General features: G+C 46.7%; 3 protein-coding genes across 5 annotated transcripts in view; 2 read left to right on the top strand and 1 right to left on the bottom strand.

Annotated features, from left to right (window-relative positions):
* The window catches only part of LOC115527396 (cytochrome P450 2E1), a 14,780-nt gene extending 8,510 nt beyond the window's left edge, over window positions 1-6,270 (top strand). Inside the window, exons 6-10 of one of the 2 annotated variants that reach the window (XM_030334992.1) lie at window positions 1-153; window positions 1,169-1,310; window positions 3,441-3,628; window positions 4,062-4,203; window positions 5,148-6,270. The exon at window positions 1-153 is cut by the window's left edge and continues 24 nt beyond it. In XM_030334992.1, coding sequence (XP_030190852.1) covers window positions 1-153; window positions 1,169-1,310; window positions 3,441-3,628; window positions 4,062-4,203; window positions 5,148-5,338 — 816 coding nt within the window. In that variant the 3' untranslated portion in view covers window positions 5,339-6,270. Of the gene's footprint in view, window positions 154-1,168; window positions 1,311-3,440; window positions 3,629-4,061; window positions 4,204-4,849; window positions 5,107-5,147 lie in introns of those variants that run through there. The other variant, XM_030334993.1, reaches the window with a different exon arrangement.
* A 20,136-nt stretch (window positions 6,271-26,406) lies between these two features.
* LOC115527271 (zinc finger protein 883-like) lies at window positions 26,407-53,929 on the top strand. Of its 2 annotated transcripts, XM_032595186.1 has the most exons (6): window positions 26,407-30,045; window positions 32,804-32,978; window positions 42,604-42,760; window positions 49,279-49,405; window positions 49,640-49,732; window positions 51,600-53,929. In XM_032595186.1, exons 3-6 carry the CDS (start codon window positions 42,668-42,670, stop codon window positions 53,396-53,398), a joined length of 2,112 nt encoding a protein of 703 aa, XP_032451077.1. In that variant the 5' UTR covers window positions 26,407-30,045; window positions 32,804-32,978; window positions 42,604-42,667; the 3' UTR covers window positions 53,399-53,929. The 2 variants fall into 2 exon arrangements, with proteins under 2 accessions (XP_032451077.1, XP_030190643.1); XM_030334783.1 differs by lacking the exons at window positions 26,407-30,045; window positions 32,804-32,978 and adding an exon at window positions 40,851-40,922.
* A 3,180-nt stretch (window positions 53,930-57,109) lies between these two features.
* SYCE1 (synaptonemal complex central element protein 1) lies at window positions 57,110-66,026 on the bottom strand. Its single transcript, XM_030334784.1, has 13 exons — window positions 65,920-66,026; window positions 62,352-62,414; window positions 61,689-61,748; window positions 61,262-61,336; window positions 60,583-60,630; window positions 60,271-60,325; window positions 59,253-59,342; window positions 58,934-58,997; window positions 58,059-58,125; window positions 57,863-57,986; window positions 57,677-57,787; window positions 57,434-57,521; window positions 57,110-57,190 (listed from the first exon to the last, which is right to left on the bottom strand). The coding sequence occupies exons 1-13, from the start codon at window positions 65,987-65,989 to the stop codon at window positions 57,110-57,112; spliced, it is 996 nt and encodes a 331-aa protein (XP_030190644.1). The 5' UTR covers window positions 65,990-66,026.
* Between the last annotated feature and the right edge of the window lie 3,974 nt (window positions 66,027-70,000).

The following is a 70,000-nucleotide window of genomic DNA, read 5'->3' as shown; positions in this document are numbered from 1 at the left end:
ATGCGCTACCTGCCTGGAAACCATAGAAAAGTAATAAAAAATGTGTATGAAATAAAAAGTTATACTGCAGCAAGGGTGAAGGAGCACGAGGAGTCGCTGGACCCCAACTGCCCCCGGGACTTCACCGACAGCCTGCTCCTGGAGATGCGGAAGGTACCGCAGACACCGCGAGTAGGGAAGCTCTTCTGCTCTCTGCTAGGGGCTGAGACTCTGGGGGCGGGGCGACGCGGCTGCAACCCACACTGCCCCCGCTGGGCATGGGTGCTCCTGGCTCTATACCACTCTGGCTTCATATGACCACCACACCTGCTCCCATGGGTGTGGAGATAGGGCCAGCCTGCCTGGCTGGCCTCAAACACCATAGGAGGTCTGCAGTGCTGGCCAGCAAGAGGGGTTTCTTGGGAGAGCCATAGTGGCTGTGAGGCTGGTGCGTGGGCCCTTCCTGTGGCCCCCTCCAGGCTGTACTTCATAACCATTTCTGACTTTGATGACTGTGTCTCATTTGGTGTGAAGACCTCCACACTCCTCCTTAGCACATAACGCCCAAATTGTACATGAGTTCAAGGGTTTCCAGGCCCCGCCAGCATTACCTACCTGACTGCCCTCCAGGCCCCCCACTGAGATGGTGACGCTTCTCCTCCCTCCTTTGACGTCTCTTGGGGCTCTAGAACAGCATGTGAATTCTGGAACTGATTTCCCTGGAAGCTGATCTATCACTGGGGTCCTCACTGCCCCACCCTGGTGTCTGGCTTCTTGGTGACTTCCTGCCTCCTGGGAATCAGTGGTGCTGACTGTGGGCTTGGAGAAGGCCAAGAGCAACCCCTGCGACTCTTGGGTTGTTAGCAGAGGCCCCACAGTTCAGCTCTGGGCTGCTGGAGGTCACGGCTGCGCACAGGGGAGAGCCTTACTCCCCAGGACAGCCCTCAGCTCTGTAGAAGGAGCACAAGACTCAGCACCCTGGGCGAGGGGCACAATCCTGCCAATGGCCAGTTTTGTGGGAGCCTTGGTGCTGCTAACTGTGCGGTGGAGACGATCACGTTTCCACGGGATAGCCTCACGCACACCTGCCCCCTTCCCTGTGGAGCTGGCAGGCTTGTTGGGCTCTTTTCAGATGATCCACCTGAAGACACCTTCTTATGTAGTCCCCGGGTGTCTCTAATATCTGCAGGAAAGATACACCAAAGAGCCTTGGTTCACCTTTGACAACATTGCTGCCACCGTAGCTGACCTGTTTTTTGCGGGTACAGAGACCACCAGCACCACTCTGAGATATGGGCTCCTGATTCTCATGAAATACCCAGAGATCGAAGGTATGCCAAGTAGTGGGCAAAGATTTTGGGGCCATGCAGCCATCCCACCTGGACCGGTCAGGCTGGAGCACTTGGGCTTTCGCTTTCTGCCTGCAAATGGAAACTGGCATTGCTTGTTAACCCTCAGGGGAGTGAGACTGGAATCGCCGGCATGAATTCAATGGAAGTGTTCTTGTATATGACAGGGACATGCCACTCTTGAACACCAGTCCCACCACATGCCATTGACACACACCTGATTTCAGAAACAAAGAGCCAACACCGGCATGGAAAAATGCAATGCCACCTGCATTCCAGCCCATAATATAACCTATCTATGACAGTGAAAATAATGTCTACCTTGTCCGTGAGCCAGACCTGGCTCCTGGGCAGAGCAGAGAGAGAGAGTGCGGGATGGGGCCATGGCCTCCATGGCATAGTAGACCCAACTGGAAGAATGGGGACCAGAAGACGGGATCCCCAGGGAGAAGTGTCCCAAGGCTGCCTGCTCTCCTTGAACCGCGTTGTTCTTCCCCAGGGGCTTCTCCTGCACCAGGGCCAGGTGGGGCTCTGAGTGCCTCAGAGGGGCAGGAGGCTTCTGGTGCCGCACATGCATAGAGCCATGCCCCAGAGGTGCCCGCCCTGGGCATGGGCCAAATAGAGGCACTGAGAGGGCATCGATGTGTTAGTAGGGTGCTGACCTCCCAGGAAAGAGGAAGGAAAGGGAGCCACTGCCTGGGGTGAGGGCGCCTTCATGGCTAGTGGCCAGGCCTAGTGTCCCCCCTTCCCCTGGGCTCCGCTCCAGGGGACCCCTCACCATCCTGAGGCTTGCTTGCTGCCGCTTCTAATAATATGGCTTCTGCTGTGTGCCAGGCATGGGTCTAAGCACTCCAGGACACTGCATACTTACCAGTAGGTATTATAGGGCTTGAAGTAATTTCCCACAGTGATGTGGAATGTGACCTGTCCAGGATCAGATCTGGTCCATCTGACTCCAAGGCCATTGACTTTTCTGTTTCACAGAAGGCTGAGGGGTGAAGGAGCCAGAAGTCCCTGGAGGAAAGTCTTTCACAAATCTGAGAGAACTTCTGACCAGTCTGTACCAGGGGACTGTAGACTGAAAAAGTGTTTTACATGATTAATTATGAGTAACTTACGATATAGAGAAAAGGAAAATAAATATGACTGAGAGCCATACGCTACTACAAAATGTAACATGTGTTAATGTTTCGCAGTATCTGCTTCAGAGCTCTTGGAATGAACAGGTTGCAGAGCCAGCCAAAGCCCCTCCTTAGGCCGCCCTGCTGCCCACCCCCAGACTTGGCAGTGTCCCAGGACTGCTGTGTCATCTCTGTGCTCGACTTCATACACTCAATTCTTGTTAAATGTTGGCATACGATCCACATTGTGTGTTTTACATCTTTACCTGGGAACCACATGGCACACAGTTTTGTGATTCACTCAACATGTTGTGAAGGCCCACAGGGAATCTCAAGCTCAGAGAGGCCCAGCCCAACTCAAAGGTTGCTGTTACCTCTGCCAGGAAGAGAGGGACACCCAGACCCTGCTTCCTAGTTCTTCATGCAGAAGGCCATGCACATCTGTTTCCAATCTGCCTTCCACATCCACACTTCCTGAAACATGCAATGAACCAGCCTGGGGTAATTAATAACTAATGACGAGAGTTTGCTCCAACTAGAATTTGTATTTTTCTTTTTAGAGAGCACAAGTGGGGGAGATGGACAAAGGGAGAGAGAGAGAGAATCTTAAGCAGGCTTCACGCTCAGTGTGGAGCACGGCTTGGGGCTCAATCTCTTGACCCTGGGATTGTGACATGAGCTGAAATTGAGTGTCAGATGCTTAACTGACTGAGCCATTCAGGCTCTCCATCCTCCAACTAGAAGGTCTTAAGACCCTCCTGTTCTCTACTCCTGGTGTAATGACAAGAACTGGATTAGCTATGATCATCTAGAGGCTAACATGCGAGAAGCTTAAACAGACTCACAGAGCTTGGCCGTCTTGGCACTTGTGGTGCCCAGGATGCCCTGGAGCACTGCTGACAGTGCTCCATAAGCATCTGCCAGATGGGTGGGGGCATGGGTGCTGAGCCAGCCTGGAGTCGATCCTTTACCTCTGTTCATGTTGTGGCAGAGAAACTGCATGAAGAAATCGACAGGGTGATTGGGCCAAGCCGAATCCCTGCCATCAAGGACCGGTTAGAGATGCCTTATATGGATGCCGTGGTGCATGAGATTCAGCGATTCATCGACCTCTTGCCCTCCAACCTGCCCCATGAAGCAATCCAGGACACAATGTTCAGAGGATACGTCATCCCCAAGGTCAGATGTGAGCCTGGCGTGCACACACTGAGCACCACCCTGCCAGCACATCAGCCAGCCTCCAAAGGGCGGGATCCTTCGGGCGGACGTGGCTGAATGGTGGGGGCCGGGCCAGCATTCCCACCTGCAGAGTGCTGCTTCCCAGCAGTCCTCTCATGGGCCTAGTGATGAAGAAATGGAGAAAATCTGGAAAGGGGACCCTGGGACAGTGCCTCGGGTTTGTGGTATTTCCTAACCCCAGAAACCAACAATGGTACAATCTTGCCCAGGGCTCCTCCTCTGATGAGATTACAGCTCTTGTCACCATTTAGACTTGACCCCTGACTACCTTCCATCTAGTCCTTAAGCAAATGACTTCCCCAACTGGAGGTCCCGGTGGAAAGCTCATGTTCTGTTAACTTGATGGACTGACATAGGCCTTTGCTACTTCTAGGGTACGGTCGTGGTCCCAACACTGGACTCCCTCTTGTTTGACAACCAAGAGTTCCCTGATCCAGAGAAGTTTAAGCCAGAGCACTTTCTGAATGAAAGTGGAAAGTTCAAGTATAGTGACTACTTCAAGGCATTTTCTGCAGGTAAGAAGAGAGCAGACATAGCCCCTTTCCCGGGGAGCTGCCCTGGGTTTTGCTCTCTGCCGAGGCCATGCACCTGCACCAGGCCTGGCTTCTGGCCACATGTCGCAGATGTGTCTGTCCCTGGTTTGTGCTCTTTGCCATGGCCGTGAACCTGCACTGGGCCTGGCTTCTGGCCACATGTCCCAGATGTGTCTGTCCCTGGTTTGTGCTCTTTGCTGTGGCCATGCACTTGCACCAGGGCCTGGCTTCTGGTCACAACATGTCCCAGAGGTGTCTGTCCCTGTTCACAGAGCCCAAATGACATTCTCTTACTGGAGGTCCTGGGAATGAGATGATTTATTATTTCTGCAAAGCAGATACTTCATTCAGTGCTGAAACCCTTATGTATTTAATAGGACTTAGTGAATGTCTTTCAAAACTCTAGTACCTAATTCTCCATAATTTTAAACAAGGGTTAATAAGCAAAATCTAATGTTTGATTACCTGGACTCATCATGGGACCATCTGGCCCTCTCTTGGGCCCTTGGCCTCATTCTCCAGGGCCTTTCCCTAGGGGTTGGTGGGAGGGAAGATCATATAACCAGCTCAGTAACACCCAGCGTTAGAGTGTTTGGCTTCCAGCTGTGGCCCCGGTTCTTTCCTGTAGGATGTCAGGGTGAGCACTGGACAGAGATCACTCTCCCAACCTAACGTATGCTTATGCTGCTGAGTCCTGGTGACGGAAGCTGTATGAAGGCTGGTCCCGGAATATGTCTATCACAGATATTCTTATACTGAAATGTGTTGTGTGCTTCCTTTCAACAGGCAGAGAGGGGTCAGTTTTGCTTTAGGGTGGCAGTTTAGCCACAACCTCCTCCCCCCGACCCTCTCTGCTGCCTCGCCTGTAGCAGTGCTGCTGTGTCTTGAGGCTGCCTCGGAGTCTCAGCAGCTGTTGTCACTTGCAGGAAAGCGGGTGTGTGTTGGAGAAGGCCTGGCTCGCATGGAGTTGTTCCTGTTCTTGTCCGCCATTTTGCAGCACTTTAACCTGAAGCCTCTCGTTGACCCCAAGGATATCGATCTCAGTCCCATTACAATTGGGTTTGCCAAAATCCCACCCCGTTACAAGCTCTGTGTCATTCCCCGTTCGGGTGTGTGAGGCACACATGCCCTGAAGACCCCTGTCCTAGGCTCTTTGATGCAAGCCTGGAGTCTTCCTGCTCTCCCAAATCCCCTTGGATGCCTCCAGAAGGACTCTCCCCACACGGTCTCATCAAGGGCAGTCAGGGCTTCACAGGGAATAAATTGGCTCAGAGATGCCGCTTTCCAGAGTCACATTCATCAGACAGAATTTGACAGCCAAGTCCAAAACAGATTGTGTAAGACTAATTAAACAAATTGAAACAATTGATGACCTAGTTGAATCTGTATTCGAGTCCCTGGAAACAAGGGTGAGTGAGACCATTGTAGTGTAAACACCTCTTCTGGGAAAGCAGAGCTACCCAGTCACCAGGGTTCACACAAAGCAATACAAATGCTATTGTGTACTTTGAAAAGGGGGAAGTAATATACCTTTGAAGGCCTGTTAGCCACGTCTAAAATATATCCCCTACTGTCTGTCCCTAGGAAATGAAGGTATCCCTTTGGACTCACTTGTCAGCATTCTTCTGGGCTATATTTTATGATTAAAATATGACTGAAAAGTCAACATAGACATCTGTTATCATCTCTTAATGTTAAAATGTGACTTTGTACCTGGAAGAAAAAACTCTAGGCACATGGGGACCTTACATGAAATGAGGCAGAAATGAGGAAATCATTAATCAGCTCAGTGCATTAAACAATGTTGTGAAACAGAAGAGGAATTTGGAACAAGAGCTTTTTGCCCCCACCCCACTGACACACACCAAAGGTCCCTTTGTGCTTAACCTTCAGGCCCTGACTGACTGTCTGTGGGTGTGCCAGAAGCCCCTCCATGAAATAGAGGATGAGGGCTGCACAGGGTGGTGTGCCGAGCCTTTGGAACACCGTGTGGCACACAGAAATCCTGCCTAAGTGTTCCTGAATAAAACGAGTAATGTTTCAAAGCCAGCACTGTAGCATCCTTCAATCTCTCTCTGGCTAAACCTCCTGCCTGCCTCTTGTAAGGGTCCTGTGACTGTGGGGAATACGTTTAAGAATTCTCTGAGCTTGCACCAATGGGCTAACAAGGCTTAGGGTGGAAAGCCACCACAGGGCAAAAGTGCCCAGCTTAGAACGAAGCATAGAGTGGAAAGCCACCTCCACAGGACAAAAGCGTCCAAGAACAGGTAGGGGCAGAAAGCCTCTGCAGCAGGATGAAAGCACGCAGAGGTCTTCATTAGGTAAAACAAAGCATAGGGCAGAAAGCCACTATGGGGTGAAAGCGCCCAGAGCTAATTAGCAAGAAAAACACCTTGTGGACTCTGAGGTAGCATGCTCTATCTGCCTTAGCCCCTAGAAAAGTTAAGATAAACAGACACAGTGCCTGGTGCCTGCAGTAAACGGCTGTCTGCTCAGAGCGGGGGTTTTGATTTGTCTTGACCCAAACCCCTAGAACTGCATACTTTTGAAGCCCCTTTTCTCACACACACACACACACACGAGTTAATGATCACTGTTTTATTGTCTCTTTCTGCATGTCCATCACATATGTGAGCCTTCTGATCCTAATAAATATGGAGAAAGGACTCTTTCTCAGGGCTCTTGTCCCCTCCCAGACATTAGCCTCTCTTGTATTCAATTCTGCACCTGCTCTCTTGATGGACAAGAGAGCAGTCTAGACTCAAAATCTGTGACATGTGACAATACTGGGCCCACGCAGATAACCCAAGCTAATCTCCCTGTTTCAGGGTTCTTAACTTAATCACACAACCAAAGTACCTTCACCACATAAGGTAGCATAACCACTGATTCTGGGATTAGAATGGGCATGCCATCTTATCCCCCATGAGGCGCTAACAAATCCCAACACTGACAGATTGGCAAATCATAATCCGAGGAGGACCAGCTGCCCCATTCTGAAAGGTGCCTGTCATTTTCATTACAACACCTACCTGTTGAGTGACACTGCTTCCAGCAGAAAAATAAAAGAAAATGTCTTTTAATTTGCTTAGGGGATTTAAATTTTAGAAAATGCCCTAGGAAAATTCTAAAGTACTCAAAACTGATGAAAAAGCATTGGAATGGAGAGTGGGAGCCTTTTTAGTGTAAATGTTTAACTGATCCAGACAGTGGCGTTAGGTTATTAGCTTGGTTATAAACAGGAGGTAATCCCACCTTGATAATTAGTCTGAGCTTGAGAAACTCTCCAGTGATCTGAACCACATTTGGCAAAAATGGAAAGAGTGAGGGTGGAGTGCATGAGGGAGGGGAGGAATGTCTTGGTCTGTCCTGTGTGCTGTAACAAAGTACCATAGACTGGGGTCTATTCCATATCCTTTTTAAAAAAAAGTTTATTTATGTATTTGTTTATTTATTTATTTATTTATTTATTTTCAGAGAGACAGAGACAGTGTGAGCAGGGGAGGGGCAGAGAGAGGGGGAGAAAAAGAGAGAATCCCAAGCAGGCTCTGTGCTGCCAGCACAGAGCCCGATGTGGGGCCTGAACCCACAAACTGTGAGATCATGACGTGAGCTCAAATCAAACGTTGGACGCTTAACTGACTGAACCACCTAGGTGCTCCAAGTATTCTATGTCATTTATTTCTGCTCTCATCTTTATTTTTTCCCTTCCTCTGTTGGCTTTGGGCTTTATTTGCAACTCCTTTTCTAACCCCTTTAGGTGTAAGGTTAGACTGTGTATTTGGGACCTTTCTTGCTTCTTGAGATAGGCTTGAATGGCAATGTATTTTCCTGCTAGGACTGCCTTTGCTGCACCCCAACGGGTTTGGACTGTCGTGTTTCCATTTTCATTTGCTCCATGTACTTTTCAAACCTCTTCTTTAATTTCCTGATTAACCCATTCATTCTTTACTAGGATGTTCTTTAACCTCCATGTATGTGAGGGCTTTGCAAAGTTTTTCTTGCGGTTGATTTCAAGTTTCATTGTGTTGTGATCTGAAAATATGCATGGCACGATCTCAGTCCTTTTGTACCTGTTGAAGGCTGATTTGTGCCCCAATGTGTGATCTGCTCTGGAGAATGTTCCATTTGCACCCGAGAGGAATGTGTATTCTGCTGCTTTGGGATGAAATGTTCCGAATTTATCTGTTAAGTCCATCTGGTCCAGTGCATCATTCAGAGTCTTTGTTTCCATGTTGATTTTCTACCTAGTTGATGTATCTATTTCTGTAAGTGGAGTAGTAAAGTCTCCTACAACTATGGTATTGTCATCAGCGAGTTTGCTTATGTTTGTGATTAATTGATGTATATATTTGGGTGCCCCAATTTGGAGGCATAGATATTTACATTGTTAGCTCTTCTTGATGGATAGACCCCTTGATTATGATATAATGCCTTCTTCATCTCTTGTTACAGTCTTTGGTTTACAATCTAGTTTGCGTGATATAAGTATGGCTACTCCAGCTTTGTTTTGATGTGCATTAGCATGATAGATGGTTCTCCATCCCCTCACTTTCAATCTGCAGGTGTCTTCAGGTCAAAAACGAGTCTCTCATAGGAGTATATAGATAGATCTTGGGTTTTTAAAATCCATTCTGATGCTCTATGCCTTTGATTGGACATTTCGTCTGCTTACATTCCGTGATTATTGAAAGATATGAATTTAGTGTCATTGTGTTATCTGTAGATTTTGTGTTCTGGTGATGTTCTCTGGTCCTTTGGCCTTTGCTCCTTTCTGCTCACAGGGGACCCTTAGAATCACTTGCGGGGCTGGTTTAGTGCTCTTGAACTTCTTTAGTTTTTGTTTGTCTGGGAAAGTCTGTATCTCTCCTTATTTTCCACGTGACAGCCTTGCTGGATGAAGGATTCTTGGCTGCATATTTTTTAAATCCAGAACATTGAATATTTCCTGCCACTCCCTTCCGGTCTGCCAAGTTTCAGTGGACAGGTCTGCTAAACTTATGTGTTTCCCCTTGTAGGATGAAGACCTTTTGTCCCTAGCTGCTTTCAAAATTCTCTATCTTTGTATTTTGCAAGTGTCACTATGATATGTCATGGTGTTGACTTTGAAGGGAGTTCTCTGTGCCTCTTGGATTTGCATGCCTGTTTCCTTCCCTGAATTAGGGCAGTTCTCAACTATAATTTGCTCAAATAAACCCTCTGCCTCTTTTTCTTGCTCTTCTTGTCCTGAGACTCCTATGATATGGATGTTGTTTTGTTTCATGGAATCACCTAGTTCTCTAATTCTCCCCTCTTGATCTAGTAATTTCCTTTTCCCCTTCTCTCAGCTTCACTCTTTTCCATAATTTTATCTTCTGTGTCACCTATTCTCTCCTCTGCTTCTTCAATCCTCACTGTCACTGCATCTGGCTTATTTTTGCACCTCAGATATAGCATTTTAAAATTAATCTCTACTGGTTTGTAGGTCGTTGATCTCTGCAGCAAGGGTTTCTCTGGTGTTTCGATGCTTTTCCCAAGCCCAGCTATTAGTCTTATAACTGTTGTTCCAAATTCGTGTTCAGATATATTGCTTATATCTGTTTTGGGCAAGTCTCTGGCTGTTATTTCTCCTTGACCTTTCTCTGCCTTGTCATTTTTGGCTAAATTTCTGTCTTTTGCATGTTTTAAAAGCTTGTTATGTGTCCTGCACCTGAGAGTACTACTCTATTAAAAAGGGGTCATACACTGTCCAGGACCTGGCCCTCCAGGAAGTGTTTTTTTTTTGTGTATTCTTCATGCACTCTGTGGTTGTATTTTGGCTGCTCCTTCCCACTGGTCATTCTTCTGCAGAGCTCCTCCTTGCTTGCTGTGGTGGAGTTTTTGGACCTTTAAGTGGTGTACTTTGATACGTTTGTTGAAGTAACCCTGAACAAAAGGGAGGAGAAGCTTGATCTCATAAAAAGAGAAAAAGGGAAGGGAAGAAAAGAAAAGAAAACCAAACTGAGACTCAAGATACTAGAAGGCTAATTCCAGGGAAAGAGAAAGGAAAATAAAGAAGAAGAAAGAGAAAAGATGGAAAAAGCATAGAATAAAGAGCATACACACACACACACACACACACACACATACATACATATAGAGAGAGAGAGAGGAAGAGAGAGAGAGAGACCAAAAAGGAATGAGAAACTATGATCCTGATTTCAAAAAAGAAAAAGAGCGTGGAAGAAAAGAAAAAAAAGAAACAGTTGTCGTCTGTGGCTGCCTGGGACCGGTGGCTGTGCTGGTCTGGAGCAGAGGCTGGCTACATTGGGTAAGTCAGTCTTGCTCCAGTAAATAAGCAGTTGCCAGGCACGGAGGGGTGGGGTTTGGTATAAGCATGTCCTGATTCCCCTGGGGGCCACTGTCAATCTCTCCTTCCTGGACTGGGGCTCTCAACCCACGCTATTCAGCAGCTCTTCACAGAGTTGTGAGGATGGTCAGCTTGCCCTGTGCTCCAATTTTCCTGCATCTTCGACTTGTCTCTTGGCTAGGATTCAAAACCTAATGTCTTCAAGGATTGGTACCATCTGGATCCAAGAGTAGAGCCTCTCCACCTTGCTGATGAAAGTCCTTTGGCTGGCATCTGCAGGGTCTTTTGTCCTTGGGAAGCAATAACCCCTCTTCCCAAAGCACTCTAGGAAGTTCTCTCCCAGTGCGCTCCAGAGATCACTACCCCTTGCTATGCACTCTGGGGCCGGCTCCCTCCTTCCCAGAAGCAAGGGCCATGGCTCTGCTCTGGAGAAAGTTAAGCACTTTCAAAGCCTCTGAGTTTCAGCTCCAAAGGCTGATTACAAAAAGAACCCGCATTCTCTGTATTTCTTGCTCCCCATTCCGTAGTCCAGAGAGGTTTTCCTCTTGTGCTAACTGGAAGCTGCCCTTTCACAGCCCCTCTCTCTGCTGGTTCCTCCACTCCGTGGCTGTGCCAGCTTATCTCCCCAAATCACATACACGTGCCTCAATCCTGCCAGGCTGTCTCCTTCCAACTGTGGAGATCATTCTGCCGATCCACCGATCGATTTCCTGGGTGTTGTAAGTAATCTGACCTCAATACAGCTGTGTTTGAGAGAAGGAACATCCCAGTCCCCCTACTTCTCCACTATCTTAACTCCTCCTGGATGTAGTTCTTAGCTGTGTTCTGCTGTAAGTAGGATGGTTTTTGCCCCTGACCTTCTTTCAGGATTTTATTTTATTTTTTGATTGTCTGCAGTTTGAATATGATATGCCTAGGTGTAGTGTTTTGGGCATTTATTGAATGCTTGGTGTTTTCTGAGATACCTGTTTGGTGTCTGACATTAATTTGGGGAGATCCTCAGTTATTGTTCCCATGTTTCTTCTGGTCCCCTCTCCTTCTGGTCTTCCCATTACATGTATGTTACATGTTTTGTAGTCATCCTGCAGAATTGGGTATTCTGATACTTTTTTTTCAGCCTTTGTTCTCTTTGCTTTTTGTTTTTGATGATTCTGTTGATATATTTTCTAGCTCATAGATTCTTTCTTCAGCTGTGTCCAGTCTACCAATGAGTCCATCAAAGACATTTTTCATTTCTGTTATAGTGATGTGTGTATATAGCATTTCTTTTCTGGTTCTTTCTTAGGATTTCTACCCCTTTGCTTACATTGCCCGCCTACCCCTGCATGCTTTCTACTTCATCCCTTAGGACCCTTAGCATATTAATTATAGTTGTTGTAAATTCCTGGTCTGACAATTCCAATATTCTTCCCTGTCTGGTTCTGATGCTGCTCTGCATCTTTAGATTGTGTTTTTTACCTTTTGGTATGCCTTGTAACTTTTCTTTATTGCTGAAAATGATGCATCGGGTAAAGGAACTGCAGTGAATAGGCCTTTGGAGATGTGGCAGTGAGGTGAGGGGGAGGGGACATATTCCACAGCCTACTGTCAGGTCTTAGTCATCAGTGGGCCTGTACCTCAGGACTGTGACTGTCACAAGGTTTTCTAGGCTCTACCCCTTCCCCCAGTTGGGACGGGGTGTCTAAAGGGGACTGGAGTTGGTTATTTCTCTTCCTGGGTCAGTGAAACTCTGGGTAACGAGGTATCGCTTAGGGCAGGTCCTTTTAAGAAAACAGTGCTCTGGTGTGTTTCACACGATTTCTCCCCCTCCCCTTTTTCCTTTTTTTCTCTGATATTTGCTGTGGGAATCTGGGCAAGGCCCTGGAGTCTGACCTCACGACACTTCAGGGACACACCTGTGAGTAGGTGTGTTGCCTGTACTGCCCAGTCCAGGTTTCCTGCCCCTTCAGCTCATGGGTCTGCTCCTGCAAGCCGGGCTCTGTGTCCGCCTGTCTGCCTCTCGGCCTTGGGGGCACAACTTTCCCTCTGCCCTTCGCTCTCTCAAGGATCAAGAACGGTGCAGAGGCCTTCTGGTTTGAGTTCTGCACGTAAGGGCCTAGGAGGTAACCACTTCCACCCAAAAGCAAGACAAAGCTGAACAGAGTGAAAAAGCAAACGGTTTGTCAATTGTGTTGATCTTTCCAAGACCCAACTTGGTTTTATGGATTTTCCCTATTGTTTTTCTATTCTTTATGCAGTTTATCTTTAATCCATATTATTTCTGTCTTTCTGCTAGCATTGATTTTAGTGTGTTCTTGTTTGTCTAGGTCCTTAAGGTTTAAATATAGGTTGCTGATTTGAAGTCTTTTTTTTTTTATTTTTTTTTTCAACGTTTATTTATTTTTGGGACAGAGAGAGACAGAGCATGAATGGGGGAGGGGCAGAGAGAGAGGGAGACACAGAATCGGAAACAGGCTCCAGGCTCTGAGCCATCAGCCCAGAGCCTGACGCGGGGCTCGAACACACGGACCGCGAGATCGTGACCTGGCTGAAGTCGGACGCTTAACCGACTGCGCCACCCAGGCGCCCCTGAAGTCCTTTTTTTATGGAAGTGTTTACAGTTATATATTTCCCTCTGTAAGTAGTGTCCCATAAGTTATGGTATGTAGTTTACTTTATCTATCTATCATCTATCTATCTATTTAATTATTTACTTACTTATTTTGGTGTCAAGATATTTTCTAATCTCTCAGTGGTTTCTTTGACCCATTGATGGTTTAATTTCCACATACTTATGGATTTTCTGATTTTCCTTCTGGTATTGATTTCTAGTTTCATCACACATAATCAGAAAAGACACCCTGTATGGTTTCAAACTACTTAAGTTGTATGATTTCACTATTTTAAAAATTATTCAGACTTATTTTGTGATGTAACATGCAGTCTCTCTTCTTGAGAAAAATGGGTATTCTGCTATTGTTGGGCATGCTCATGTGTCTGTTCTATCCAACTGGCCCACAGTGTTGTTGAAGGTCCTCTGCTTCCTTATTGATGGACTGTCTGGTTGTTCTTCCCTTTACTGAAAGTGAGGTGTTGGCGATGACTATGACTATTGCTAGATCGATGCGTTTCTCCCTTGAACTCTGCCAGTTTTTGCTTCATATGTGTAGGAACTCTGATGATAGTGCATATGGCTATGTATAATGTTATATCTTCTTGGCCAGTTGACCCTTGTATCATTCTAGAATGTTCTTCTCTGTCTCTTATAACAATATTTGACATAGTGCCTATGTTGTCACTTATTAGTATAGCCGCACTTGCTCTCCCTGGGGCACTATTTGCCCCAGGTGTCTTTTCACCATGCTTTCACTGTCAGTCTGTATGTCTTTAGATCTGATGTGAGTTTCTTGCGGACAACATGGAGGTGGATCCTTTAGATTGTGAAGTTTCACCCATTTACACTGAAGTGATCCCTGATAGGGAGGACTTACCACAGCTGCTTTGTTCATTGTGTTTCTGTATGTCTTCTCGCTTTTCTGGCCTTCCCTTCCTGTCTTACTGCCCTCCTTTGTATTTACTTGACATTTTTTTGTAGTGACATGCTTTGATGCCCTGTTGTTTCCTTTTGTGTTGATCTTACACACAATTATTGTGTGTGTGCTTACCACGGGCATTACATAAAATATCTTAAAGTTACAACAACCAAAACAATATCAGCTCCAGTTGGCCGTCCATGGGGAAAAATGCTCTGGCATCTGCTTTAATTCTCAGACCTGCAGTTTCCTCAACATTTGTGGGTAACTCCCATGCCTTGGGTTATGGACGGTCAAGGAAGTATACATGTATACATCAGTCAATGGTATTATCCTCCTGCATATCAAAAGGTTTTGAAAGTGGTATCCTCGAGACATGGAAGGAAAACGAGCTCCTGGAGTGTAGTGAGGAAAAGTGAATGCCTGAGGGTGGTACTGAGGAAGGACTATTTCATGGAGAAGAGCACCACCCACGGGGAGCACTGTCCCTGGGGCATGGTCTGCTCAGGCAGCTAGAATTAGACAAGGCATGCATGGGGCAGGGCATCAACATGGCTTGGGAGCTGCTGCAAATTAGCACAGGTACTAGAGAGTTACTTTATAAGAAGCATACAACTTGCTCTCAGGACAGATTTAGTAACAACTAAAATATATCGTTAATTGGAGAGGAGGGCTGTGAGGTTGTGCAAGGGTGAACTAAGAGGAAGCAGACGATCTGTGTCCTCACTGGCCCAGAGCAGAGCCGGCCCACTTCAAGGTGCTGCAGCCCCACTGGGGAAGGAGTCCCGTTATCCCCAAGAAACTGGGGGAAAATGACTGGACAGGCCCGATTCAGAAATCACAAGTGTTCCCACTGGGAGTGAGGCCATCCGCTGGGGGGATTTCCTGCCTCACAGATGATCATGTACGAAAACGAAGGGTTTTGATTAGATGTAGCATGCTCCATCAAAGGACCAGGGAGGAGTGAGAGTGAGAAAGACTCTGTGTGTGTTGTAAGTGCACAAGCATTTGCATGTGTGTGTGTGTGTGTGTGTGAGAGAGAGAGAGAGAGAGAGATGAACCAGGCATGTACGTGTGTAGGACATGAAGCACATACTGTGTGGCATGCAGGCGTCTGTACAGATGTTGTGATGGGAAGCAGGGGTGTGTGCAGGTGGGAGTGTGGGGCCAGGCTGATGGGCCAGGTGCTGTCTAAAGCCTCCTGATAATTGGACCCAGGTGGAGTCTTGAGCCTTTGGCTCTTACCTGCACGGCCTTGGAGACCCGAGCTGCAGTGTGGTAGAAGTCGATTGGTGACCCCGGAGAGCCCGGATGGGAGTGGGTCACAGAAGACCACCACATGGGAGGTGGACCCACCAGGCCATTGTGGCCTGAGGACCCATTGGGGCCAGCTGACCCTGGGCCCTCATGCAATCCCCGGCTTACCTGCCAACCTATGCATGTGAATTTTCTGCTGACACTTTCCCAAGGGAAGGGCCTATGGACTTTCCATACCTACTAGTGATTTCTCTTAGGGACTGTGGTCTGAAGTGAGGCTAACTGGCTGGCATTGTGCTGTCCACGCTGGGCACACCAGGCATTCCTGGCACACATGCTTCGCTTTGACTGGGGTCAGTTATGACCTGATGTGATTTCTCAGGAGTCCAGACATCCTGGCTCAGGACTCCCATCTGAAGGAAGCTTTCCGCAGCTGAAGCAGAACCACCGGGTGCTCAAGCCGCTGGGTGAGCCAAGACAAGAATCCTGCTACTTAGGTGGTGGGGACCTGAGTGTTTGGGGCTGGAGCAGTGGGAGAGCCTGGTTTGGGAGGGAACTCCCTCCGGGTTTTGGGACAGAGAAACAGACTCCCTCCATAGCTCCTTGGGCGCTGGAAGATAAAGGCCAGGACTGGGCTGGGTGAGGACGTTTCCTGTGGCCCGAGCCTGGGGGCAAGAGGGCCTGAGCCCGGGGCGGGGGGGGGGGGGCAAGGCAGAGCGCCTGGGGCTTTAGGTCGGTGCCTGGCCCTTCGACGCCAAGGAACTGGGGATTGCCGCTGGGGCAGCGGCCTGGGGTTGTGACAGTTCCCTGCTTGAGCAGCGGAAGGTCTGGAACGGAGCTCCGGGGACCGGGACCGCGCAGACGGAGCGGGCTTCATCTCCTCCTCCGACCCAGGGACGTGCCCACGACGGAGCGCTCTCAGCCAGCTTGCCAGGTCCTCCAACCCTGTCGTCGTGCAGAGCGGGGCGGGGCGCTCGGGCTCGGCCTGCCGCCTCCTGCGGGCGGTCCCCCGGCGCCCTCCCGGTCCGGGCGGGGCCTCCTGCGCCCCCGTGGAGAGTCGCGGTTCATCCATGTCGTGTGGGAGACAAAAGGAGACGCGCTCAAAGTCGTCCGCAGCAGGCTGTGGAGACAGATGCTAAGTGTCCCGCCGCTTAAATTCCCGGGCTCGGACCACTTCCTAGCACAGCAACGTGTTGGTGCAAGTGAGAGCGGGTTAGGAAACCAGCACCGACCGCGCCGCTTTAGTCAACAGAGGTACACGCACCCCTCCGAATTCCCTCGCACCCTCGACACTGGACGCCGAGCACCCCGGGCCCCCGTGGACCCCTGTCCCATTCTGCCGTGGGCACCTCCCGCGGCAGGAGCCGCGCGGCGCACCTGCACCTGCCAGGCTCGCCTCAGCTTCCAGCACACGCCAGCGGATGGTGCCCTCAGCCGCGGTTTTGCAAACCCTCTCAGAGTCCTTGACGGTTCTTTCTGCCAAGCGCAAATATTGATCTATAGTCCACTTGTATTTGCAGAGTGCGCACGGGTCAGGGCAGAGGACGCCCCCACCGCGGCCTTGAGAGAGCAGCCCTGTCCACGTGCCCAGGTTCCAGGCGCAGAAACATGGAACTGTGTCAGTTTCCGTGTGAGGTCCCTAAATCATGCCAACGCTTTTTTTTTTTTATTATTTTTTATTTTTTTATTTTTTTTGAAGCGGGGCAGAAGATGAAAAGCAGCGAATTTCTGTTGTGGAAAGAAAAGTAAACTTGTTCCAAAACAGATGTACTGGAGTTATTTTACAGGGCAATGGATATGGCGACATCACCCAAAGTCAAGTGGGGGAAAAGAGGAACCGAGGGCGGAGGCTGGATCACACTGTGACCTCCACACAGCACCGAGGCCCCGCTGGGCGGGACACTGCTCTGGTGACCGGAATCGCCAACAAGTCCCACCTGAGGGCAGCAGGGGAGGTCCCTACACAGTTTCCTCTGTGGGATCCCAGTGCGGTTCACCTGCCTGGGGAGGGAAGGAGGGAAGTAACACCACTCCCTCCTCTCCCTGAACTTCTGACCAGTGTCCACATAAGCGGTGGTCAAGGGGCCTCAAAGTCTGTCCCTGGCAGGCACCTGAGGACAGTGATGCCCCCCTTCCCCACCCCCTGCTGCTGCCAAGTGCCTTTGGGGAGAAGTTTGCCATCAAGGGCGGCCTCCTGCATCTGCACTGACCCAGGAAAGAGAGCAGGGCCCAGGTTTCCTGGAAAACATACTTAGTTCTGCTTCTTGGGATGAAGGGATAGGCCTGAGGCCAATGGTCCAGTCTACCTAGTGCAGGGGCAGCCTTCCAGAGGAGCACTTCCATTAGCTGTGCAGCTGCCTCGCTTCAAATCCATGCTTCCAAATTCACTAATGGTGTAGCCCGGAGCAAGCTACTGGATCACTCTCTGCCTCTGTTGGACATCTGTGAAAGGACAATAGCAGCTGCCTGCCAGAATTATTGTGTGATCAATGAGAGGATTGAGAAAAACTCTGAACACGGTCCACGAAGACAACATGGAGGCTCCCGGGAGCCACACTCTGTTTTGTGCCCTGAAGATTTCCCTTTTGGTTAGAATGGTATTTGGCACAGAGTAGGGACCTGATACATACCTGTTGAATAAATGACCAGTATTCCCCTCTTCCTCTGGTTTAAGCAGGCACCTGCTTCAGCTGGAGTCAGAGCACCTACAGAAAGCCCAACTTGGAGAAACTCTAATTGCTGGTGCCACACGGCAAGGAACTGCCCTAAGATTTCCCATCATACAGAGTGGCTTTTGATGAACCAGTACAAGGTTGGAGAGCACCTTTCAAGGACAGAGCCTTGGAGTCTTACTCTGTACCAGGGCCCCATGAGTGTGTTCTCACACCGTGGGCTCCAAGGTTCCATGTGCACAAGTACCGTTCACATAGAGACACTCTATTATTTTGAAAGCATTTCAGATGCCATCCTCACTTGGACTCCAGAGGTGGACAACACTTCAGTAAAAAGAGGGGGGCTTCAGGACAACCCCTGATATTATCCCATAATGCATGCTGTCTGACGGGAGCCAGTTCCTGCCAACCCAGACTCAGCATCATTCGTTGTCTGTGTGTGTCGGTGGTCAACAGCGGGGGCTGGGCTGCTGCAGGAGACTGGAGCCAGCCCCTGATGCACAGCCAAAGGGCAGGCAGGAGCTGAGTCCTGAGGTTTCTTCACAAGATGCTGGAGCTGCTCTGTTGAAAGCATCTTTTCAAGGAATATCTATCTATTAATCATCTAGCTATGAAGAAAATCCAGAAAGGGGCACCTGGGTGGCTCAGTGGGTTAAGCGTTCAAGTCTTGATTTTGGCTCAGGTCATGATCTCAAGGTTCATGAGTTCCAGCCCCATGTCAGGCTATGTGCTGACAGCCCAGAGCCCGCTAGGGATTCTCTGTTTCCCTCTAGTTGTGGTCTTCCCATGCTCTCTGTCTCAAAATAAATACACATAAAAAAAAACAACAAAGAAAATCCAGAAAGCTATTCCAACAAATCTGTGCTAAGCAATACAGCAAAAACAGAAGCTATTAAAAAAAAAAGATAGACATATCTGATTGTATTAAAGTTTCACATTTTTGTAGCGCAAATTTCACTACAAGCATAAAGCAACAACACCGGGAAGTTTGCACATATACACTCATGTGATAGGCAAATACTTAATGCCTTTACATGCGGAGAACACATACAATCTGTAGAAAAAAGACTAGAGAAAGGTGGACAAAGAAAATGAACAGGTAGTCAATAAATAAGAAAATTCAAATTATTATATTTTAAAGATAGTAAACCGGCAGAACCAACAATCTCACTTTGGGAGCGTGTCCTGTGGAAATAAAAATAACGCTCACCTACTCTAGCGGGCACATGGGACGTGCCAACAAGAGTGTGCAGATGGAGACACTGCAGTGACTGAAGACCCACCGAAGCAGGGATGTGGGGAAGCAGGGAGCACATGCAGGGCCGGGAGAAAGGGGGTGCTCTAGCCTTCTAGAAAGTAATCTGGCAGAACCTTCTCCAGGGAAAATGATACACACCCTTTGATCCAATTATTCCTGTTTTGGGAACCACAGGAATAGAAACAACAGAATATTAAAATATATGTGAAATAACCCTCAAGGCAGCATCCTTTACTGTGGGTAAAAAGCAAACAAAAACACCTGGAATCTACACAAAGGCACCTTCTGGGGAATGACTTAGCAAGTGTGGTGTAAGTTGATGCGTGATGCAAAAATGAGCAAACCTTTTGGAATCTCTAAAAAGAAGAAAGAGCTTTATTCCTTGAGCCCAAGTGAGGATGGCTGCCTGGGAACGTGCTCTTCACAGAGAGGAGGAGGTTGCGGGGGAAGGACATCCGGTCCAGGGTTGTCGAGGGTTGGATGCATTGTTTACAGAAAAGGTCACAAGCCATCAGACAAAGGACATTTCAGAAAGCTGCAGACCTCATCTTCAGCCTCTAATGTGTGCTGGGCTGTAGGGCTTTAATTTTGTGGCAACAAGGGAGGTTTCTTCCTTTTGCTTATCTTTGTGTGTGGGATGTTCCTTCTTGGTTATATTTTATTTATTTATTTTTTTAATTTTTTTTTCAACGTTTATTTATTTTTGGGACAGAGGGAGACAGAGCATGAATGGGGGAGGGGCAGAGAGAGAGGGAGACACAGAACCGGAAACAGGCTCCAGGCTCTGAGCCATCAGCCCAGAGCCCGACGCGGGGCTCGAACTCACGGACCGCGAGATCGTGACCTGGCTGAAGTCGGACGCTTAACCGACTGCGCCACCCAGGCGCCCCCTTGGTTATATTTTAAACAAAGCAGATATACAAAGCGTGCTGGGGCAGAAATAGACCCACGCGTGGAGTTTTTGCAGAGTCATTTTGACCCTGGTCAATGTTCAAGTATAGCTCTCCTGGGAGCCCAGGAGCAGGGCCCACAAACATTAAAGTTGAGAATTTCTTTATATTATCATGTATCACATCTTGGAATATTATGCAGCATTTAAAAGGTATGACCAGAATTGGGGTGCCTAGATGGCTCAGTTGGTTCAGCGTCTGACTCTTGATTTGGGCTCAGGTCATGCTCCCAGAGTCATGGGATCAAGCCCCACGTCTGGCCCCACACTGAGCACGGAGCCTGCTTAGGATTCTTTCTCTCTCTCCCTCTGCCCCTTTCCCCCGCTCATGCATTCTCTCTCTCTCTGTCTCTCTCTCTTTCTCTCTCTCTTAAAAAGAAAGGGATGGGGCGCCTGGGTGGCTCAGTCGGTTAAGCATCCGACTTCGGCTCAGGTCATGATCTCATGGTCCGTGAGTTCGAGCCCTGCGTCGGGCTCTGTGCTGACAGCTCAGAGCCTGGAGCCTGCTTCAGATTCTGTGTTTCCCTCTCTCTCTGACCCTCCCGCATTCATGCTCTGTCTCTCTCTGTCTCAAAAATAAATAAAACATTAAGAAAAAAAAAGAAAGGAATGACCAGAATCTACGTCTACTGATTTCTAGGAGGATGCCCAAGAAATATTGGTGAGGGAATAAAAATCAAGTAGGCTAGTGGTATAGCAGGGCCCTGTTTTGTATATTCCAGTGGCACTGGATCCCCCCCACCCCCCGCCCACTTCTGTGTTTCTGTATGTGCAGCCAACAGGCGCAATGTGTGTCTGGCTGCTGACCCCGGGGAGTTTGCAAGGGTGAGTTCGGAGGAGAGGTAGTAACTTTCCTCACATACCTTTGCATCGTTCCCACACTTAAAATGAGGATTTAGCTTAAAAAAACAAACTTTAATTTATAATGCCATAAGTGAGTAAATGGCAATCATTTTTCATGTAAAACGTTGTCTTAACTATCCTGACATCAAATCTGACAAACTGATATATGCTTGGGGGATATGCCCAGTAAGTAAACGTTTTTATTGTTTGGGTAGATGAAGATGTTGTTACCTTTTTTGAAAACTGACTACATCATGAAGATCTTGAAAAGTCAATAAGGTAAATACCCCATTAGCAAAATGGGCAAATGACAGTTCAAACATTACAAATGGACCATTAACCTAAAAATACTAATCTCATGCAATCTTGTTGATAACCAAATAGATGCCAATTAAAATGAGGAAGCAGCCTGCCATGGGATGGAAGCAGGAAGAGGTTAGGGAAGGGTGAGAGGTCCTGAGACAGAGGATGCAGGGGGTTGTAAAGTGCTCTGCATTTGCGCAATGGGAGGCACGAAGAAGCTGGACCCCATCCTGGGGGCCAAAGTGAAGTGAACACCAGCCCATTGTCCTGAACTCCACGGTCTCTGTCCAAACACAGTGACCCGTCAAAGTTAATGTACAATCTCTACTTGCGACATGACAGAAGGAAAGGTCGGTGTGGTGAGAGTGCAGGAGAGGCTGGGAGCTGATGGTGCAGGTGAGTGTACAGAAGAGGTGGGAAGGGCATTGCAAGCAGGGGGAAGGGCAGGGGGAGATGCCCTTGAGGCTACATCACGCGTGCTGTCCTTGTAGCTGAGCGCTGGGAGGCCCCGTAGGGCAGGCTAAGAGGGTCTTGGAAGTCTTTCTAAGGGTTTTGGATTTTACCCTCTGCCCTCTTCCCATCTCCGAGGGGGCCCTTTCCTGCCTGCTCCTGTGTCTTCAGATCTCCAGCAGGGTTTTTCAGCAGGGGAATGACCTGGCCTGATCTGTGCCTTTAAAAGAGATTCTGACTGCTGTGTCTTAAATGGATTGAACAGGCTGGTGCAGGGGCCCAGTGGGAAGGGAGAAGAAGGTGCTGCAGGTGGAGGAACCACCAATGCCCAAGATGGAGGAGATAGAGTGGGATGTGGTTGGGAAGAAGAGGGAGTCAGGGGATCCCGTTAAAGACCCTCTTCCACCCGCCAGCGCTGTGTGAGCTAGAGCAGGACTCAGTCTGTGGCCACCAAGAGACACCCAGATTTTCCCTTGTGGATTAGGTGTGTGTGGGGGGGGGGACAAAAAAGGGACAAAGATGAACCCTGTTGGGGACAGTGTAGAGTCTGAGTAAAGTGGCTTTAAGGATGCCAAACCCATTACGTTTCTAAACGTGGTGCGGGAGCATGTGGGTCTCCTGTACACTTGATCTGCAATCACAACCAACCGTCTTCAACAGCAGATGCCAACAGTGGCTGGTGTTCTGAGCGCCAGCTCCACAGCCCACACAGGGGAGTGACATGGCTCTGTTGGGTCTGCCCACCCTCCTGGTGGCTTGTGTGGCTTTCCTGATGTTCGACTCTGTGTGGAGAAGACGAGGCACTCACAGGCTTTTGCTTCCACCTGGCCCTCGTTCCCTTCCCATCATTGGGAATATGCTGCAGGTGAAACTGTGGGACATGCTACCTCTCTATCCAGGGTAAGACCCCCTGAGGTATGGCCAGCTGTACTCTGGGTTGCTACAGATACTGGGCTGAGATTTCTCAGCTAGTGTTGGGGACGTTTTTGTCTCTTTCAGTTGTGCTAGAATATCCTACTTTTTGTTTATTTGATCTTCTTGAAAAGACCACGAGGGGTGACCCCTCCAAACTGGCTCTACTCTTAACTAGTGGTGGTGTCTTAAGTCATTCACCTGGCTCTCTAAGCCCTCTTTAATGGTCTCTCACATGAGAGGGCCCTGCCAGCTTTGATTCTGACTGACATGTGACCTTAAAATATGGGGCATCTGTGGAGTGAGGAGTATGTCCATGGCACGGTGTGGTCATTGCCAAAAGTGCACCACATTGTCATGACTCAAAGTGCCCACCACCTATCCAGCTTTCTGGCTGCACCTGTGAGATCTCAAGGTCAGCTCCGCTGAGACCTGCTATATCCCTGTCTTTTGTCAGTCCAGTGCCTGTAGACTCAGACACGAAGATCAAGGGCATCTACTCGGGAAGGGTGATCAGGGTCCTCAGACAGGGGTGGATTTTGACCTGAGTGAGGGAGGGGGAGGTGGGTGGATGTGGACTGCCTTGTGGTCTAGAAGCTTATGCAGGGCCCTCGTGGAGTCCCCGGCTCTGGTCATGAAGAGACTGACTGTGGGCATTCAGTGGTGCCCAGCGGAGTGTCTCCACTCTCTGCCACCCACCTGGGCACCTTCTTGTCCCAGCGTGGCCGGGATTCCAGTCATGTGCTTCTTTCCCTGGCATCAGGTCTGCTCCCCTCGCTCCCTGTCCAGAGTCTGTGCCTCTGCAGGGCCATGCTTTGAGGACACAGGTGGCCCTACTCCCTGGTCCCTGACCTCTTGGGCCCCTTCGTGCCATCTGCAGCCCCAGGATGTCCCCTCCTGCCCTTCTCCCACTCTCCTAGAGGACTCTTTCCTGCCTGCTCCTATTTTTTAAATCTCCAACACTATCCCCTCTGACTCCCATGATGTGCTCACTCCTATTTCTCTGAGAAACACGGCCATCAGAGAGAATGTTCTGCAGCTCCCAGGCCAGCAGCCCAGGACTCCACAGCACTTGCAAGCTCATGGGCACTTTGCACTGATGGGCTCAAAGCTGTGCCTCTGCTCCCACCACCTCTCCCAGCTTCCCTGTGTCAAGAAGGGCTAGATGTGTTCCCATAGCTGCTCCAACCAGAGGCCAAGAATCATCCCAACCACCCTCTCCCACCATGTCCCAGCAAACCCCTCACTCTACCTTGAGAAGACACTGGGAATCCAGCCTTCTCTCGGTATCTTAATGAATCCACCAGCTTCCTGCCCACAGATGCCCCTCCTTCCACTCTGTCCATGCTCCACACAGGGAGACCCTGGGGGGCCCACTCCCTCAGCAGCCAGCGCCCCTGTCTGACATACAGAGGAGACCTCACGGGACCTGCCCTCTCACCCTCCACCCTGCTTCTCATGCCCTCCTGCCCTTCGTTGCCCATTGTGGCCACTGGCCTCCTCACCCCTTCCCAACCTGGGCACTCTCAGTTCTCAGGGCTTTGAGGGTCCCTCTGCAGGGACTGCTCCCACAGATATCCCCCTTGCCTGCATCCCCTCCTTTCTTGGTGTTCAAATGCTGCCTTCCCAAGGAGACCCTCCCCAGCGACCTTCTCTCAAGGACCAGATCACCTCCCAGCTTGCTGCCCCTCCTCACTGGTGTGTCCTGTCCCCCACCCCAGGCGGGTATGGCCCCCAATCTGTAGCCCCGAGTCTTGGCTGGGACACATTGAAGGGGAGGGAGCTGGCCAGGCGTTGGGGCTGCTGAGAGGGACTGTCTTCACCTCTACTGTTCCTGTGCCTCTGGGACCCAGGACAGGGGCTCAGGTGCCCTGTGCCACTCTCCCCACCTGGTTGAGCAATATGGCCCCATGTACTCGCTGCATCCCATTTTTGTGCTACATGGACACCAGGCCCTGAAGGATGCCCTGTACAGTCAGACGGTCAGCTTCGGAGGCAGAGGGAGGTTCCCCATCCTGGATGCTGCCCTCAGAGGCTGTGGTATGTCTCCCTCCAGAGCACTGGACAGCCTGCTTCCCTTCAGGCCTCACATGTGCCCATTTCTGTGGTTCACAGGCCTTCCTGGGGCTGGAGAGCTGGGGGTGTGGCAGGCACCTCACTTACTCCATCAAGGCCTTGCCCCCACCCCCCCCCCACGGCACCCAAACCTGCCTGCTTTTTCTCTCCCTCTGTTCTCCTCCATGTCGTGTTCCAGAATAGGTGGCTTTTTGAGGAGAAGGGGGTTGTATGGTGGAAGAGTGTCACATGGGTGATTTGTGCAAGTTACTCAGACTTTCCGAGCGACAGGTCTTCATTTTTAGAAGGGCTAAAACGTCTACTTTCTTGCAGAGTTGCTGTGCTGATGGACGGTAGGTACTGCTGGGTTTTCTTGGGCCAAAGTGTTCATTTCTCGAGAAGCCCTGCAGTGCACAAGAGGAGGGGGGAGCGCACTCCTTTTGTGTTTCATGGGAGCACCACCTTGGAGTGAGCTAGGGGGAGTGTGGGTATTTTCTGAGTCCCCATACCCCGAGGAGTGTCCTCCCTTTGCCCTCATGGCCATCTGGTGGCTTGTGAGTAGAAGACTTGAACTGGACATCCAGCTGCTGCATTTTGTGTCCTAGGTCGGGGGCCTTGGTGTCCATTCTGTCCCACTGCTGTCTCTTTGTTTCTATAATAGGAGAGATTTCCTTGACCTCTCTCAGGTCACCGGCTCAGTCTTAAGCCCCGTCTCGATTGCTCAGGGAACCCTTGAACCACTTTGCACAACAGTTGATATGACCTTTTGTGGTGTTAGTTTGAAGTCACAAATGTACAGTTCAGGGGGGGCCACACAGCAAACGCACATGAGCAACCACCACTCTGATCAAGAACCTCAGCACCGCGTAAGCCCTCTCTTGCCCTCTCCGCGATCATTTCTCTCTGCCTTTCCCCAGAGGTACCACATGTTCTGATATCTAATGGCAGTGTGTTATTTTCCTGGTTTTGAACTATGGAGACGTGGCATCATACAGCAGGTTCTCTGTAGGACATGGTCTGTGCCCTTCAAAAGTGTGCCTCTGGCTGCATCCACGTTGTGCTTGATGCACTCGTCCATTTCTGTTCCTGTGTAGCACTCCACTGTTTGGGTATCATTTACCTTTTCTGCTGATGGCGGACATCTGGGCTGTTTTCAGTTTGGGGTCATGACGGATGATGCTACCAGGGACACACCTGAGCGCATCTCCTGTGTTGATTAAGCACTATCTACTAAGGCAGAAACTACACAAGCTGTGATAGGTCATATTATCCCTATGTCTGTATCCAAACAATGAAGATTAGGGGCCCTGTGACTATTGGAATCATATTACTTCTGCCCAAAATACGTCCTTTAATATTTATTTAATGCAGTCTTCTCTTGACAAATTCTTTCAGATTACAGTGGCCTCAACATGCCTTAAATTCTTCTTCATTTTTTAAAAATGGTTATTTATTTTTTTGACAGAGAGAGAGAGAGAGACAGAACAAGAGCGGGGGAGGGACAGAGAGAGAGGGAGACACAGAATCCAAAGCAGGCTCCAGGCTCTGAGCTGTCAGCACAGAGCCCGACGCGGGGCTCGAACCCACCAACTGTGAGATCATGACCTGAACTGAAGTCAGACACCTAACCGACTGCACCCTCCAGGCACCCCACATTCTTCTTCATTTTTGAAAATTGTTTCAAATGGTACAGAAATCTCGGTCAGTGGTGATTGTCCTTTAAAGATGTCATTCTTCGTGTCTGACGTGCATTCTATCTGTTGCGAAATTACAGTTCATAGTGTCATCCTTTTGAGGGTGATGTGTATTTCGCCCCCACCCTCACCCCTGGCTGCTTGTAGGGTTATTTCTTTTTATCATCATCAATTTTATTCAGAGGCGACTAAATTTGGTTTTGTGTGTATTGATCCTATTTCTGCATTTTAAAGAGTAAGTGTTGGTTTGAGAAAGTTGGGCCATCATTCAGCCAAGCATTTCCTCCATGATATTCTTTCCCTGCTACCCTCAGATCATACATGTTATCCGAATACTTCCTTAAATTCTTTCGGGATTTCGAATCCCTCAACTTCTGCTGTTCGGCCTAGACTTCTTCTAGGCTGTCAGCTCACAAGTCCTGTCTTTGGTTGTGTGTAAACACTGAGTGTTTCATTTCAGTTATTCTGTTTTTCAATTTGAAAAGCTTGATGTGGTTCTTTGATTAGTTTTCAGATCTCTGACAAACTCTTAATGTTTTTAAGTCTGACCTGTTCAGCAGTTGTAATGTCCCTGATGTTGCCACTGGATGGAGCCCCAGGCAGCTGATTTCCGTGACCTGAGCTCTCTAGGTTGTTACTAATTTTGTATTAGGTTCCAGACACTTTATGCAAAAACTTGTGGCGGTAGTTTCAGGTTTTAACAACAGCACCTTCCCACCGAGAGGATTTCCTGCTTCCTCGGGGCAGGTGAGGAAGAGCACCACCAGTGTTCTAGGGCCTCACTGGCAGCTGGTCAGAAGCTGGGCTGCCGACCCCACTGGGCTGGTCCGTCTCCAGCAGACCCTCAGTGCCGGCTGCAACCCCAGTCCTTTACTGCAGATGCCCTCCTTGGCAGGCTTGACTCTTGCTTCTGGGACCTTCCCAGTGTTTAGTAGCTCTACTGGGGTTTTGTGTGTCACCTGTGCTTCTGTGGGAAAGCAAGCCCAAGTTCCTTGTTCCCTTCTTGGCTCTGGTTCTCATGAACCATATGTACATTTATGCAGCATCTCAGCAGAACAGATTGATCAGAATCACCTAGCCCGTCACTGTGAGAAGACGCGACATCAATTTTTAACTCTTACCAACTCTTCTGTCCCGATTGCTTCTTTTATCTCTGCTTATTATTTTGCTTGAGGTGCCAAGATCCTGTCGAATCAGTCTGGAGACATTAATCTGAACACTTTAAGTTATTGGAAATATCTTTGTTTCCCATTAATGGATATGCGTAGCTGGCGTGAGCTCACCTGCTCTTATGCAGGTGTTTTTTGGCAAGCCTGTGGTGAAGTTGGTGGGACTGACGTCTGATCTGTGCGGCCGGAGGTGAGATGTCTCCTGATGGAGCTTTTGTGTAGGACACAGGGAGAGAAGCAGCCCGTCAGGTTGGGGCAGGAGCCAAACTGGGATGTGTCTGAAGGTGAAGTCCTTCAGATGAGCTCCCTCCAGGGAAGAACTGATAGTCAATGGACTTTTGAAAATCGACTTTCTAACATTAGCCCCAGGTAGATGCTGCTGCTTGTCTGTAGAAGGGGAAAAGTTCCTGACGTTCTGATCCTCTGAAAGCAGTTCTCAAGGAAGTCCCCGTACTATCAAGTGCCCATCACGTGCCAGGGCCCCTCTGCCTGCCCTCTGGTGACCAGACTCCTGTCCTTGGCTTCTCCCTCAGGACTTGCGTCCAGCCATAGCAAAGCGGTGGAAGCAAATGTGTCGTTTTCCTCTCATGACCCTGTGGAACTTTGGGACGGGGAGGAGGAGCATCGAGGGCAGTGTCCGGGAGGAAGCCCAGCACCTGGTGCGGGTCCTCACACAGACAGAGGGTGGGTTTGCATCTGGTGGGAAGTTAGGGTTACCTCCCTATGCTTCCCTGAGCCCCGGCACCACCCTGCTGGAACCGTCTTCCCTCATTTTTATTTGGAAAGTGTAGACCACTCATGAAAGTTTTCCTTGAGTTTGGTAATCGTCCCTCCTACCAGCTGAACCAATGGACCCTGCCTGCATCCTGGCTGGCTCTCCCTGCAACACAATCTGCTTCATCCTCTTTAAGGAGCACGTCAACTATCAAGACGAGGAGTTCCTGAATCGGACTGGGTTGTTGAATGAAAACGTTTCCGTATTAAGCTCTTTCTGGGCCCAGGTAAAGCCAATTGTCTCTGCCTGTTGGATTACCTGCCACTGGTGCCAGGGGTGAGCCCGCGTGCAGAGTCCCACCGTGGGCAACAAGGAAGCAGCGGCCCAGGGTGCACCTGAGATGATGGAGGGCAGCTGTGGAAAAGTGATAGGGCCACTTACGTAACACAGCTGAAAGCCCGTTGGAGAGGCAGTCAGGCTGCCCTCTGCCAACACGTCTCTTCTGACGTGCCAACAGAGGCTGCAGCCCGCCCGGGGTCCTGCAGCCAGAAATGGGAAGGGGCTGCAGAGGGTAGGGTCCCCCTTAACAGAGATGCTTCAACGCCTCACAACCTGTCTTCGCTTTTAAGTCCTGGAGGTGGAAGGAAGGGTGTGGCTTTTCCCTACAATTTGTGGCCATTGCTCAGTCACTATCTTCCTGGGCGACACCAGAATATTTTTTAAAACACTCAGCATATAAGAAATTTCATTTAGGAGAGAGTAGTACAGCATCAAGGGACTCTGGAGTCTGAGCGGCCCTGGGACTACGTCGACCGCTTCCTCAACATTTTGGAGGAGGTGCGTGTGGCAGACCCCCCGTGCTGCATGGGTGGCTGCGTGGCCCTCAGAGCATAGATGTTGCCTGGGCTGCATGCACGCAGGTCCAGGCCTGACGCCCCCTGTCTGGAAGACCCCAGGCCTCCATCGTGTGTTTCCCCACCACTGGGCTGACATGTGGAGCGCGTACCTTTCCCTCATTAACTGCCTGATGGTTCAGTGTTTACTCAGCACTTGCTAGGCAAAGTGGCCTGACTGAGACCATCCCTCCTGCCCCCCAGGAGCCCATGGACCATCACAGAACTGCAGGTAAAGTGGCTGGTATTCAGGGTGACGGTTGGAACCATTGCTACTTTGGGAGCACAGGTCACCTGTCTCTAATCCCTGGACAGAGCCCACCATGGGACAATGAATAAGGGCCTGGTGGCTAACGTGTGTGTGTGTGTGCGTGTGTTTATGCACAAGTGGGCCCTGTTTTTACCTTTTCTTCAAGACTACGTCCAAAGCACAACATCTTAAAGTATATTTTCCACTATGCAAGATGTTACAACTATTAACCTCTTTGCCGATTACAAATTAGGCATCAAGTGAAAATCACTTAGGAAAAAAAAAAGGGCATAAAATAACCATTCATATACGCCATAAACATTCCACCTCGTAAGGACTTGTTATCCTTTCTAACCCACATCTGTGTGTGTCTAATAGAGGACTTATGATGAAATCATGTAACTGATTACTCCACTATCTACAGGGAAACCGACCCATATTCTGAATTTAATGTTGAGAACCTAGCAGCTGTTGGCTCTAACCTGTTCAGCGCTGGCCCGGAGACGGTCAGCAGCACACTGTGGCTGGCCCTGCCAATCCGGCTGAAGCACCCAGAGGTGGAAGGTGAGTGAGGCACTCCTGGGTGGGGGCGGACACGGGGGAAGAAGACAGCCCTCCTGGTGCTTCAGCACAGCTAGTTCTTTTCATGTTCTGGCTTTCCCTGATTTCCAAGTTAACTAACACAGGCCTATCCTATGAAAATTGGAAAGTATAGAAAATGACGAAGACAAATGTTAAAAATTCACTAGTAGTCCTATCATTCAGATAAAAGTTTATACTTCCATTTGCATGGTCTCCAGCCTCCCCTCTTTCTGTGTGTGTATGCACATGTTGCACACAATTGGAATTTCACAGCATTGAACTTTATTTTTCCACCTAGTAGTAAATTATGGACTCATTTACACATTATTAGGTGTTCCTACAAAATATTATTTCAAATTAGCATGCAATTTTTTATACTGAGGGATACCATAATTTAGTCCTATCCACTTGATTGTGGATTTAGGTTAAATTTTTAGAAACTGACTTGCTATGTTAACAGCAAAGAACAACTTAAATAAGTTTGGATCATTGTTCCCAATCTTTGACGTGTCTTTGGAGACCCCTGCACATACTGTCCTACACAAGCAGGCAACAAATAAACTGGGATGTTTCATGACAGTGGAGATGAAATATCACAAGTAAGTTTTTGAACAGTGAAAGAGGAAGGGATTGGTTTCTGAATCTCACACACGAGGGAGGCTTGTGACAGAGCCGGCATACATGTGTTGCACACTGGCTGTGTGGCTCAGGACAAGCAGGTGTGCTCTCAGTTCAGTTCCCTTCCCCCTTGGTACAAAGCAACACCAAGCAAAAGCTGAGGGCCTATCTGTAGCACTTCTGTGGTTCTGTGGAGCTAGTTCATGAAATTGACATAGTTATCACTTGAAAGACTGAGGGAATCAACACTTTATTGACTTAGGAAGTTTTGTTCCAAAAAGCGGTGTGTGGTTGTAGTAAAACAGTCTTGGTTGCAATCCTGGCTCCACAATCAGATAGCTTCCATCCGGATACTCGAGGTCTCTGAATTGTAGTTGTTTCCTCTTAAAAACAGGAACATTACAACCAACAAAACTAAAAGGCAACCAACGGAATGGGAAAAGATATTTGCAAATGACATATCGGACAAAGGGCTAGTATCTAAAATCTATAAAGAGCTCACCAAACTCCACACCCGAAAAACAAATAACCCAGTGAAGAAATGGGCAGAAAACATGAATAGACACTTCTCTAAAGAAGACATCCAGATGGCCAACAGGCACATGAAAAGATGTCCAGCGTCGCTCCTTATCAGGGAAATACAAATCAAAACCACACTCAGGTATCACCTCACGCCAGTCAGAGTGGCCAAAATGAACAAATCAGGAGACTATAGATGCTGGAGAGGATGTGGAGAAACGGGAACCCTCTTGCACTGTTGGTGGGAATGCAAAGTGGTGCAGCCGCTCTGGAAAGCAGTGTGGAGGTTCCTCAGAAAATTAAAAATAGACCTACCCTATGACCCAGCAATAGCACTGCTGGGAATTTATCCAAGGGATACAGGAGTACTGATGCATAGGGGCACTTGTACCCCAATGTTTATAGCAGCACTCTCAACAATAGCCAAATTATGGAAAGAGCCTAAATGTCCATCAACTGATGAATGGATAAAGAAATTGTGGTATATATACACAATGGAGTACTATGTGGCAATGAGAAAAAATGAAATATGGCCTTTTGTAGCAACGTGGATGGAACTGGAGAGTGTAATGCTAAGTGAAATAAGCCATACAGAGAAAGACAGATACCACATGGTTTCACTCTTATGTGGATCCTGAGAAACTAAACAGGAACCCATGGGGGAGGGGAAGGAAAAAAAAAAAAAAAGAGGTTAGAGTGGGAGAGAGCCAAAGCATAAGAGACTCTTAAAAACTGAGAACAAACTGAGGGTTGATGGGGGGTGGGAGGGAGGGGAGGGTGGGTGATGGGTACTGAGGAGGGCACCTTTTGGGATGAGCACTGGGTGTTGTATGGAAACCAATTTGTCAATAAATTTCATATATATAAAAAATAAATAAATAAAATAAAATAAAATAAAATAAAATAAAATAAAACAAAAAAAAAAAAAACAGGAACATTAAGCCCTGCCTTAGACACCTGCATGGCTCAGTCGGCTGGGCCTCCGACTTTGGCTCAGGTCATGATCTTGTGGTTTGTGGATGTGAGCCCCCCATTGGACCCTGTGCTGACAGCTCAGAGCCTGGAGCCTGCTTCGGATTCTGTGTCTCCCTCTCTCTTTGCCTCTCTCTCAAAAACAAATGAACCTTTAAAAAATTAACAACAACAACAACAACAACAACAACAAAACCTGCCCTAGATATGGGTAAGGAAGGTTTCTAGCTGGCTGTCTGGTACCAAGAGGCACTTTGCAAGCATTTCCCTCCATTTCTTGTAAGTGTTCAGAAAAATGGTTGCTGGAGACATCTTAGATGGTCTCTGGAGTCAGACTTCTCTGCATTATCATCGTGCAAATATCTGTGTGGGACTGAAGGGTTGTAACTTTGCCCTCTTAGTTCTTGTGAACAACACGGGAAAGATCCAGACACTAACGGAACCGCTGTGTGGAGAACTTACAGCACACTTGCACTACAGGCCATTTCAGTCAAACCACAGCTGCAGACACAGCAAAACACTGAAGGGATGCTTTCCTTTGCGAGTTTGTAGGATCCAGTTTCTGTCCCCAACAGCCCAGTTTGGGTTGACATTTCTGGATGGCTCACAAGTGACATTGTTTCTCATGCAGGTAGAGTCCACAAGGAAATCGACAGACTGGTTTCCCCTGCATGAGCGACAGTGCCCGGATGCTCTACACAGACGCCGTGGTGCGTGAGGTCCAGAGATACATTAATCTCATCCCATCCAATCTTCCTCATGCCGTGACTCAGGACATCGAGTTCAGACAGTGTTTCACTCGTAAGGTCAGTCATCTTCTTCCTTTAAAAACTTTATTATTTTTTTTCAATATATGAAATTTATTGTCAAATTGGTTTCCATACAACACCCAGTGCTCATCCCAACAGGTGCCCTCCTCAGTACCCATCACCCACCCTCCCCTCCCTCCCACCCCCCATCAACCCTCAGTTTGTTCTCTTTAAGAGTCTCTCATGCTTTGGCTCTCTCCCACTCTAACCTCTTTTTTTTTTTCCCCCTTCCGCTCCCCCATGGGTTCCTGTTAAGTTTCTCAGGATCCACATAAGAGTGAAAATATATGGTATCTGTCTTTCTCTGTATGGCTTATTTCACTTAGCATCACACTCTCCAGTTCCATCCACGTTGCTACAAAGGGCCATATTTCGTTCTTTCTCATTGCCATGTAATACTCCATTGTGTATATAAACCACAATTTCTTTATCCATTCATCAGTTGATGGACATTTAGGCTCTTTCCACAATTTGGCTATTGTTGAGAGTGCTGCTATAAACATTGGGGTACAAGTGCCCCTATGCATCAGTACTCCTGTATCCCTTGGATAAATTCCCAGCAGTGCTATTGCTGGGTCATAGGGTAGGTCTATTTTTAATTTTCTGAGGAACCTCCACACTGCTTTCCAGAGCGGCTGCACCACTTTGCATTCCCACCAACAGTGCAAGAGGGTTCCCGTTTCTCCACATCCTCTCCAGCATCTATAGTCTCCTGATTTGTTCATTTTGGCCACTCTGACTGGCGTGAGGTGATACCTGAGTGTGGTTTTGATTTGTATTTCCCTGATAAGGAGTGATGCTGAACATCTTTTCATGTGTCTGTTGGCCATCTGGATGTCTTCTTTAGAGAAGTGTCTATTCATGTTTTCTGCCCATTTCTTCACTGGGTTATTTGTGGAAACACAAAATATTTATACGTTTTCTTCTGTAAGTCTTCCTTTGCCACCTGTGTTAGAGGATGGAAAAGGGACCCCTTTGCTTGCTTTGGGAAGACGTCTCTTTCTCCGGGCTGAGTCCATGCTAAGTGTGCTGAAACAGAGCTGCTAAACATCCCGTGCCCACACATCCTACCCAGAGCACTACTTTAGGTCAATGCATTCCTTCCACGTCCTGCGTGGGAGAGCCGGTGCCCACCTGGAGCGGGCTCCAGGTGGGATGCGGTGGCGGCACCACCCCCGCCTGTCTGAGTCACCTGCAGCATCTCACATGCCACACTGCATCGATCAGCACAGGAAGGACAGTGAGCGAGAAATAAGTTCTGTTCCATCCAGTCACGGAGATAAATGAGACACAACACCATCAGACCAGGTGGGCCTAATGACTGCCTTAGCTTTCCAGACCACAGTGAGGGCACATGGAGACCCGTGGTGGTGAAATGGCAGAAGCGTGATCCAAGAGAGGCGGCTTCGGACCTGTGGGGCAGAGTCCTGCAGAGGATGGGGGCAGGTGGGGGACTCCGATGGCCTGCAGGTGTCACAGGAGAAACCAGACTTCCTTGCAGTTTATATCCCATATGTGACTCAGGCTCTATCAAGCAGAGATGTACTCAAACATAAGTGGTAGTTTTCAGTGGGGCAATTGGGTCTTCTGAGAAACACACGGGAAGTGCTACCCTCCTGGTGATGTTATTGATTCTGGTGGGTGATTGTGTTAGGATTGTTGGCTTGGGGACCACTCTTTGCTGAGAAGAGGTCAGTGTTATGGCTAGGGTTCCCGTATTTGTTTTGACTTGACTTGAGTAGGAGTTGTTGTCTTGCTTGGGTTTCTTGCTGTCTTTGTTTTGTATTCCCCTCTATCCCCAGAAGAGCTGAGATACTAGCTTGTGTACACCGTTGATTTGGGAAATGATTGCAAAAAGCAACAATGAGGAAGTGCAGAAAATAAGAGAGGAGTGGAGGGAAAGACAGTTAAGGGTGTCCTGCTGAGCTGCTGACCGCTGTGCACAAGCTGACATTCATCCTGTTGGGTACTCTGTAAAAAGCTAGGTCATATGTATCTCAGCTGACCCACTGAGTCATGAGAAGCTATGGCTTGAAAGTTGGCCATGAACTCCTTGAACTCCCCACGAATGGAGTGACTGATCTCCCTTAGCTTTGGGAAAATTCCCAAGGCTGAATCATGGAGAGACAAGGTGGAGACGGGCTAGGGCTCTATCTGTGTGAGAGGGACTATCCTCCACCTCCATAGCTGGGCTGAAGGATGTAGCCCAGGACACCAATGGATCTCCTGTACTTCATTCTTGACAGTGTTCAGAGAGTTCCAAACCCCACATGGAGTCCCCTCTTGCTTGAATTTTCAAGGCAGTGGCTGGCAGCAAAATCTAAAATACAACATCATAGTGTAAAAAGCCACAGTTCCTTCTGGTTCAAGTAGCCTCCAGGCTCTAACTGACTTTTATTATGTCCTCTACAGACCTTGAAATTTTAAATTAATGTCTCTAAAAGCTCACATTTGGGACTATATGACAATCCAGGGAAATATAGTCCCAGAAGGCATGTATTTACCAATACTGTAGCAAAAAGTTTATGTAATATTTCTTTTTATTTTCTCTGTATTATCTACTAAATTGTGTAGTGTGTCATAGTGGGTTTTTTTCAATTGCTTGATGAATTCTGTAATATAAACAGACCTTCTAAGTTATTGTCAGGTGTATGTTTCAGCATTTGCTATAATTTTACCCACTTCGTGAACATGTGTATTGCTATTATAGAATTAAAAAAATTTTTTTAAGTATAATACCCCGGTCATGATAGTATCTGCAAAACTTCCAAAGCACATAAATAATAATGACTCATTCACATAATGCTGACAATTGTTTGAGCTTAGTTTTGTTTGTTAAACTATGTGTCATTACTCTGTGACAACTGCAAAGTTCACAAGTGACTGAGCATCCAGGTTTGAAAATTATGTGATTCTTAGAGGGACTTCCAGCACTATAGGGGGACCATTGATCTGCTCCCCAGCCAAACTGAAAATTATAAAACAAAACAAAACAAAAGAAAACAATAACCATTTGAAATCTGAGGAATCAGTTCCAAGGATATATGGCAAATGAAGAAATGTTAACTGGCTGGGAACTCAGTCAACTACAATTAGGATAAACACAAAGAAATCCAGTAAAAGTGCTGAACGTGAATGGCAGGGAAGAAATCTTAAGAGGAGGAGGATAGACAAATGAAGACCTTTTTACTTAAAAAGGAAACTTTTTTATCACGTGAAGAAAACCCAGTAAGATTAACAATGTACTTCTCAGCAGAAACAAGAGAAGTCAGAAGGAATGGAAATAACGTATTCAAATTGCCCAAAGGAAAACACTGTCAACCAAAAAGCCTATATCCATCAAAACTGTTTTTCAAAAATGAAGATGAAAAAAAGACATGCCTAGATAAACAAAACTGAGGAAATTTGTTGCTATCCGACTTGCCTGACAAGAAATATTAAGAGAAGCTGTTCAAGATGAAAGTAAATGACCCCAGAGAGTAATTTGAATATATGCCCTCCAAAAGTAGGGGGAGGTACCAAGAAAGGTAATTAGATAACTATAAAAGAGAGTATAAGTGAAAATTTTTTTACTTTCTTCTTTTATCTGATTTGAAAGAACTGTATAGAAAAGTAGATATATAAGGTCTTATTGGGCCTGTAATATATGAAAATATCTTTGCTTATAATAGTACAATGGAGGTGAGTGGGAGAGAATATGTATTGTGATAAGAAATAACTCCAGATGGTAACTTGAGACTATAAGAATAAATGAAGAGAACCATGAGTGATAAATAAGTTTAATACCTAAAAGTGTATTAAGTGTATCCTTGCTCTTCTTTTCTCAACTTCTTTAAAAAAACATAAAATTATGTAATAGAAGACTTATAATACATTTTGTTTAGTTTGTAGAATTTTTAGATGTAACATGTATTAAATAATACTTTAAGAAAGGATGAGGTGCATAGAGAGATTTATAGAAATCATGCTTTTATATGTAACTACAACTAAGTTAGTATGAATCTAGATCTGATCCTGATAATTTGAGATGCATATGGTAAGCCAAAGAGCAATCACTGAGGAAATAACAAATATATAAGGAAAAAAATCATAAATGAAACTTAAATGTTACATAGAAAATATTAACTTTTGCAAAAGAAATCAGTAAGGAGGGATAGAGAAATGAAAAGATGTGAAACATAGAAAAAAACTAAAATTGCAAAAAAAAGTCCAAGTATATCAATAATACATTAAATGTGAATGGATTAAATGATCCAATCATAAAATAGAGCTTATCAGACTGGATAAAGAACAAAATCTCATATCTGTGTTGTATACAAGAGCCAGACTTGAGATTCAAAGATAAAAATGGATTAAAAATAGAAGGATGGGAAAATAAATGAAATTCAAACAAAAATCTACAAGAATGCTATACTAAAGTGGTTATGCCGCTGCTAGACAAAATTGACTTTAAAACAAAAACTAGTTATTAGAGCTAAAGAGGGACATTTTTTAATGGAAAACTGTCAATTCATCAAGAAGATATAGCAGTTATAAACATATATGCACCTAATGACAGAATACCAAAATACATGTAAGAAAACCTGACAGTAATAAAGGGAGAAATAGACAACAAAATGACAATAGTTAAAGACTTCAATACCTCATGTTAATAATGGATAGAACAACTAAGCAAAAGAATAACTAAAAACTAGAAGATTCAAATAACAGTAGAAACCAATTAGACTTAACCAACATATCTGGAACAATCCAATCAACAGCGGCCGAATATGCATGCTTCTCAACTGCCCATAAACATTCTTCAAGAAAACCCATATACTAATCCATAAAACAAACTAGAATACACGTAAAATGATGGAAATAATACAAAACATAATCACAAATACAGTCACAATCACAAATAATACAAAACAAAATCACAATCGAGTGTTTTTCATAATTAAAAACAGAACGTAGTTAGGGAAACTCACAAATATGTTGAAAATTAACAACCCCCAAAATTACATTTGTCAAAGAAGAAATCAAAAGGGAAATTAGAAAGTACACTGAAATAATTGACAATTAACACACAACTTACCAAAACTCTTGGGAGGCAAGTAAAGCAGTGCTTGGGGGTCAATTTATTCCACAAATGTCTATATGACAAAAGAAAAGAGATTTTGAATCAATAATGGAAACTTCCACCTTAAGACTCTTGAAAAAGAAGAAAAAACAGGGGTAGGAGAGGGGAAAAAAAAAGAGAGAGAGAGAAACTGACCTAAAGCAAGTAAGGGAAGGAAATAAAGATTAGAACAGAAAGAAATGAAACAGAGAATAGAAAAACAAAAGAGAAAAATCAATGAAATCAAAATCAGGTTCTTTGAAAAGGTCAACAAAACTTATGAACATTAAGTAAATTGACCAAGAAATAGATAAGAGTCAAATTGCTAAAATCTGAAATGAAAGATTGGACATTACTACAGACTTACAGAAATCAAACAGTTTTAAAAGGAATTATATGAACGACTGTACATACATTAGATAATTTAGATGACATGGATGAATTCCTAAAATACCAAAACTGACTCAAGAAAAAAATGTGAATGAGTGAAGAGATTGAATTAGTAACTTAAAAGTTCCCATCAAGAAAAGCCCAGGTCCAGAACTTCACTGATGAAGGAACAAACCTTTGAATGTTTGGCAGGGATTTAAAGGATCTCCAACTATCACACGCATAGGTGTTAAATAGAGGAATATGGGATCCAGGGGACTGAGGAAGGGAGGTGAGGGATCCCAGAATCTGAGAAAAGAAGAGAATAGGAAATAAAGACTGAGGTTCCTGGGTCTACACAGTACAGCCGATGAGGGGCAATTGCAGGATGAGAAAAAGATACATAAACTTGAAAAGATGAGGTCATATTTTAGGAAAAGGGAAAACCACAGATAGGTCAGATAGGTCATGGGCCAGACAGTCAACCCCCACCCCTACCTCTAAAGTACACATCAACCCAATTACAAAAGCCAGTTTTATCCCTGTTCCTACAGATGCTGCATCGACAGCAGAAAGCCGAGTGTTGAATTTGTTTATAGCGTGACAGAAACCAGGGAAGGGAAGCCCATGTTGAAGCCCAACCCTCAGGAAAATAAATAAGATTTTGATGAGTAGATTCATGAATGGAAAAATCGTTGGAGTCTCTGAGCAAGTAATTACCAGACACTGGAAGTGTAAATTTGCACTGCTTTGGAGGGCATCCACTCTATGACCCAATGATTTCATTCCTGCATATACACTAGAGCAGGTTTCCCAATAGTGCAATATCATCCTTTGATGGCTTAGAAGTTATTTTAATGGGTGAGAATAGCATCTATTTATGAAACTGGTACATGCCTTCTGCGCTAAGAGGGCATTTGAACTAGGGGCGCCTGGGTGGCTCAGTCGGTTGAATGTCTGACTCTTGATTTCGGCTCAGGTCATGATCTTACAGTTTCATGAGTTTGAGCCCCATGTTGGTCTCCGTGCTGACAGTGTGGAGCCTGCTTGGGATTCTCTGTCTCCCCCTCTCTCTGTCTATCCCCCACTTGTGCTGACTTTGTCTCTCTCAAAATAAATAAACACACTGAAAATTTAAAAAGAAGGCATTTGAACTAGCATCTATTTAATACGTTCATTGTGAGTTGCAGGTACATGTTCACATAACTACCCCGTGATATTTCTGCCTCTGCATCCATTTTGTGTGCCTAAGGGGCATGCTGGAACCTCAGACTGACAATAGCCCTTCCCTAGATAACAGTCTGCAGAGTCAGGAACAAATGCAAATTCCTCATATAATCTTCCCCAGTATCCCTTGTGAGGAACAGTTCCCCTCCCTCCCATGACCTTCGCCTTGTACATCCCTTAGATAAGACCCCCATGGACCATAGCAAAACTGTACTCTTTCTGGTTTGAATTGACCCATTTGGCCTTATCCTTGGAACCCCAAAGCACATCAAAGGGGGACCATAATGAAGATGCGGTCCAGGTTCTGCTGCACTCACTCTGCCTGCACCCTGTCTTGACCTCTCGCCTTGTGGCCCCTTGAAGCATAAGGTATAGTTCCTCCTGAACCTGTGCGCAATAAACTTCTCCATTTCCCTTTCCCCCGTGGTCTTTCGTTGAAGATTGACTCAATCCCAAACTCCAGGATCTACTTTACAAGTATTAATTTAACAGTTGCCATATCTGTTTGTTAAGTACTTCAATAAAATGCAGATATTGTGGTAGTTCACTATTCACGCTTTAGTATGCTTGTGGGAAAAAAAAAAAAAAACAAACCCAGTGCGTTCTATAACCATTACCATAACATAGGTAGCAATTAAAGCTAACATTTCATGTGATGTAATGTTTCCTCCACATTAGACTTTTCCTATTTAGAGACGACATCTCTATCATTTGGTAAAATCAGGATCTGGGGCACCTGGGTGGCTCAGTTGGTTAAGAGTCTGACTTCAGCTCAGGTCAAGATCTCATGGTGTGTCTGTGTGCTGACAGCTTGCAGCCTGGAACCTGTTTCGAATTTGTGTCTCTTCTCTCTCTGCTCCTCTCCCGCTCACACACTCTCTCTCTCTCTCTCTCAAAAACAAGTAAACATTAAAAAAATCTTTTTTTAAATGTCTTTCAAAGGAGTTAAAAAAAAGTCAGGAATTAATAAGGGACGAGAATCCCACGTTTGGCCACGTGGGTAGACCCCGACTCTCATCCATCACCTCACCTCCCAAAGCTCCTAATGGACAGAGCGCAGAGGTTTGTGGGAAATGTAGTCTCTCCGTTGCACAGACGTCTTCCCGCAGGGGACTCTGGGAGTCTTCCGGGCTCCCTCTGCGCACGTGCGGCCCCGCCCCCTTCCGCCAGGAACTTCCGCTCCTGGCTCCTCTTTCGCCGCTACCCCGAGGGCCCTAGGCTGGGGTCTGTGTCGGTCCCTGAAGGTTGGTGCCAGGGTGAAAGGGGAGCCCTGCGCCACTCGGGGACTGGGCGGGCGAGGGGGAGGGGTCGTCCCCTTGGTGGGAGCGGGAAGGTGGGTTGGTGACCGACGGCGAGACGGGATCCGGCTCGGGCTGTGCTTTCAGTGGTTGCTTGGTCAGGAGAAGGCGCGCTGTAGAAGGCGCGGCGTTTGCCTCCGGGAGCTTGGCGAACTGGGTGGTCGAGTCCAAGAGGCAGCGAGGGCGGGGGTGGGTCTGCAGACGGTCAGCGAGTGTCAGGGGCTGCTGTCGGCGTCCTCGTTCCAGCGGTGTCCCCAACCGTGGTAGCGTTCGGTTTGCTCACCTGTAACATGAGCGTATTGATGAGCAGTGAGATGTCCGCGATTTCCAGAGAGATCATGAAAGGTGTGCGCACCCGGGTCTAAGGGTGAGGCAGTTGTTGTATTTGCGGGGTTTCTTGGCGTCTCCACAGCAGGTGGTGGCAGGGGTCAGGTCCCCCCTCCCCCGCCCTGCACCGTGTAGCGTTGTTGCATCCACACGACTCCTGAAACAGAATGCTACGGGTACCAGTGACAGTTGCAACAAAGTTTATTACAATGAGAGGCAAGGCCGACCGATCGGGACCAACACTGTTGATAAGAGTGTGGCCCCGAACAGCCGGGGTACAGAGTTTTTAAAGCCGATCACATCGTTTTATCATTATCTGGGAACAGAACAGATAAACATTTCCCAGATGAGTTAGAAACAGTTGCCAGATGAGTCAGAAACAGTTATCGAATGAGGTGATTATTTTAGACTTTCTGCCGCTAAGTTGCAACCAGTGGATCTCCTTGACCTTGTCTCTGATGCTCTTTTTTGAGCTTTTGTTTCCTTCATTGGTAAAGCCTAATTCACAAGAGTATGAAGTATGATTTACAAGAGTAAAAGCAAGGCTGTTATCTTTTGACTTTTAGTGTCAGAACAAAGTTGTTATCTTTCAAGCTAAGCGTTAGCTCTATAGTACAATTTAACCCTTACAGCGGGACCTTTTTGGTGATTTGTGTTGGCTGCTGGCTAAGCCGTGCGTCCCTAGCAGGCTAGCCCCAGGTGTCTTCACAAGATGATAGTGTTCCCGGAAGGTAACCGCTAGTGGAAAAGTCCTCTTCATCCTGTGTCTGGGTCACATGTGCTGAACTGAGCTCCCTTTGACCAAAGCAAGTCGAATGGCAAAGCTCACGCCGGTGTTGAGGAAATGGTTACAGGGAAGCAGGTCATTGAGAACCATTACGGGAACAGTGTGCCACACAAGAAATGTACCTTAGGTTCTTTGCCTATAAAATCACAGGCCAAAAATGTTGAGTTGCAAGATGTATACTTTCCGTGAAGATAAGGTGTTTAAGCTACAGGTGTCCTCGTGGAAACGCAAATATGAAGCCCTGTGCGTATGTCTCTATTAATAGCGTAGTTAAACCACCGTGGTTTAAATAAGCATCTTCAGAATTTTAAGTTAATTCTTACTAGTAACTGTTGATAAAATCAGTAGGACATGGGTGTTTTCAGTAACCAAGGATAAACTGCATGTGCAGTTAATGGGCTTGGGGGTTCCCCTGCAATAGGGTGTTTCCTGCTGTTTCTCAAGGTGTGAGGTTCTGTTGTCTCACAGCAGGCGAACCCCCCCCCCCCGCCCCTTTTTAATTGTCTTTTCTAGCTGTGTGTAGAGAGCCTCACACAAGAGAATCCAGGACCTAGGAGCAAGTCACCGCAGTCCTGTCATGACTCTGGTCCATTGGCCCTCTCTCCCAGCTGTCCTCCCACAGTCCTCGGTGCGTTTCCAAGAGCAGCAGAACATGCAGAATTCATCTCTGGTGAGTGGTTTGTTTGCTTGCTCCTCAGCTTGTTTTACATCGTGCTTCGTGAGCTTTACGCAGGGCAGTTCATAAATTAAAATAGAAAAGTAGAAATAAGTGAAACTCAGCTTCTGGGAAAAATACCTAAACGTGGAAATGGTGGCATGTAGGTATGGACGGGTTCTATGACCTGAGAGTCCTCCAAGGTGAGTGCAGATTCGTCCCTGATTTCTCTTTCTGATGTCGTGGAGAAAAGATAGGCACATTTGTTATCTTTTCAGAATGGCCCCTTAGAGGAAAGTGTGCCACATTCTCATGGGACACGAAAGCTTGCAGGCACAGAAGTCCGAAACGGTGCCTTTGTCGGTCACAGAGATGGTGTCGTGGACAGTGTTTCACTGCCAACCTGGAAATCAACACGTCCAGCATTCTGCAGCAGTGTCAGTCACCTGGGGCTGGAACACGGCTTGCTCACTAAGGGTTTTCTGGAGTTGCGAAAGTAGCGTCCCAGACAGCTTTTGGAAGGCCCTACTTGATCCTCGGCTAAAACTTGGGATGTCTGGGGGACTGAATTGACTGCAGGTCCTTCAAATAAGTCTCCCCACGTTTCTGTCAGCTAGTCTGTCTGTGTAGGTTGTGGGGCCGACTGTTCAAAGTTGTATTTTTCTGACAAATATTTCCACCGCTGGTCTGCATCTTAACCTACTCAGTGTGGTCCCAATTCACGTCTTCTAAGTGAGGAAATAACCTACAACCTGCATTATCCACCTAGATTATAGTTAGACTCCGTGTACTGTGGGCGTTGCCTCACGTGAACCTTCTGCCGTAGTGACACTGCTCTCCAGGATCTTCTCCTGGACATTCTTGTCCGTTAGCTCCTGTGGCGGCCTGCCTGATGATTTCTTCTGCTTCCCTGAATTCTTCTCCTGTGTGTTTCTTCTCCTGAACATCGCTCTCCAAGTGTTCAAATCTGGCCCCCATATTCACACGATGCGGTTTTCCTTGACTTGTCTGGCCCTCTGTGGTTTGATAGTCTTGAGCATTTCTCTCCATCTTGGACCTCTTCCCCATCCTTTAGACCATAGGTCCAACTCCCCCGTGAATGCGTTTTTTGTGGCTGTCCAGAAGGCACCTCACACTGAGCGAGTCCCACCTGAAATCCATGTCGTCTTTTCTTCCCTTACATGTGATATACCTTCCATTCACCAGTGACTCTAATGGGATTTCTCCTGGATGCCTCCTTCTCTCTCAGGTATAATCTCCTCTTACATGAAGACCCATGTGTTTGTTTTGTTAGTTTACCCAAAATCTGCATTGGTGCTCACAGACAAATGTAGTAACTGTCTGTTTTACATTGGAATTGTCCTTCTTGGAAAAATCTGAAGGATGTATATGCCTGGTGATTGGGTTGGATCCCTCTTGAGCTGTGCTACTAGCCAACATGTGTGGTGACAGCTTCAGGAGTCCGGTTGGAGAAAGTATGCAGGAGTCAGTGATATACGTTCAAACAAGTGTTAAGATGAAGATAGGCAAAGTATGAAACAAGGAGCTCAGATTTTTATAATTTTTACCTTTTATTTTCATAAATTTGTCAGTGATTCTATCTGTATTTTTTATTATCGTATAATTGAAATTGCTAGTTCAAAAATGAACTGTCATGTTTTCAACCCTGTTAAAGGATATTTAATTTCTCTGTTCCAGCTAATCATTTAAAAGAAATGAGTAAGGAAAAATGGATGTTTGCATCAACCATAAATAGAATTTTGGATTACAGTTTGGTGAAAAGTTGGTTAACTTTTTTTATTTTGATAACATATACATCACCTGGAGCACCTGAGTGGCTCAGTCGGTTAGGCATCTGACTCTTGATTTTGGCTCAGGTCATGATCTCACAGTTCATGGGTTCGAGCCCCATGTCAGGCTCTGCACTGACAGCATGGAGCCTGCTTAGGATTCTCTCCTTGCCTCCCTCTGTGCCCCTCCCCTGCTTGCGCTCACTCCCTCTCTCAAAATAAATAAATAAGCAGTAAAGTATGTATGTGTGTGTGTGTGTGTGTGTGTGTGTGTGTGTGTGTGTGTGTATATGTATATATACATAAAACCTCGAATTGGCCGTATTGACCATTTTAATTAAAAATGTCAGTTCAGTGGCATCAGTTTTAATCATCTTGTGCAACTGTCTCCAGAATTTTTTCATGTTTCCCAAATGAAGCTCTGCTCATTAAATACCAAGTACCTGTCCCCTCTAATTCAGCCCTTGGCAACCATGATTTTATTTTCTATGTCCATGAATTTGACTATTCTAGGGAGCCTCTATAGGTGAAGTCAGGCAATATTCATCTTTTTATGACTGACTCATTTTACTTAGTGTATTGTCTTCAGGGTTCAATTGTGTCACAGGATGCCATGGTTATAACATGGTTGTTACTCCCTTGAGGTTGAGTTTAATTAGTCTTGACTCTCCAAGCATTTCTTACATTTTTTTCTGTAAAAATTGGAAGAGGCAACTTTTTCAGCCTTAAACAGTAACAGATAAAATGAGAAATCCTTTGAAAGTTTTTCAGTCCTACAGGTTCCCAAATTTATAGTATCTCCCAATTTTCTTTCATTCCTGTTTGCACACTGAACTCTTTTTTTCCACCTGAGCTTATCACTTTTCCTATAGTATTTAACTAAAGACAGCGACTAGTGCCTGATACTTACTACTAATACTCTGTTTTCCTACCTCTTTTTCTAAAGCTTTAAATCCATATGGTAATCATCACTCATGTTACTTCAGTAACATTAGGTACATAAGTACCAGTGATCATAAGTAACACTGATCTGCTATTTAGCCCCTGGTATCATGGATCACCTTCCTCCCAGTTTCTTTGCACTGCTTGTTTCTGTTTGGTGATTATGCCGATTCATTACCAGTTAGGTCCACAACAAAGGTTTCATTCTTTCTTATGCTACCTATCCATCACGGATCAGTTTTGCTTTTTATCCTTTTTGTCTCATTCAGTATCCCAGACGGAGGAGCACTTTTTTTTTTACTGTAACATTGTTGGTCCTGTGACAGAGGGAGGACATGGTGATCTATGCATGGCTCTTCCAGCTTCTGCTTAGAAGTGACATGTGTCACTTCCATTGACTTGTTCTTGTTCAGTGCCAGGTACATGGAAGAATATAGATCTGTTTATGTGAGTTCCACCTCCAAGGGATATTAATCCTTTTGCAGAGAAGGGCACCTCAGGGAGTACTGTGGACTGTATTGTATTCCCCCAGAATTTGTATATTGAAGGCCAGCCCTAACTGCCAATGTGACTGCATTTGGAGATCAAGCCTTTAGAAAGTAATTATTGTTAAATGAGGTCCTAATGGTGGGGCCCTAATCTGATAGGATTGGTGGCCTTATGAAAAGAGGAAGAGGAGAGGTTTTTATTCCTCCACCATGAGAAAACAGCAGGAGAGTGACCATCTGCAAGCCAGGAAGATGGTCTATACCCGGCACAGAACTGGCTGACACCTGACCTTGGATGTCTCAGCCTCCAGAAATCTGAGAAAAATTTGCTTACAAAAGAATTTTTTTAAATGTTTATTTATTTTTGAAAGAGACAGAGTGTGAGCGGGGGGGTGGGGTGGGGGGGTGGGGGTGGGTGGGTGGGGGCGGGGAAGCTGAGAGAGAGAGAGAGAGGGAGTCACAGAATCTAAAGCAGACTCCAGGCTCGCTCGGAGCTGTCAGCACACGGACCAACGTGGGGCCCGAACGCATGAGCCATGAGATCATGACCTGAGCCGAAGTTGGAAGCTTAACCAGCTGAGCCACCCAGGTGCCCCAAGAAATTTGCTTTTGAATCCATCTAGTCTAGGGTATTTGTTATGTCAGCCAGAGCTGACTGATAAGGGAGAGACACTAAATTTTGGTGAACAGAAGTATAACCTACCACGGTCTCTGTCTATTGTTACTTAATCTTCTCTATGAACTTTTAAATTAGCTTGTCTGTATCTAAGGATGTGTTGTTTATTAGGATAATATTACATGAATTTCCTGAATATTAACTTACTGAGAATTGATATCTTTTTGATGCAGATCTTCCTACTTGTGAATATGGTGTCTTTCATTTATTAGTTCTTGTAGCCTTCATATTTTTTTCTCCCACAGCTTTGTATGTTTTCTGTTAATGTATTGATAGGTATTCTGCTTTTTGTTGTTGTTATAGTATGAATGTTTTTGTATGTATGAAGACATTATTTTTATAATCTACAGTTTATAGAATTTTCTTATAGAAAATTCTTTTCTTTGGGACGCCTGGGTGGTGATTAAGTGTCCAGTTCTTGATTTTGGATCAGGTCATGATCTCACAGTTGGTGGGATAGAGTCGGGCCTGCTGGTGTGCTCTCCTTGTCTCTCTGTCTGTCTCTCTGTCTTTCTGTCTCTCTCTCTGTCTGTCTGTCTCTCTCTGCCCCCTCCTGATTGTGTGTGCACTTTCACTATCTCTTTCTCTGTCTCAAACTTAAAAAAGAAAATTATTTTGTTTCTATAGAATAGTTCTCATAGGATTCTTTTGAGTTTTCTACGTATAAATTATATTTAAATTATGACCGTTTTTACAACTATTTATCTCTTTTCAATTGCATTGACTGTTACCACTTGTAAATTGTTGAATAATTGTGGTGGGAGAGCACCTTTATACTCCAGTATTTCCTCATGAAGTGTGATGCTGCCTCCGGGGTAAGACATACACATTTAATCATTTTAAGGAAGAATCCTCTAAATCCCCTTTGGTTAATGGTTATTATTACAAATGGGAGAATATTTTGTAGATACCTGCTTAGTGTCTATTTGAATCATCATAGGACTTTTCAGAAACGTGAATATGATGACGTGTATTAATAGGTTCCTTAGTGTGGAGGTTATTTCTATTCCTGGAATAATCTCTAGAAATCTTCTCTGTGTCGTGGTGTCTCTCTTTCTCTGACAGTCAGCATTGGTGTGTCCTAAAACACGGCACCTGTTCCTTTCTCCTTTCAAAGTCTTAGGTTCTCTGTGAGCTGTTCCATTCACTCTGATGGCTTCAGCTACTACTAAAATTCTGCTGCTTCCCCAATGTTTATTTTGAGCTTGGATCTCTCCTGAGCTCTAGATCATGTATCCAGTTGCCAGTATGACATCCCTGCGTACGCACAGACTTCAGACATGCTGTGTCCAAAATCTGTGTCTCTTGTGCACACTCTGTGCCCTATTTTATTTCATCTTATAGCACCGGTATGTATCTAGCTGGTCATGCAGACAGCCGGGTTCTGTCTTCACCCTTCTCAGAACAAATTAGAACCAACTTGTGTTCCTGCTTTCTTTTCATTTTTGCTTTGTAGGATTAGTACCCTATTCTGTAATTTTATTGCTCTGTATCCTGTAACCCCAAGTTTGTCCTCTGTCACTCTCTTCTAAGCTCTTTCCCATCCTGCTTCTAGGGGAGGACTGTTAAAATGCAAATCTGGCCGTGTAACTTACCTCTTCTTACTGGCCCCTCATTATTGACACCCTGTGGTTTAGGAAGTAGGAGGTACTCACACTGGGGAGGACAGAAGCAACCCTCTGGGATAAGGAGGAAATATTCAAATGCGTCTGTACATGCTTTTAATGTATAAGTAATAAAAACAACGGTGAGTGCATCAAATTTGTTGTGTTGGAATTAGGTCAGATATTTAAACGCAGAACTATAGGGGCGCCTGGGTGGCTTATCGGTTAAGTGTCTGACTTCAGCTCAGGTCATGATCTCGCAGTCTGTGAGTTCGAGCCCTGCGTCAGGCTCTGTGCTGACAGCTCAGAGCCTGGAGCCTGCTTCGGATCTGTGTCTGAGAGGGTCTGTGTCTCCCTCTCTCTCTGCCCCTCCCCCACTTGCACTCTGTCTCCCTCTCTCGCTCAAAAAAAAATTTTTTTTAAATGCAAACTATAATCTGTTCCTTAAGTACCTTTACTGCCTTTATGTCTTGTCACAGCCTAGGAGCAACCATTTGGACATGGTGCTGTTTGTACTTCCAGTAATGTAGCATGTGTACCTGTTGCCCTCGTGACTTCTACTGTAGTCTCATAATTATGAGAATATGTTGTTCACATTAAACAGCTAATGTGTTTGGCTCTTCAGGGAAGTGTGATTGGATGGCACACGGGCAGCTGTTTCCTTCTTTCTTACTCTTGTCTACATTAAACACGTCTAACCTCGTTTATCTAGTGCATTACTGCAGGTGTATGTTTACACTAAGGCCTCCGTACCAGGTCATACACACCTTTGGGGAGCACAGTTATCTTTTCGTCTCTAGTAGCAAGGACGGTTCTAGATTGACAAGGGAAACTTTATGATTGTACTTTTAGGGATTAAAGAGTTAACATGGGTAGGATAGTTCTACTGTGGATTCGCTTTAGCCCACGGTATAGAGTACAAAGCATGGTGTATTCTGTATAAGACAAAACACACAAAAAAGAATGAACTCCCAGACTTGTTCTTCTGATCCCAGCTGATCCCTTGAATTGAGACATGTGTCATTCATTCCAGGGGTTGGTGTCGTTTGAGGATGTGGCTGTGAACTTCACCTGGGAGGAGTGGCAGGACCTGGATGATGCCCAGCGGACCCTGTACAGGGTCGTGATGCTGGAGACCTACAGTAGCCTGGTGTCACTGGGTGAGTGAAAGTGTCTTAGTGTCCTAGCACTGCTTTCTTCATTGGTAAACGTGGAAACTGTTTATGAGATTACATGCTACTTGGGTTTAAGATTCGAGGCCCAGAAGAACGTGGGTGTTCACCTCTCTAATCAGAGGTTCAGATCGGCCGTTCGTTGCACGACTCTTGACGCTGTGCTCCTGTCATTCTTTAAAACGGTTTGGTAAAAGCCCCCCCTTTATTTCTGATCAACAGGGCACTGCATTACCAAACCTGAGGTGATCGTCAAGTTGGAGCAAGGAGCAGAGCCATGGACAGTAGAGGAACCCCTAGAGCAGAGCCTCCCAGGTCTGTCAGTGCATACTGGGCAGGGGTCTGGGAAGGGGAGAGCATAGCAGATGTTGGCCGTGGTGGGTTGTTTTTTACCCGTGCTTTTCCTAGGTTCAGACATGCTCTATTTAGTCTCCAAAGATGCTTCTTATGTATAAACCACCCCCATCTTTTTTTCTATTTTCTTAGTCTTACCCAAAATCCAGTCTTTACCTGCCTCCTCTTAGAATGTTTTTCTTTGTTAGCCACTGTCTGTAGGCTGTAAGATGCCCTCCTTTCCTCCATCCTCTTGCGCTAGTTTTTTTCAGACATTTATTTATATACTCATTATTCTTTCAACAAGTGTTAAGCAAGCGCTAGTCATTTTGTAATTATGGGGATAACGACAGTAATCAAACAAGTGCACTCCTTTCTACGTGGTTACCAATTATTGAGTCAGCATGAAACACATATACGACATACGAAGTACATGTGAAGTAGTGGGATAACCCGCACAGATGTCACCGTGACAGAAAATGGGGTGTGCCATTTTAGGAAGGAAGCCCAGGGAAAGTGGTTTTGGGGTGATTAATTATTAAGACTATACTTTGGGATAGCTTAAGTTTAAGGTGGCGATTTACCAAATTTGACAGTATAACATATAGGTGGATATAATATCTGGAGTAGAAATTGGACATCACTATTACAAGGTACAAGTTAGAAAAATTGTTAAAGGCAGAGGATTAGAGGAGGTTGCCCAGGGAGTTGTTAAGAAAAGAAGGGGAGCCCAGGACCAAGCGTTGTCAACCACGGCATCACAGGTGGCAGGAAGGTGTGGAGAACCACGCACAGTGTGGAAAGGGGCAGTCCATGGCATGGGAGGAGAATCTGGAGAACGTGTGTCCTTGAGGCCAGTGGAGCCCGGGGTTTCAGGGTGCAGTTGCTTACGCTAAATCATTCTGAAACAATGACCCATACACGGACTCCATTTTCGCTGAAACTAGGACACGTGCAAAACTCCAGAGTGCAAAACACAAGCCTTTAGAAACTGCACATTGTCAAGTAGGGCTGCATATACCAGGAAGTGGGGGTGGGGATGCCAGGGTTTTTGATCTAAGAAGGAGCCAGAAAGAGGTTTTCCAATGATGGTGGGCACAGCCTGGGTTGCAGAGCTTAAACCCTTTAGGCCAGCAGGGAGAGGTAGCCCAGTGTGGAGGATTGGAGCTCTCTGTACCTGTTATGGTTGTGAGAAGCCAAGCATGCTGGGTTTAATTAGGAATTAGCCGAAAGCGGTCTCTGGCTGGCATGGAGAAGGAGAGGTGATGCCTTTGAAAAACCCCACGGATGCCCAGGGAAAGGTGAAAAAGCAAAGAAATGTGGGAACAAATCCTTGTTCCTAAGCAACATCCCTGCTGAGATGACAGAAGAATGGCTCTGTACTGCATCCTGAAGTGGCGGATCCAGGAAGACCTCGTCGTCTTCAAAGCTGAGTGATGAGAAGAGGCCCAGCACGAGTGACCTACAGTTATTGTGAGAGAAAGCGGGAAATGGAACAGGAACACAAATGGCAGATGAAGGGAAGTCAGCTGAACACTAAGACTAGGGAATAGGTGAATATTGTGACCAATGGTTTCCTCATGGATTCAAAAAGGGAAAAAAAAAAAAAACGATAAAAAAGCAAAACCAACAAATAAATAAAACCATGATCTGACATTAGAGAATCTGTTGGTGTAACTTGTTACATTATTTCATTAGAAAGAAAAATCATATACTTATAATCATACCCATTTTAACTGTAAAATTCTTATCCTACACGATGGAAAGAAAGTTCTCCATTTTTACATGAACATTCCGTAAGAAATGCTTAGGTGTGGTTCATACATATGGTTACTTTGTCTCATTTTAGATGTCCAGACTGCAGGTGACCTGATGGAGACTGGCCAGGAGTATCAGAGCAGACTTTTGTGGCAAGTTGGATTGGCCAACTATGAAACGTCAACGAAGGAGAGAACCGGTTTGGGAAAAACACTTAATTTGAGTGCAGCCGACGTTTCAAAACTGATTGTAAATAACGGAAGCTACTCAAGAGTGAAGGCAGAGTTGTGTAATGTGTGTCAGAACACGTTTCTCCCTGGTGAGCCTGGTGGGATGCGTGTTGGAGAGAATGCCAAGGAATGTCATACAACTGGGAGCCCCCTCAGGTGTGCCGAGTGTCCTAGTTGTCATCCGAGGAATCAGACTTTGCGGCAGCCTCTTGAATTTAGCGGGCAAGGGAAAGACTTCAACAAGGGGGCAACACTCTGTACCTATAGGAGAGCTCACATGGGAGAGACTGCCTGTAGGTATAATGAACATCGGGAAGCCTGTGGTAAGTCAGCTGTCACTGCCCAAGAGAGAACTCACATAGGGGAGAATCACTGTGGATGTAACAAATGGAGGAACACTTTTTGTGAGAAACCAACACAGTTGCATCTTGGTCTAGCCGATGTCGAGGAGCAACACCATAAACATGATCGAAGTGGGGGTAATTTCAGCAAGAAATCACACCTCGCTCAGCTTTCGAGAACTCCGTTAGAAGAGAAAACTTTTGAATGTGATGTATGTGCTAAAACTTTCTACAAGAGGTCTAATCTCAGTAAACATCGGAAAATACACACAGGAGAGAAACCCTATAAATGTAGCGAGTGTGAGAAGACCTTCATTAGTAAAACAGTTCTTACAGTACATCGGAGAACTCATACAGGGGAGAAGCCCTATGCATGTGTCGAATGTGAGAAATCTTTCTGCCATAAGTCACACCTGACTGTTCATCAGAGAATCCACACAGGGGAAAAACCGTATGAATGTTATGAATGTGGGAAATCCTTCCCTGTGAAAACAAAACTCACCGTACATCTGAGAACACACACAGGGGAGAAGCCCTATGAATGTAATGAATGTAGGAAATCCTTTTACCAGAAGTCAGCCCTCACCATACATCAGAAGATTCACAATAGGGAGACACATCATGAATGCAACGACTGTGGTAAGACATTCCATAAGAAGTCAGTTCTCACTGCACATCAGAGAACTCATACAGGAGAGAGACCTTATGAATGTAAACAATGTGGGAAATGCTTTGGCCATCGCCCAGCTCTCACTGTACATCAGAGAACTCACACAAGAGACAAACCTTATAAATGTAACGAATGTGGGAAATCCTTTTGTGTGAAGCCAAAACTCACTGTGCATCTGAGACTTCACACAGGTGAGAAGCCCTTTGAATGTAAGGAGTGTGGGAAAACTTTCTACCAGAAGTCAAAACTCACTGTACACCAGAGAACTCACACTGGTGAGAAACCTTATGAATGTAATGAATGTCGGAAAACCTTTTGTGAGAAGTCAACCCTCAATAGGCATCAGAGAACTCACAGGGGAGAGAAACCTTACGGATGTAAAGAATGTAGGAAAACTTTCTACCAGAAATCAGCCCTCACTGTTCACCAGAGAACTCACACAGGAGAGAAACCCTATGAATGTAATGATTGTGGAAAAACCTTCTGTCAGAAATCACACCTCAGCAAACATTTGAGAACTCACACAGGGGAGAAGTCATGTGTGGCAGAGACTGGCTGTATGTATACCAAAACTCACTTTCTCTTTGTGTTGGGCACACAGTTAGCCTACATTTCTCAGCCTCCCTTTGTTGTGGGTGGGACCATGTAACTGAGTTCTGGCCAAGAGAATATGAACACACATGATGAACAGTACAGTGAAGCCTGGCCACAAAAAAACCAAAAACCAAAAAACAACATGCATTTGGTGAGTTTTTTTATTCCCTGTGCTCCTGAAGTGCAGATGACACACAGGTTTGTCTTCAAAGCCATAGAGTGAAGATTGCAACCATGACCTCAGGCAGAAAGAATTGATTGTGGAGGGCAGAAATCTTTCCATCTCTACCTCAGAAATCCTCACATGTAGTTTACCTGAGTGAGAACCCTTCTATGTGTGACCTGACTACAGCACTACCAGTCCATTGTAGCCAGTTCACTTTATGAATTTGTGAATTTGTGGCAGGCTTCTGTTGAAGTTACCAGTCCTTGTGTAGGAAACTCACAGAGGAAAGAACCTGTGTTTTCATCTTTCAACCCTAAGTCAGAAATCATAGGAAGAAATAATGCAGTAAATGTAGGAATACCTTTATTGGTCAGAGATAGCTCATTGAACAGTGAGAATAAAGTAAAACCTGATAAATACCTATTGTGTCCAAATTTTCAACTGAATGTCTGACTTTGTGTCTATCAGAGAATTTCTCATTAAGGGAAAACTATCAGGTTAGGTAATGTGGATGAAAATTTCAGATAGAAATGGTACTGTATTGAAAAAAATTTTTGAACTAGACGACCATTGGTTCTCTGCTGCGGGTGATTTTGCCTACAAGGGGATATTTGGCAACAGTAATGGTACTAGCATGGTGTCAATTCTGCCTTTTTCTATACAAGGTAGTTATAGGGCCCATGAAGATTCTAAGGGGTAGAGAAATAGGCTCCACCTTTCGATGTAAGGGCACCTTAAATAGTATGTGGGATGGGACATAGTAGTGTGGCCATCTTTAGAAAATGCAATAGGACACTGTCCACTTTATGACCACCGAGTTCACATTGCTCACACATGTAATCTGTACTATACAATTAAAGGACCTCAATTTATAAAGCTGTTTAGCTCAAAATGTAGGACCTCATCATCTGTATCTGGTCTACATGCACATAGTCTTTTTGGACACAGTCCCTTGTCTGTGACTTAGTCTGAAAACCTAGGACCTGATGTGACTAGTTATGTGCCCTGCACACACAACACACAATGGTAGCACAGAGATGAGGGATTCACTGATGGTCCATTCGAAGGAGAGGAACTGGGAGGCACTTAGCCTCCCATACACAGAAACTGAAATCTGGCAGGGCACACCATCAGTTCCTTAATTAGGATGCAGCGATTCTGGGAATGACGTTAGGGCTCTGGATTCTGCACTCCGTCACCTCTCTTCTGCATGACCTAGCCTGATTTATTCATTTTGCTATCTAGTTTCTTCAGTTCTGGTTCCTGCCCAGAGGGCTCTTCTCATTTGAACTGTTTCTAAAACTTGTGTTTCAAATTGATTTCATGCCTTTAAGAAAGTTTTTGGATTTCTGATAAATTATAATGTAGTCCACTAGGTGAAAGCCACCCCTATATTTCTGGAACACGATCCACTCCACCTCGAACTGAGAGATGTGGGGACAGTGCTACTATTTATCATCTATCGTAAAGGTTTACAAGGCACACTCTTTAGAGTCTCAAGAAAAGGGTCTTAGAGCAACACCCTTGGTCTGAGATTCGCTCTGAGGCTCCATTTTGCCGGTAGCATCCTGATTATGACCTGTAGCCTGCATTCATTTCATACTTCAGGGATCTTTGTTTCTGACTGGAGATGCTGGGAAGGAGGAACAGTTTTATTTTCACACCTAAGTAGTCCTGGCCCCTTGGTGTTTTGGCTAGATTGTTCTCTAAAACTGAACGATTTCTTTTAGCTCCTCTGTCTCTACCTATACCTATGGTAAGTGACTCTACCAGCTATGGATTTTTTTCTTTTTTCTTTTAAGTTTTTTTTTTTTTTCAACGTTTTTTATTTATTTTTGGGACAGAGAGAGACAGAGCATGAACGGGGGAGGGGCAGAGAGAGAGGGAGACACAGAATCGGAAACAGGCTCCAGGCTCCGAGCCATCAGCCCAGAGCCTGACGCGGGGCTCGAACTCACGGACAGCAAGATCGTGACCTGGCTGAAGTCGGATGCTTAACCGACTGCGCCACCCAGGCGCCCCGGATTTTTTTCTTTTTGTCTCAGCTAGAAACCCACCCTTGGTTGCTCTACTATGTGATGCTGGGGCTACATTTCTCTTATTCCAGCTGACACAATCTCTGGGTTTCCAATAAAGGGCCTGGAGGGAGATTGCAAGGCAGAGCAGGAAGGAGGATCTTCTTCCTTGGCAGGTATCCATGTGGTTGTGAGCAGGGGTGGGGAAGGTTCTGGTCCTGTTTCTCTGTCTAGAACTTTAGTACAGTGAATAGTATTTGAACATACCCTAAAGTGCTTTAAACATTTCACTGGTAAGTATTAAAGAAGGTACCTTCTATTCCTAGATTTTACACTTTTTTTTTTTATTTAAATAGGTGTTGGATTTTGTCAAAGGCTTTTGTGCTTCTGTTGAAGTAAGCATGTGTCTTTTTATTTAATTAAAAAAAAATTTAATCTTTATTTTTGAGAGAGTGAGACAAAAGGAGAGCAGGGGAGGAACAGAGAGAGAGGGATACCCAGAATCCAAAGCAGGCTCCAGGCTCTGAGCCGTCAGCACAGAGCCCGATGTAGGGCTCGAGCCCACGAACCATGAGATCATGACCTGAACCGAAGCTGGACACTTAACCGACTGAGCCGTCCAGGCACCCTTCATGTGTCTTTTTTTATTGTGAATCACCTGAAGCTACAAAATTAGCTGAACTGCTGCTATTCAAGGTGATTATTTCCATTGCTACTCAGGGGAATGTACTAATTTCCAGGCAATGCAGGAGTTGTTCTGATAAGGTGTAACCAATTCATTTATGACACAGGTCTGATTAACTCCATGTCAGAAAACTGGGAGATTTATGCCTGGTGTCTCTAACTGACAGAGTAATTTCCCACCATGTCACATTCCCCCGTTCTTCCACAGAAACAGTACTCTCCAGGGAGCCTGTTTGGACCTCTCCGCAATCCCACCACGTTACTGTCCTACCTGGATGTGGGAGTCTTTCAAGACAAGGAACCTCTTCCTACTTCATTGACTGTATTTTGGCTCAGGAGCACTGCTGTCCTTTATTGGGTGAGTGCATTTTCATGGAGTCTTAGGTGATTGACTCCCAGCACACAGGATTTCTAAGACACTATGTTCTTGTGACAGGTGTCGGTTACATATTTTGTGCCCAGGAAGGCACAAACTACACTTGGCCTCCAATTATGTTTTTTTTTTTTTTTCTCAGCTAATCAGTGGAGACTGTGGGCAAGGGACTGACTGGATGAGAACCCCCAGCACCTCCATCCCCACTGTTGAGATTTCTGGGATTCGGTTTACTTCAGGCCTGAATAAGGAATTAAAGAAACAATCACACTGTGGCTTTGCAGACCTGCATCCTTCTGCCTGGGAACCCAGAACAGTGTGTTAAGTCCTAGAAAGGAGCAGACCAGAGACTATGAGGGTAGGGAGGCCTGCTGTGGCCCTCTGGCTGAGGCCAAGGCTTTACACAGTCTCAGGGGCCAGACAAGCCCTACCCCCTCTGCATAAACTCAGCTGAGGCAGTTGTACTGAAATAGTGCCTTTATTTCCTGAAGTTCATGGAATATGCTCCAAGGCAAAGAGAGTCCTTGCCTAGGAGGGCATAGTACGGCCTTGCTTGGTGGGCAGCCCTGGGTCTTTCTCCTTGCTGACTCCTAGGAGCTTAGGATTGGCCTGTGGGAGGTCAGAGTCTGAGGAGGGAAATGTCCATGTATCCCTGTGCCCACACCCTCCCTGGGACCTGCCTCTTCCCACTCCACACTGCCAGCCCCTGCATTTCTGTCTTCTTTGTGCCCTGTGGGAGCACCCTTCCCCAAAGACCATCCTCTGAGGACTCTCGATCCCCTTCTTTGCCTTCCTGCACCCAGCTCCTTGAATGAGCTATTTCTGCTCCCTGCCACCCAACCCAGGGCTCACAAGTTCTCCTGGGCCAGCCCCTTCATCTTGTTTGCTTTGGGCTTGAGCAGGGATCTGCACCCCAAGCGTTTCCAGCTCTTCCTTAAGCCTGGACAGACAGAGGTAGGGTAGGAGTGTGGGGAGGGGGAAGGGGAGGAGAAAGGACAAGAGGCTGTGAAGAGACCAGGAGACAGGCTGAAAAGGGAGCAGAGATGCCTCAGCCACCTTCCCCTAGAGGACTGGGGGGAGGGCCTCCACACGCACCTCTGCCTCTTTTGCTGTAGCTGCTGGCACTTCTGCTGCAGCTGTTCATGGTGCTGGGCAGCAGCCTCTAGGAGCTCCTGGGCCTTCCTGTTCTCCTCTTCAAACATATGTCTGAGGGGGGTGGGCATCAGCACTGGCATCTCCCTCCCTCCACCCCAGTCCCTGTCCCTGTCCTGCTCGTCTTACACTGCAGCTGCTGCCTCCTGGCTGCGGAGAAAGAGCCCCTCAGCAGTGGTCGAGCAACCATCAGCCCCAAACTGGGAACACAGACGATGCTTCACGTCCTCCAGCTTTGCTTCCACGAGCTTCTCTGCGGCAGGAAGGGACAGATAAGCAGGGCAGTGCAAGGCAAATCAGGGCCTCCCCAATCTCCAGGCCTCACCTTCCCTGAGCAATTGCTCCTTGCTGCTGTCCAGGGCGCCAATCTCCTGGGCCATCTGCTCTGGTCTCTGAGTAGGTAGAAAGGAGGCCTGTGCATGTGTTTCGGCCTACCCCCATGCACCTCAGACAAGCCTACCTGGATCTGGTCTTTACTCAGCCTGCCTCCCTTCCTACTACTCGGGCCCTCTGGGCACACAGGGCACGTTCCAGCCTCAGGGTCTTTGTACTGGCCATCCTCTCCACCTGGAACTGTCTCACCCCAGACACCTGTGATGCTGTGCTTGAGAGGCTCACGAGGTGGTTAACGTTCGGTAATCTTGGAAGCTTTGACGTGAGGCAAGCATTTATTACAGGGGATCCTAAAAGCATCACTAACCAGAAGTGTTCCCTGGAGAATCATTTACTAGCCCTGCATTGCCGTTTCTCTTCCCCTTACGTGGCCTCTTCAATGAACCTCTCTCTCTATCCCAACGTCTGTTCTCTCTGCCCCTTTCACTTAGTATCTAGGATCCCCAGGGGGCAAACACCAGTCTGCTTGGTTCCCCGCTGTCTGCCCTGTGGCAGTCATGGCTGCAAACACATCCATGGATCTTCTCTATGGATAACCTTTCCTGACTTCATCAGGGCTCCTCCTGGTCACTGCAGGGCCCTGGGGGAGCAGCAGAGAGGGCGGGCAGGACCAGTGAAGAGGATGACACCGGGTGGTAGTGAGGGTGGGGATAAGGCACTGAGTTGAGGGCCATTTTGACGTTAGGCCACCAAGGCTGGCTCAAAAGCCGGTGAGAGGAAGGAGGCCTGCGGCGTGACCTTCAGTTTGGGGCCAGGGACTCTTAGGGAAGATGTGTAAGGTGGGAGGAATGGCTGTGAGTGACTCACGTGGAACTCCCAGAGGTCCTTGTGCTGGCCCATCAGATCCTCCAGCTGTTCCTCAAAATCCAACCTGGGGGCCGGCCACACAAGATGAGGGACCATTGGCTGAGACACCCCTCCCCAGCCAGGCGTCTTCATGTACAGACCATGGGAGGCTTGCCCATGTTCTTTGCTTGGCAGGGAGCACCTTCCCCACCTTGACCTTCCAAACCTCAGGTCAGCCAGCTCCTCTTCTAACCCCCCTCCCTGATATTACCTGCACCTACAACCCATCCTCGCACACTGCCCCCTCACCCCCCACCTGGCCTGGAGCACTGGGCTTCACCTCAGTTGCCTCTGTTTGTTCTTCTCGTCCTCGATCTGGGAGTTCAGGGCAGAAATTCGCTCCTTGCACTCCTGCAGCACGGTCTGCTTCCTGCGAAGAGGCAAAGCAGCCCTCAGTCATGTTCTCTGAATGTCTCCCCAGGATGGGGCTGGATGGGGCTTCTGCCTCCTCTTGGGGTGTGTTGTAGCCTTCTAAATTGAGGTCCTCCTCTAGTAACTTCATGGGTTGGGGCATGAGCATGTGCCCCCTGGGAATAGTGTAGTCACCGGGGCATGGTCAACCGCGAACACACACACATACTAATCTCATCCCAATTTCCCCACACAGTTCCAGTCTTGGTATGCCAGGGCTCAGTGACTCTGGTCACAAAATAAGCTAAACCAACGTTCAGGAAGTGGAGAGATGGATTCACAAATACTGAGGTGGATGGTAGGGTCCCGATGAATAGAGAGAGACAGAATGGCTTGATGCCTCAATGAAGGGACAGATGAGTGGACAGACAGCCAAGGGGCCTATTTTGGGAAGAGTGACAGGCACAGAAGAAAAAACAGCCAAAGGAATTTGGTATTCTAGCAAACGAATGATTATCCCAGTGAGTGAGAGTGTTCTTAACACTACTGCCTACTGTTGGGTCCAAGGTGGGAAGACACGCATCTGACCTCTCCTTTTTTTTTTTTTTTTAATTTTTTTTTCAACGTTTATTTTATTTTTGGGACAGAGAGAGACAGAGCATGAACGGGGGAGGGGCAGAGAGAGAGGGAGACACAGAATCGGAAACAGGCTCCAGGCTCTGAGCCGTCAGCCCAGAGCCTGATGCGGGGCTCGAACTCACGGACCGCGAGATCGTGACCTGGCTGAAGTCGGATGCTTAACCGACTGCGCCACCCAGGCGCCCCTGACCTCTCCGTTTTAAAAACGGAGGAAATGAGAGCTCTGGGTCCATGACGGAGTTTCCCTCTTTCTCTACTCCCCCACAATGAAGGGGAAAGAAGAGCAAGGCCCAGCTGGAAGGTCTTACCTCTGTGCCTCACTTTCCTTCTCTTGGCAGTGGAGTCTGAGGATCCTTAGGGTCTCTGCAGGGATAGGAACCAAGGGCCCCAGGAGAACCCATTAAAGCATCAGGCCTGGGCATAGTTAATACGGTCAGATCACGTGGAGTCTCGTGGACACCTGATTGGGCTTTGTAATTTGCTTCAAGTCTGGTGGAAGCCACAGGAGGGATGCAAGAGGAATCAGGTTTCAAAAGGATTCAGCTGCTGTGGAGAGACTGTCACACTGCCTCTGCAGGGTGACAAAGGCAAAAGCCTGGACACAGAATAACTATAATTACCTTGCTTTTTGTTCAAGGTCTCTTTCAGACGTACTTCCTCTCCACTCACTGGAAAACACAGTAACATGTTCAGGCATCAGGTACCACCCACTGCACCCTCAGAGAGCATACCTGCCCACAGTCACACAGGCGGTTTGGGTCAACTGTACCCCAGTCCCAACTGTGGACCCCTTGAGTTGAGCCCCCTCCCATCTTGTGCCCACACTCCCTGATGTGGCAGCAAAGGGCCCTGATGTTGAAAAAGGGTTGACTGTGAGGGTCCTGCAGAATGCCAGTGCACTTTACATGGACGGGAGAGAAAGACACATCATATGAACTGGGATATGGGCTATGAAGAAACACATCAAGCAGTAAGGGGAATGTGATCAGGTGGGGACAAGGTGCTGTTTTTAGATGGGATGACCGGGGTAGGTTTTTCTAAGAAGGGGACATTCAAGCTAAGAGCTGATGGTGATGATGTATGGCAATAGAAACCAGTGGTATCTGGGGCAGAAGAGTCTAGCAAAGGCCCTGAGGTGGGAGTATGCTTGGACAGTAGAGAGTGGGAGACTGGTAGGACCTGATGCCGCAGAGGGGGCAGAAGCCCTTGGCCGCAGCAAGAATGCTAAGGGTCCAGAATATTGAGTTCAGGAGGGCATGACACTGGGGACCTCTGGGTGACCGAACCCTGCATGCTTACGTAAGTCCATTTCCTTCTGCAGGGCCTCCCAAACAGTCCGGGCCTCTCCCAGCTCCTCACTGGCTTTCTTTTTTGCTGTGCCAAAAAAACCAAAACAAAACAAAACAAGAAACCAGACAACGTGTAAGTGCAACATCCAACTACACCATTCCTTGCAAATAGTGACGTTTCACATTTGTCTTCAAGCAAACTGGGCAGGGGGTGGGGAGGACACATTTTACAGGGCAAGAAATGAGGCTTCCAGAGCCCAAGCCCTTCTTGTTGGTCTCAGTCGGCAGCAGGGCCAGGTTCACGGACATGTGACTACAGCAGTTGCCTTTAGAAAAACCCACCCTTGGTTTGACCTGCTGCTGTGGTCCTGAAATACATACTTAGTAATCCTGTAACCAGGGGCCCTGAAAATCATGTAGCTTGTCCCCGAGCTCACCTTGCTGAACCTCATTAATCCGATTAATCAGGACCTCAACCCTGGGCTCTAGGCTTCCCGCTGTAGGGAGGAAAGGAGGTTGAATGGAGATGACAGGGCAGGCAGAGGGAGTTGGGGGCCCTACAGGGACTCTCATTCTGGGTAGAGGATACAAGGGAAAAAACAGAGATACTGAGTCAGGCTGTAGTCATCGCAGTCAAGAAAAATAGAGGGGCAAGGAATTAATTAAAGCGTGAAGGAGTGGGGCATGCTCTTCAGATATGGGAAGACCTCTTGAAGGCCTTAAATCAAGGGGAGGGCAGTTCCCGGGTGGGGTGGTAGGTAGTCAGTGAAAAGGCCTTCCCTGAAGTGGGAACATGGCTAGAAGAAGCCATGTGAGCAAGCAGAGAGCAGCAGAGGTAAGGTGGAGGGAAAGGAGGTGAAGGTGAAAACCTGGATTTAACTGAGTGTGGTGGGCTTGGGGGAAATGTTTTGCCTTCTATCCCCTTATACTTTAATTTCAAATCCTTGGGCTATATTTTTACTTCAAAGAAGTTTTAAAAAGTAGGAAAGAGCCAATGGGTTAATTTCCAAAGGTTGTGAATTGTGAGTCCTGGAACTTAATCCACTTCCGCCTTTTCCCAAAGCTCAGGCTGTGCCTCAGTTACAGAGAAGACATGTGACCTTTCTGCAACTTCTTCATCATTTCCATCAAGTCTTCAATTTTCTGTGAGGACTCGGCCTGCCCTGTGGAGACACAACCAAACATTTCACAATCCCAAAGGAGAGGGCCCAAGGAAGGGTCCAATAATTTTGGTATGGGACTGAGGGGGGCTGAGATCTCCAGCCAGAGTGGTGCTCTTGCCCCTTGTCTTGAGGTAGACACTGAATTCGAGAGGAGTCAGGCTATTTCACGGTCAACTTTTCCTAAAGTGTGAAATCATACCACAGAGTTTCCCTTAATAAAACTCAGGGCAAGGGGAGGGGTGAACTTTCACTGCCTGTAGTATTCAAGACTGGGTCAAACCTCATGATGTCATAATGAAAGGAAAAGAAAGGAGGGGCAAAAAACAAAACAAAACTGGAAACAAGGGGTCAAAAGTCACTGTAACTGGCAGATGGCTAATTAACTAGAAAGTTCTAGAGTCTTATTAAAAAAACCCACAATGAATAGTAAGAAAATTTAATAAGACACCATGTCATTTGCACATAAATACAAAGAGCTATTCTATATACATAATCAATTACTCTGAAGCCTGTCAGAATATTTCGTATTCACTTGTTTATAACCAATATAGGCACTTATTTTTAATTCCTTAATGAGCTAGCAGATGTTGGCAATTATTAATGGTACTAACGTCACAAGAGAGATAAATGGACATTATGAGCCACTTGATGTAAAAATACAATATAGGATTCTTGCCAAAAAAGAAGTCAGAGTAATGCCTTTTAATTCTCTTAATCTAAATGCTAATTTAGGGAAAATACAGGAACACAGGACACATGGGGATGCAATTAGCAACATCCAGACCGGGAACTTTACAGGAAAAAATCAGGACTTTTAACAAATTTTTTTTGGGGGGGGAGGAAAAAAGGAAGATCCTTACAGATGAAAGGGGATTAAAAAGACATATACTCAATACTCAAAAACGGATTGTATTCAGATCCTGATTCGACAAGTGCACTTTAAAAAATAGTGGTGACATAATCAGAGAAATTTGAAAACTGGGTTTTTGGTGAAACAGGAACTCTTGTAGCTGTTATTCAGACAGGACAGTCCTACTGTGGTTAGTTTTCTGGAAAGAGTACAGTACTATATTTTAGAGATGTTAGAGATACATATGGAAATATTTATGGATGATATGCTAAGATGCCTGTGCTGCTTCAAAACGAAATAGTGGAGTGGGTGAGGATAAAAAGGAAACAAGGTTGGCCAAAAGCTTATAACCGTCAAAGTGAAAAAGATGGGCTCATGGGGGTAATTTTATACTTTGTTTTTGCCTTTTGTATATGCTTAAAGTTTTCCATAATAAAAAGTTTTTAAAAAGCAACCAGTCAGGGGTGCCTGGCTGGCACATAGAGCATGTTACTCTTGCTCTCAGGGTTACAATTTTGAGCCCCATGTTGGGTGCAGAGAGTACTTAGAATAAAATCTTTAAAAAAAAGCAATGAGTCAATATAAAGAAGGTAAACAATCACTGCTTTCAAAGAGTGGAAGAAAGGAGGGGACAGTTAAGCAAAAATTTTACAAATGGCCCATAAATATTTGACAAGATATACAATATCAGTCATGATTAATGAGATGAAAACAGCGTATCGTACCTATCTGGTTGGTAAAGATGAGTTAGTCTGACAATGGCCAGTGAGATGATGTGGGGAAATTCACATACAGATAGGCTGGAAACTGATGTGACCTTTCAGAGGACAGTTTTACGACATCAGCATTTTGAAGGCATAATTCCAGTTCTAAGAATTTATGTATAAGACATGCTCATCTAAGTATGCAAAAGGCATGTTAAAAGACACGGAAGCAGTATTTGTCATGTCAAAAGTGGGAAACAACGTGGATGCCCATCAGCCGAAAAGTACGATATATCCCCACAACAAAATACTGTGCAGCCATTGAAAAGGAGGTAGATTCATTATGCATTAAACATGGAAGGAGACCCTAGACAGATGAAAAGTCAGTAAAAAATTGTGCATATAGACTCCCATATGGCTACAAGAAGAGGTGAAATATATGCCAGTCTACAAACATATGCATACCACGTCCAGATAATTTGTGGCCAGAATCACCAAAATATTTTCAGCAGTAGTTACCTCTGGGGGTAGGACTAGGAAGGAGGACGTTTGTCTTTCACCATACACACTTCTGCATATGGCTGTATTTTTTAAAGCTAACTGGCCCAAGTGACCCCAAATTGATCTTTACAGTTTGTTTGGGCCACCAATTCCCCAGGTATTATTAATAGCCTAGGCAGTGAGCTGCACTATTTTTACCCTCTGTTGCCTATGTAGTGCCCGCCATAAGGCAAAGCACAGCCTGGCAAGAAACACCTGTTGAATTAACAAAAAATCCGATCCCCCATTTGCTAACATTTCTGAACCTTGAGACTGAGTTGCAGACACAAGGCCTCAGACACAAGGACCAGAAGTCCCCGGTGTGAAGCGCAAAGGGCAAGGACACTCTCCTATGTAGTAAGCACCGTACAACGCATGTTGAAATACTCTGGTCTGATGTGATGGTGCCAGGAGATGGGGCTTTGGGGAGGTGATTGGGTCATGATGGCGGAGTCCTGACGAATGGGAGCAGTGCCTTTATAAAAGCGACCCCAGACAACTCCCGGGCCCTTCCCGCCCCCCGTGAGGATGCAGCCAGAGGATGGTCACGCAGGCACCGGGAGCTGGTCCTCACCAGACGCCCTATCTGCCGATGCCTTGGTCCCAGACTTCCAGCCTCCGGAGGCACGAGTAGCAAAGTTCAGTGGTCACGGGGCGATCCAGGTTAGGGTACTGCATTATAGCAGCGCAAACTCAGCCACTGGTGAAGTGACTAAACCACCCACGTGGACTAGCTTATGGGAGGCACCTGAAACAGCCACACCGGAAGGCTCCTTTGGCGCAGCCTTGGCCATCGGAGGCGTTTAATACAAGGGGTGCATATGCATCCGTCCCACTTTCCTCTTCATGCCTGGCTGCCACGCTCTGCTCCAGGCGAGCCTTGCGTGCGAAGGTTCGCTACTCACACCTCTCCTCTGTGGGACAGACACCCCGGAGCCGCGCCGGGTCCCAAGGCTGCACCAGTGTAGGTGGGTCTGAAGGGAGCGAGGGCAGGCTCAGCCCCTCGAGGGAGGGGAGTGTTCCAGGAGCGCACCGCGCGGCCGGGTGGCGCCACCCCTGCCCCCGGAGCTGGGAGCTCACTCAGGTCGGCGTCAGGGAGAAAAACAACGCGGACGCTGCGTGCCGCCGGCCTGGACCCAGCCTCGGAAAAGAATGCCCGGGTAAGAACCGTTCTGGGGCAGCAGGGACGCCCAGACGTGGCTGCGAGGACAGAGGAAGGGGGCTCACTCAGGAGCTGCGCGCAGAGAGCCGCTCGGCCCAACAGAAAGGGTGTCCCCGGGGCTACTTCACACAGCCGAGGCCGACCTGCCGGCGGTGACCCTGCGTTTCCTCGGCGGCGGGAGGAGCGGGGGTTGGGGGGCCGCCGCGTGTCCCTGCCCCACCTCCCAGGGGCGTCGGGGCCCAGCACTACCTCCTGCCTTCTCAGCCGGGTCCGTGGCTCCCACCCGCTCCGCGCTCGGAGGCCCCAGCCGCCCCGCCATTCCCTCCGCTCGCAGACTCCCTCCGTGTTGGCGCCTCGGTTGGGATTGGGCCAAACCTGCGCGGGAGGGGCGGGGCGCCCCGCGGCACGGCTGCGCAGTGCGCTCCAGGCGCGGTGAGCCTCGAGCTGAGGCGGGGCTCGAAGGCTGAACACAGGTGCTAGTGCGCATGTTTAAAGTCTCTGGGGCCGCAAACTCAGGGTAGGGGAGGTGGGGGTGGGGGTACGTGGTCTTCCAGGCTTGCGATTGGCAGTTGAGGAGTCGGTGACTGCGCATGTGCAGACACCTCCAGCGGGGCCTCCCCGACTTTACCGAGCTTGCGGAGGTTAGGTGGAGAGAGAGCACCTTTGCCGTGTGTTGGGCCCAGGTTTGGATTCTTGTCTCTGCTGGTATTCCTTGCTGCACACCTGGGGGTGTAACCGCAGGACTGTAACCTCTAACTAGGCAGCATGGAATTTTTGGAGTCTAGAGTAGGAAATTTACTCCTAGATCCTCGGGAGAGCGAGCTTGTCTCAACACTGCATTTGTCAGTAAGTTTCTTGTTTTTCGTCTTATTCATTCTCTGTGCCTGGAAAAAGCTTTCCTTTGTTTAGTTCTGCGGAGCTGTCCTCTATTTGCTACACGGGGTGCTGCGTGATTTGTGAATCAGTTAGTAAAGCCAGTTAGATACTTAAATTTTTGTTAACACCTCCCCATAATAAGGGACAAGTGAAGTGGAGGAGAAACAGAAGTTTAATAACACGGATTCCTCCTGTATACATGGAAGACACCCAGGGAAGCTGAGTAGGTCCCTGAAACGGCTTACCACCACCCTACCTGCTATTATGGGCTAAAGATAAAGACTTTGTTTTGAGGAGCAAACAAGGGAAATGAGGGTATGGTGGTAACGGTGTCTTTCCCATTGATAAAAGTTTCTACAAATTTAGAGCCCTCCTTCTCTTCCTAGCACAAAAGGCGATTTTCCTTTTAAATGTAAATGTTCCTTACCTAAAGACAACTTCTACTCAGTCCTCAGAGGTCCTTTTGTGTCTGCTGTTCGTTAAAATTAATCACACCTGTCAACCTTAAAAATAAAGCTACCGTTTATTTTACCGGCACAAGACAGGTTTATTTGGGAACAGTAGAGAATTGCCTCTGTGACAAGCAAACTACCGCAAAAGCACCCGTGAGTCCTGAGAAGGAAGGAAGGAGAGGAGGTTCTTTTATAGAGGAGGCAGGGCGTGGGGAAGGGGGGCTGTTGTAAACTAAAAGTCTGTTGGCATAAACCGGGGGGCAGGGGGGGCTGGAAGAGTAGTGGCTTCTCTTTGGCTGGGCAGTGAGTGTCTCTCATTGGCTGGGCTGTTGCTGGGGGAGGAAGAGGCCTTCTTTCCTCCTGCTGGGATAGAGAAGTGTATCTACCTGCAAGGTGTCTCTTTTCCTGTTGCTAGAGTCTTAAGAGTGCCCCCTTCCAAACCTTAGGACTTAATTTCAGTGAGGTTTCTTACTATTAATTTTCCCAGGCTCAAACAATGCTCATCCCAAAGAGCCGTGCTCACTCCTCCTCCTGTGGAGTTGGCTTTGCATCCTCATGGACAGGACCCTCCTGGAAGGTGGTGCTGAGTCCTCAGCTTCAGGATAAGGTGGAGCTGTGGGAGGGAAAAGTGAGTAAGATGGAGCAGAGGCTTCCTATGTGTAGTGAATGGTGAAGAGTGTGGTTTTCGGAGGACCTGGTGGAGGAAAGGCTTGATGTGGAAACCTGAGTTTCTGTTTATTTTAGTGTGTGTGGTACGAGATTTTGTGTATGGTGTAACATACTGCCTTCTGTTGCTTGTGACTCATTTTCTCAGCAGTATTTGTTGAGGAGACTGTCCTCTCTGTGTAATTGACCATATGCTGCTGCAATGATCCTTGTACCTGGTTTCATCTCAACACTGTCAAGACTGTTTTGTTTACTATAGCTTTGTACAGCTTTGTTCTTTCTCAAGATGGGTTTGGCTATTCAGGGCCCTCCGTGGTTTCATACACATTTCAGGATTGTTTTTTTCTTGTTTGTTTGTTTGTTTTGAAAAATGCCTTTAGAATTTTGGTCATGATTACACTGAATCTAGATTGCTTTAGGTTGAATGAACAATTTAAAAAAAAATTTACAATCTACGAAGGTGAAATAACTTTCCATTTACTGGTCTCTTCTTCAATTTCTTTATCAACATCACATGGTTTTGATGCTATAGGATTTTCACATCTTTGTTAAATTTTTCCCTAGATATTTTATTATTTTGAAGGAAACTGTTAGTGATGTTGTTGTCTTAGTTTTTCTTGGTGAAGGTTTGTCATGAGTATGTAAGGATTAAGAATGTCCTGTCCCCTCAAGGTCCTTCTACTGGATTAGCAGTCAAATTGATATGACACAGATTAACGAGAGAAGATAAAATTTAATTTTGTGTATATGGGGAATCCAGAGAGACATGGGAATTCTGAAGACATTTGGGCAAAATGAAGCGTATATGTCATCCTGAGCTAAAGACAAGGAGGTATGGGTCAGGTACCTCAAAGGGAAGGAATTCAGTTCACAGGAAGATGAAAAAGAGTAAGTGTTTGGTAAACAAATGTTTTCCTGTCCTCTCAGACGGAATGAGACATAGAGGGCTTTAGCCAAACAGACCTTGCTAGGTTCTTCCCTGTCTACCATACCTGGTTCATATCATGGTGAATAACTCTGTTCCTGGAGCAGGTCCTCTATCTAAATTCTTTTAGGCAGCTGTGTGGGAGGTAAAGAGCTTTTTCTGATTCTGCTTGGTTTTGATTAATTTATTTTTGAGAGAGAGTGGGGGAGAGGAGGAGGAGGAGTCACAGAGAGAGAGAGAGAGAGAGAGAGAGAGAGAGAGAGAGAGAATCTTAAGCAGGCTCCACAGTAAGTAAGCATGGAGACTGATGCGGGGCTCGATGTCACAACTGTGAGTTTTTGACCTGAGCTGACATCAAGAGTCAGATGCTTCTGAGCCACCCAGGTGCCCCTTGATTGCTTTTTAAGTGAAAATAGTCTTCATGCCAAAGTGACTCACCTTGGGATCTGCCTTTGGACCCTACAAGTATATATAATCACAAGTGATTTCAGTATCTTGATTTTGTGTCCTGCAATTTCCCTGAAGTCATGTAAAAAGTGTGTTGTTGTTGTTGTTGTTGCTGCTGCTGGGGTGATATGTAACATTGGGAATTTAGAAAATGGTACTGTTTCTACCCAGGTCATCCTCAATAACCAAAACATAGGGGGCACTAATGTAAGCCTCACTCTATGGCCTTTAGTAACACATATCCTCTTACAAGGGTCATTAATTTCACTTTGGGTGAATGGCATGTTGGCAGGCCTTGTCCTCTATCATGAAGTTTCATGTTTTTTCCTTATTTTCTGGTGTGGTACTGATGTCATTGTTTTGAGACATAATTTAGTTTGCATTATTTTGAAATGTACTAGAAAACTGCTGTAGCAGTGGAAATACTCATAACTTGACACTCAACTTCACCAGCTGTCATTGTTTTACTACCTCTGACAGTTCACACAAAAAGCTTGTATGTTTTACCCCCAAAGAGGAAAACTCTCCCTGAGAACTATGTCGTAATTTCCAAATGAGGAAATCATTATGGTTTCCTCATTATCATTGAATCCACAGGCCACTTCAGCTGTCACCACCTGTTCAAAAAGTGTGAAAGAGTCTTCTTCCAATATGACCAGGTTTCTTTTTTTCTGTACTTTTCTTAAGACTTTCCCTCATTTTGATAACCTTAGTCGATTGAAAGATCACAGGGGACTGAAATCTGGGTGGCCTTTTCTGTATGGCCTCTTTAACTTGGTATGTTTTCAATTTTCATTCATGTTGTAATATATTTCAGTTGACATTCATTGTGCTTCAAATACATAACATACTATCAGCCATTTAGTGGGAAGAGTAGGGCGACCCTAAGCTTGTCTCATCACTTGAATATAGCTAGATAAATATAAAATCATTTGGAACACCCAAGAAATCCATCAGAAGTCTT

Source organism: Lynx canadensis, chromosome D2, assembly GCF_007474595.2.
Source record: "Lynx canadensis isolate LIC74 chromosome D2, mLynCan4.pri.v2, whole genome shotgun sequence".
Taxonomy (NCBI): domain Eukaryota; kingdom Metazoa; phylum Chordata; class Mammalia; order Carnivora; family Felidae; genus Lynx; species Lynx canadensis.
This window is presented reverse-complemented; position numbering and strand designations above follow the sequence as displayed.

Coding starts and splice junctions, on each gene's coding strand:
- LOC115527271 (XM_032595186.1), top strand. CDS start 42,668: ATGACTCTGGTCCATTGGCCCTCTCTCCCAGCTGTCCTCCCACAGTCC. Junction 49,406..49,639: donor CAGTAGCCTGGTGTCACTGG/GTGAGTGAAAGT, acceptor TCTGATCAACAG/GGCACTGCATTACCAAACCT. Junction 49,733..51,599: donor CCTAGAGCAGAGCCTCCCAG/GTCTGTCAGTGC, acceptor GTCTCATTTTAG/ATGTCCAGACTGCAGGTGAC.
- SYCE1 (XM_030334784.1), bottom strand. CDS start 65,989: ATGGCGGGGCGGCTGGGGCCTCCGAGCGCGGAGCGGGTGGGAGCCACG. Junction 59,343..60,270: donor AAGGAAAGTGAGGCACAGAG/GTAAGACCTTCC, acceptor GCCTCTTCGCAG/GAAGCAGACCGTGCTGCAGG. Junction 57,788..57,862: donor CAGGAGGCAGCAGCTGCAGT/GTAAGACGAGCA, acceptor CACCCCCCTCAG/ACATATGTTTGAAGAGGAGA.